At 49.0% G+C, this 71,388-nt stretch overlaps 1 protein-coding gene across 1 annotated transcript; it reads right to left on the bottom strand.

Moving 5' to 3' along the window:
* Positions 1 to 25,380: 25,380 nt before the first annotated feature.
* On the bottom strand, positions 25,381 to 42,695 carry MLYCD (malonyl-CoA decarboxylase). Its single transcript, XM_053553392.1, has 5 exons — positions 42,091 to 42,695; positions 34,175 to 34,287; positions 33,057 to 33,213; positions 30,099 to 30,248; positions 25,381 to 27,411 (listed from the first exon to the last, which is right to left on the bottom strand). Exons 1-5 carry the CDS (start codon positions 42,631 to 42,633, stop codon positions 26,878 to 26,880), a joined length of 1,497 nt encoding a protein of 498 aa, XP_053409367.1. The 5' UTR covers positions 42,634 to 42,695; the 3' UTR covers positions 25,381 to 26,877.
* Between the last annotated feature and the right edge of the window lie 28,693 nt (positions 42,696 to 71,388).

Here is a 71,388-nt window from a genome sequence, read left to right as displayed (position 1 = left end):
ATTATTTTTTGTGACTTTTGATTTTTACAAATACTGCGTGAGCCCCTTACATGTTCTGATTATGGAAGGACTTTGGTGCCCCTACATTTTGTGCCTGAGATGTTGCCTCACCTTTCTCACCCTGTCTACCAGGGCCATAGGGCCTCCGGGCCGGGGCGGTGAAGAGGAAAGGGCGGCAGGTCTGACTGCAGGGCCTGGGGCTGGGTCCTGGGAAGCTGCCCCTCTGAGGTGGTGAGACCAGCTGGGACCTGCAGAGGGCTGGAGGGAGAGAAAGTGAGAGCATGAGCAAGCATGTGTGTGCACGTGTGCACATGTATGTGTGTGCACGTGTAGGTGTCAGGGGTGCTGGTGATTAGGGGCAAGTGCCTGGAGGGTTTGACCCAGGATATGGGGGGAGAAGTGCAGCTTAGGCTCAGGCAAAGAGGTTGGGGACGTGAGTCTTCCCCTACGGGCTACCTGTGCCCAGGGCCCTGTGTTCAGAAGGGCCACGAGTGGTTTAATGCTCTGCTATTACTGCTTGAAAAGTCTTAATGAATTTCCAACAAGGAGTCTGTCTTTCCCTTTTGCAACAGGCCCTGGGGCTGTACCCGGCTCAGGCTGCGCAGGTGGCTACTGTCTCTGGTCTCAGTGGCCAGTCATTGCCCCCTCAGAGCCTCTGTTTTAACCATGGGGAAATGGGCACGCATTGCCCTTGACTGCTGGGGTCCTTGGCAGCAATGACACATGGGGGTAAAGTGACACAGTACACAGAAGGGGGCGGCAGGAAGCCCCCTGCTCTAGGCCTCAGCTCCCGGCCAACTTCTAGCCCCACCGCAGGTGTTTGGTGTGACCCAGGGCCTGCGTTCCAGCTGTGACCTTGTCACCAATATTCCCCAACACTCAGGGTGCAGCCCCCACACAGCAGACGGTTTTGCACATGGTGAGCCCCCCTGAGAGCAGAGAGGAGCGTGGACAGCTGCTGTGGACAGCGGATGCACCCCCGTTCCTGCTGCACCCTTCCCTGGCAGCTGCCTTGCTGTCTCCCCATCCCACCGCTCCTGGTCTGCGACTTCCCAGTGTTTTTGGATGTGCAAACTGAGGCAGAGAGAGACACGCACCCAGCGTCAGAGACTCCCACCACAGCGTGTCCAGCTCACTCTCAGAGTGTGAAGCTGAGGCTCGCAGAGACCTGAGGATGGGAGTCCAGAGGGCAGAGCCCGGGAGGGAGGTGGGCTGCCCTGGACCCCCGTCTCCTGGGTTGTGGCCTGCCCTTCCTCCCGACCTGCTCTCTGCCCCTGTGGGCTCTGATCTCTATTCCTGAGTTTGAAAATTTGCTGATATGGAGAGCTACAAGGTGAGGTGTGGACTTTCTTCTCTGTCTCCTTGTTTACCTGCTAGGCAATTATCGGAAATGGAATTGTTGAGTTGATTCCAGAAAGTTCAACTAAGACAAAGATAATGTTAAAGGTAGGTGAAAGGGCGATAGTTAGACTGTTAGAGGGAGGGAGGAGATGGGCCTCTCAGGGATGCTCTGGGGGGTGCTGGCCCCTCCACACCTGCCATGTCCTTGGAGGCCAGGAGTTCAAGTGGCTATTGGGCATTTGAAATGTGATCATCTGAATGCGGAGGTGCTGAAAGTAGGGTTGTCAGAGGTAGCAAGTAAAAATAGAGATGTCCAGGTACATCTAAATTTCAGATCACTAAGAAACAAACTTGTAGCATAAGTATATCTCACTTGTAACATAAGTATACCTCACACACTGTACGAGACATACTATTTCTTGTCTACCTGAAATTTCAATTGACCAGGGCAGCCTCCGTTTTATTTGGCAGCTCTAGCTCTAAGTGTAAAATACACACTAGATTTCAAAGAGTTGGTACAAAAAAAGGGTAAAATTAATTAATAATTTTTATGTGGATTATATGTTGGAATGAAAACAAGGAAAGTAAGTTTGATGAAAATATTCCACATTGTATATAAAACCAGCACATTGTACCCCATGACTACATTAATGTACACAGCTATCATTTAATAAAACTAAAAAAATAAAAAATATATGTTGAGCACCAAAAACAAAAAAAACCAACAAAAAAGAAAACAAGGAAAATATTTGACATCTGGGGATTAAATAACATATATTGTGACAATTAATTCTGCTCATTTCTCTTTACTGGTTAATGTGGCTACTGGGACATCTGCAGCTGCCCCTTTGGTTCTCTGTGGGCCCCTGCTGGACAGGGCTGGTCTGGACGCTGGCACTTGCTGCTGACATGACCTGGGACATTCCTGGGTTTAGCACTGGAACCCATGCCGGCCTATGACAACCAGGACAGAAGTCAGCTTGGAGCACTGCGAGTGGCTGGGCAGCATGACCTGGGACAGGTATTGTCCTTCTCAGCCTCAGTTTCCCCTCTGGGCCTGGTGCTGCCAATGTGGAACATGCAGAGTGACAAGTAACCCATTCGGGAAGGAAGGCCTGGTAGGGCAGACTCTCCTCCAGCCCCCCAGCCCCATGCAGGGTGCACAGGAGCTTGGGGCACTGTGGAGGGGCAGGGAGGGGCAGCTTCCAGGTGCTTCCCTGGGAGTCCTGGTTGCAAATGGACTCCCTCTGCTCCTACTGGAAACCATCATTCTTCTCTCCCTCAGAAATCCCAGAGCCATTCAATAGGCTTTTGGGCCTCTCCTCATCCCTTCTTGCTGGACAACTCCAGGCACTACCACATACTGTGAACAGCTGAGGCTCAGAAAGGCTGGTCTCAAGCCTGAGGTCACACAGCATGAGTGGCTGAGCTGAGCTGGGCACCTCCAGGAGAAGGCAGGTAGGAAAGGCACGGAGGCAGCCTCCTCCCCGTCCCAGGCTGCAAAGGCAAGGCGCCAGGAACCTGGGCCTGTTCACAGAGCCGGGGAGTGCAGGCCCTGACCGGCCCTCCTATCACCATGGCTGCCCCTTTTATGAGGTCCCTGCACTGCAGGTGAGTTCTCAGGCCCGCACACCAGTCCCTTGAGTGAGGCGTGGGGCTGTCATTCGCCCCATCCTACAGCTGAGGCACTGAGGGCCTGAGAAGGCGAGGTGTGGCCCCAGGTCATGCTAAGTGGCAGAGCTGGGAATATGATGACCCTGTCCTGCCTGGAAGGCTGGCATGAAGAGACCGGACCCCACCAGCACATGATTTGGGAACTAATATTTGTCCTGAGCCACGCTGTTTACAGAGCCTGGTCGCCCACATTATTTTATTGATCCTCCCAGCAGCCTGGAGAGGTGGGCAGATATTTTCAATAACAATTTAAGTTTGCAGATAAAGAAACCCAGCGGGTCTTATCCAAGGCCACAGACAAGTGGGGGTAGGGGAAGATGGGTCCAGATTTGAGTCTGTCTGAAGGCAAAGCCACCTGAGGACACTGGTGTGAGCTGCCCGGGCCTGGGAGGGCACAGCACCCAGCTCAGGAGTCACTACAGACCCCGGGGAGATGTTGGGGACCCAGGCCTCCCTGCCCCCATGGAGAGGATGGGCTGGGGAGGCTGGGGGGCAGTCCCCAGGAGGAGCATGGCACAGGGCTCTCTCTCTCCCTTCTTAAACCCCAGGGGGAAAACTCAGCAGGAGAGGGAACGTTCCTGCTCTGGACTCCAAGGGGACAGAGGCTCAGCCCAGAGGTGTAAAAGGCTTGCACTTTGAAGTCAGACAAGCCAGGACATGAGCTTTAGCACTTTTGGCTGTGTGACTTTGGCACAAAGTCACTGGGCTTCCCCATCTGTGCTTTGGGGATAATGACACCTACTGCCAGGCAGTGCTTCTCATCCCTGCTGCACACTGCAGCCACCTGGGAAGATTTCAAAATGACACTAACACCCAGGGCCCTACTCCAGAGAGTATGCCATCACTGGCTGGGGTGTGGCTGGACCTGCAGCCAGGGCTGGAGGAGAAGGGGCTGAGATACAGCCTGGAAACTGCAGGGCCTGCAGAGGGGCATTCACCAGACCCTTGCACGCAGCGGCCCATCTGTGTGCTGTGCAGGGACAGTCCCTGTGGGACCCTGTGGCTTCTCTTCTCGGAGCCTCAGTCTCCTCATCTATAGAACAGGGATGATGCCTTTGCACTAGGGCACCTTGCTGCCTGGCACTGCATGTCCCTCAGTAAATGGTGGGTACCCCTCCCCTCTATCTGCCAGCATCTAGCTCTGGACTCCCTGACTTTGCTCTTCTGACTTTGCGCTTTCTCAAAGTGTGGCCTTCAGACCAGCAGCACATGGAAACTTATCAGAAATGCAGATTCTCAGGCTGGCCCTAGACCCAGGGGATCAGAAGTGGTGGGTGTGGGCCCAGCAACGTGCCCAGTCACAAGCCTTCTGGGTAGTCCTCAAGACGACCACATTAGGATGGGATGACAAACTGCCTATACCCTCCCCTGTACCTGACTACAGGTGCAGCCAGACACAGCAGAATGACAGCCACCTGACGTGGCCACTCCTGGGGAATCCAGACCCTTAGGGCAACTGGGAAGCATGGCTAGAATTCTGCCCGTAAGCCTGTGGGCCCCCAGGACTGGAGTTTTAGCACTACTTTCCTGCTCATAAAACTGGGACCCTCCAGGGTCCTGCCCTTTTCCTGTGGCTCCTCAGCTGCGAAGCCTCCGAGGGTGAGTGCCCAGGTCCCCTGCATGCTGGGAGGTCATTTTCCAGCCTGAGAAGTTCTGCAGACTCCAGCACCTTGCCCGGGCTTCCAGTGACCCCGACAAATATGTGGAACATTCTAGTCCAAGTTCCTGGCCCTCAACAGAGAGGCTGCAGCAAACCCAGGCCACTCCAGCCATGACCTCTCTTGTCCAGGCCTGTGCCCCACTGGACGGGTCACATCTCATGTCCAATGTGGATGAGATACCATTTCTGAATGTGCGTGGGACACTCTAGTCCAAGGCCACTGAGGGACTTTCTGGCCTACACAACTGTCCCCATGGCCTCTTCTTAGAAGGGCCACCCCCATCCCTCCAGAGCCATTTTCTTTCCCCACATACTGCTAACCACCCCCCAGACCTGTTTGTTCTCTTATCAGATTTCACAAATGCTCCAGGCCTTGACTTCTTGGAAAAGTGGGGTCAGTGGCCCAATCCAGTGTCATGTGATCCAGGCCCTGTGCAGTTTCTGATAAACGGCCCAATTAGACCCTGCCCTGTTCAGCAGCATCCAGGGGCTCCCTGCTGCCCTCCCCAGATGCCTGCAGAGGCTGACCCAGGAGGACCTCGCCTGGCCTTTCCCTGCTTTCCCTGCAGGACAGCGGCTCCCCCTCCTCTGCTTGCTGAGCGGCTGCAAGGCCCCTCCTTGCTTTACCCTGGTCCAGGGGCCCCCGTCCAGGCCCAGCTCTGACTTTCTGCTGTTCAGAGGGGCAGAGAGGCCTCTGGAGCTGCAGGGCTGGGTCTGGCCAGGTCCCAAGTGCTTTATGAGCTCCCGCCCTCAAGAACTGGACCAGACAAGCCAACAAGTGTTTCCTATCCAAGTGTCCTGTGTTGGGGGAAGAAAACAAGGAGCTTTGGGTAGAGTGAGGCGTAGGGGTGGCGGGTAGCAGCCTTGAGAAGGTGGCACTTCGCTGAGAGAGCTGGGATAAAGGAGGTTGAGGGACAGCAGGACAGCCCCAGGATGAGAGTCAGGCTGTTTGTTTAGGAGCCTGGGAAGGCAGGGAGGGAGCGGGGAGGGGTGCTGAGAGGCTGGCCAAGGCCAGGTCTGGCCAAGGCCGGCCAAGGGCTGAAGACACCTGGGACATTATCTGGGCTGTAGTGGGAAGTCTCTGGTGGGTTCTGAGCTGCAAACAGCAGGGCTGGGCAAGGGTAGAGGCAGGAGGGCCACTGGGAGGCTGTGACAGCTATTCCATGAGGGCTGGCGGCACCCTGGATCCCCACGCTGGCTGTGGGGTAGGGGAGAGGACCGGCTGCCCGTGGTGATGTGTCAATACTGGCAAGTGAGCAGTTAACCAACTGACTTCTCCCAACAGAAAAGCCCTATGTGTGGCGTCTGCCTGTTCCTATGGTGTAAATATTCCCAGCCATAAGTGATTTCAAGCTACCAACTTGCCGTGTGTCGGGAAGAGCGTGCACGGTTGGCTGGATCAGGGGAGAAGGGAGAGAGAGGGGCCACTTTCCTGGTCTGAGCAGGGAGCTGGATATGGATGGGCTGCCTCCTGGGTTGAGATGGCAGAGGAACAGGCCAGGAGAGGGCTGGATCAGGAGTGGTATCTCATCCACACTGGACATGAGATGTGACCCCTCCAGTGGGGCACAGGCCTGGACGAGGGAGGTCATGGCTGGAGTGGAAATGCAGATACTATGGGCGAAGAGGTGATGTCTGAAGCTCAGGGACCAGAGAGGTCACCAAGATAGAGCGAGCAAGAAGAGAACACGGGGCCAGGATGAAGGTGAGAGAACTGCCCAGGTTCTGACAGCCTGTGGGGTTGCCCCCGTCTCTCCCAGCCCAGGAAGATATGGCCTTGCTCTTCACTGGCACCCAGAATGCTGAGCAAATGTGCCTTCACAGGGCTGCTCACTCTGCCTTTGGGTTGTGACTCGGGAGCCCTACAGGATCTTCCAGAGCAGCTCAGAAGGGTCCTAGTGGCTTGGGGCTGAGGTGACAGGGCAGCCCACAGAGACCAGGGGACAAGGGGAAATGTGTCACCCAGAGGCACAGAGGGGATGAGCTAGAGCGGGGGAAGACTGGCTAAATGTGTTCATGACACAGGCTGTGATTTCTTTTCTTTTTTTTTTGTAGAGACAGAGTCTCACTGTACCGCCCTCGGGTAGAGTGCCATGACGTCACACGGCTCACAGCAACCTCCAACTCTTGGGCTTACGCGATTCTCTTGCCTCAGCCTCCGGAGCAGTAGGGACTACAGGCGTCCGCCACAACGCCCGGCTATTTTTTTGTTGCAGTTTGGCCGGAGCTGGGTTTGAACCTGCCACCCTCGGGGTATATGGGGCCGGCGCCTTACCGACTGAGCCACAGGCGCCGCCCATAGGCTGTGATTTCTTACAGCCTAACCAAATGCTCAGCACCTTTGTAAAGTTAATCATTTTCTGAGGCAGGCACTATATTTAGCAAAACAGGGAGAAGAGGGAGGGCCGCAGATAGGCGGCTGGACGGCAGCGCTCCCTGCAGCACGGTCTGTCTAAGTTCCCCCAATCCCTTCCCCAGGCACTAGGCACAGCCTTCTGTCTGTTCCTGGTCTCTGAGGAAATGAGATTTACTATGCTTTCCTTCAGGTGAGACCAAATTGAACCATATGTTGCCACTTGGTTAGTTATCATCATCTTCATCACCACCATCCTCATCGTATGGTCATCGTCACCACTGCCATCATTACTATCAACACCACCTTCACCATCACCACCCTCTCCCTTCATCACTACCATTATCCTCCTCCTCACATCAGGATTGCCATCACCCTCATCAGCTACCTCATCCACATTGCTGCATGGCAGGATGACAAGGGATTGTTGCTTAGCTGTATCTGCAAGTTTTCTGCAAATATATCTTGTGCCTTATCATGGGGGGCAGTCCAGTGGCAGAGCTGGCTGTGCTGTGACAAGTGTGGGGCTGAGGAAACTGTCAGGACGAGGGGATACCTGTCTGGGTGGCAGAGGTCCCTGCTTTGCTGCTAGGGGCCTGTCTTATAGGACCTAGCAGGCCCTGGGCTCCTGGGCCTGATGTCTTCTGGCAGCTGGGAAGCCCGCCATCTGCCCTGGGCTGGGGTGCCCGCCAGCAGGCACAGTCAGGTCTGGGCAAGGCCCTGGAGACTAGCATGTCTGCTGCAAGGCTGGAGGAGCAGAAGCTGCCTCCACTGGGGTCAGGGAGAGGCGTTGCAGAGGCGTTCACTGCACGGGCAGCGGGCCCGTGGCATCCTTGTTTGAGGATAATTCCTGTATTAAAGATGGAATCCAGGATGAGGCCAAAACCTCATCTGGCTGAGCCTGGCTCTCCTGACTCATACAGCCAGCTCTGTGCTCCACACAGGTCTGTGCAAGGAGGGGCTTGTCTGCCTCTGGCTGTCAAAGATTCTGGACCTGACTCCAGGCCACTGGGGCCTTCTTCCTCCTTCTGGTATCCCCAGCTGCCACTTCCCACTTGATCAGGGTGGGCTGTCTCTGTCTCCCAGCCAGGGGCTGTCAGGAGCTTCTCTCCTGCTCTGTGCCCTCCTGACCCTCAGTGCTCTGAGGCCCACTGGGGGTCTAGATTTGTCTGTCACAAATGGAAGGACACAGAATCCTGTGCCTAAGACGCCCACTCTCAGAGGGAACTGTCCCACAAGCCAGTGCTAGTTTTCCTAGGCAGAGAAGCTGGGGTCCTGCCAGGGGCAGTCATACAACAGAATGGGTCTTGGAGAGCCTTGGAATTCAGCGTCTTGCTGCTTCCCCTTTGATATGGCTGTGACCTCTGGGGAGGGGCTTATAGCTCCCCAGGCCTCGATTTACTCAAGCAGCAGGAATGTGTGTACGAGATACTGTGCGACATGTGATGGTGGGAAAAAAAACCCCAGACTTTGCCCTCCTGGTGCAAATAAGCCCTGGAATAAAAGTACTATCACAAGCTGACCAGTCTGGTGATATAGGGGAAAGATCCCCTGAAAGAGAAGCATCTGGTCTAGGAACAGGATGGGTAGAAGAGACCCAGGAGCAGGTGCAAAGGCCCTGGGGCAGGAGACTTTTGAGAGAGTGAAAGGGGCCATGGCCGAGCATGGGCATCAGTTGAAGCTGGATAGGTTGACAGGGGCCAGATTACAAAGGATTTGGTGGCTCTGGGGGAAGTTTGGTTTTTCTCCTAAGAACAAAGGGAAGCTCCTGGAGGAGGGTGAAAAGATAGGACCTGCCTTTTTAAAATTGTGAGGAGGATCGGGGCAAATGTGGTATGGTGCTGTGGCAGGATCCCAAGAAAGCGTCAAGGCCATGACCACTTCCCCTGCCCAGGAAGAAGAGGAATAAGCTTTGCCAGAGAGGGTTTGGGTTCCATCACACACAGGGAGAAAGCTCTGTGTGTGTGTGCGCCTGGGTGTGTATACATGTGTGTATAGAGAAGGATAGGGGACAGACAACCAGGGCTGCAGTACTGGAGCTTGCACTTGGGGTGAAGGTCACAGGTGTGTGGTGCTCTCTCCCTGAGTCAGTGTGGCCTGTCCCATGTAGGGGGAGCCACCCACGAGTTCCCTTTTCTTCTTGTGGAAGAGGTTGGTACAGTGTGGCAGAAAGCACTGTGGGTCTGGCTGGGGAGAAACAGGCCAAGCTCCCAAAGTCCAGCCCCTGCCTACAACTCTGCAGCAGCTTTGGGCCCAAGGTGCCTGTGAGCAGCAAACACCCCCTGTGCTGGTGTCTCTGCTGGGGACGCCATGAGGAGAAGGGTTGCTGGGTCCTGGCAGGCTCTGGGCCTTTGTGGGTTTTCTTTTGGGTACACGCATAGTGATGCAATCACGGGAACAAATGGGAGGTCTGATACTGTCATAGCTCAACACTGGATCACCATGCTGTCCCCAGCAGGGACAGGGGTGTGGTGATATGTGCGTGTCTGGGGATCCCAATCCCAGCCCCCTACAGCTGTTCTGGTTCAGCCCATCCTACCTGGAGCTGCCCAGGGCCCAGGCCAGGGTCCCGTGTTCAACAACAACTGAGAACTAAAAGTAGACCTCCCATTTGTTCCTGTGATTCCATCACTACGTGTCTGTCCCAGAGAAAAAAGTCATTTTACCATAAGGTCACGCGCACTCGAATGTTTATAACAGCCCAATCACAAAGATGTGGAAACCACCCAACTGCCCTTCAGCCCACGAACAGATTAATAAACTGTGGTATATGTACAGCATGGAATGCTATTCAGCCATAAAGAAACAGATTTTGTATCTTTTGTTACAACTTGGATGGATTTGGAGAACACTCTCCTAAGTAAATTATCATAAGAATGGAAAAATGGGCATGGCATCTACTCAATACTAACTCGAAACTTATAGATTAACAGCAGGCTCACATGACAGAAAAACTCCATTAAATCCAAGACTGGGTGGTGGCGGCAGAGGAGGGGCTAGTGGGAACAATGTGTGGGTGTCTGGACACTTCCCGGGTGAGGGAAACAACTACAACTTAGACTTTACCTTACAAATGTAAACGATGTAACCTAATTGTGTGTATCTACCTTCAGCCCGCATATTAATTAGAAATAAACAACAAAAAAGATTTCACTATAGCAACAGCAGCGGCTTAAACCCAGCCCTGTGCCTTCTGAGAGGCACGTGCACGCACAGAGCAGCCCCCGCCACAGCTCTGAGGCCAGAGGAGTGGGGACCGCACACATCCTGAAATGCCTGTTGACCAAATAACCTCCTGGGGGTCCATCCCTGCCTCGGTCAGGCACTGAGCTCCGGTCACCAAGCACATCGTGTTCCACTGAGGCCAAAGCTGGAGGAGACACAGGAGGTCTCTGCTATGTGCTAGCTCTGAACGAGTACCCCATACCCAAGATTTCCACGACTGCTGGGGCCCAATCTGGGGACTTTCTGCCTGCTGGGATCCTTCCCTGGTGGCGCCAGGACCCGAGGACCTGGAGGCTGAATGCCTTGTTCCTGACATGTCCTCCCTCCCCAGATCAGTGGGGCGTGATGTCCGATTGCCCCTTGCCCGCGCCCCCTTCATCCCCTCCCCACCCTGCTCCTGGCTTGAAGTGCCCCCAGTTCTCTGAGCACGTCCTTTCTGCCTGGAGCACATTCACCACACCCCCACCCTCCCCCAGCCTCCTGCCCTCCGCAGAGTTCCTCCCCCTGTTCACTTCTGCCTCCTGGAGCCACCCTGGCTGGAGCTTTCTGAGCATCCAGCATTTGCATTGCTGGTGCAGAGTCAGGGCAGGAATGGAGACTGTTTCTTCCCCAGCTATGTCCCCGGGGTCCAGCAGGAAGGTGACATATGGTGGGGGAGGCACCCTCACTAAATGTGCAATTGACAAGTGACAACGAGTCTTAGGCAGGTGCTGAGGCCGGGCTTCCACTCGGGGAAGCACACACATCTTAGGTGGGTAGCTCCACAGACTTGCAAAAGTGTCCCCGTGTGACCGCCACGCAGGTCAAGATGTGCAGTATCCTGCCCCCTAGAAGCCTCCCTCAGGCCTTTCTCAGATTTCTGACCCCCTTTCTGCTTTTTGTCCTAGTAAATGAGTTTTGGTGGTTCCTGAAGCTGACGTCAGTGGCAGCACACCTGATGTCCTCTGTCTGGCTTCTTTCACTCCATGTTGCGCCTCTGAGATTCACCACATTCCACACTCTGCTGTGAGAGGCAGGTTCCTTGGCCCTCCCTCCCTCACACCGTGTCCTCTGCCTGGACGTGACTGCTCCCCTGCCCACACTTGTCTTCTGATTCCCTCTTTTCTTCCTCAGCCCACGTGGGGCTTTGTCTGTAAATTCCTGGTTTCTGAGAAGACAGGCTTCTTCTTTTTATCCTTGGCAAGTTATTGTTGAAACTCAGGATATTTGAACTTGAATATCCGTGAAGTATACGAGCCATGTGCTGCCTATATTCCCGAGCAGTCTGCTGGGGCCCTCCAGTCTCCGGGGTCCCTCTTCACTATCACTTGGCCTTCCTGTCATTGTGAACCCTGATTCATGCATGCCACCTCGCTCCACAGGGAGAAGACCCATGGGCCCCTGTCCTCCATGCCTGCTGCTATAACACAGCCACACACTTCAGATTTGTCAGGGGAGGGCAGTCCTGGCCTATTACGTAAGCAGAGGGTGAGGATGGGACCTCCTCGATGGTTGCCTAGGGCAGCGCTGATGAGTGTTCAGCATGTCACTGAGGGCGACAGACACCACAGGTGTCCTCTCCCTGAGAGCAAGGGTTCCCCTGATCCATTCTCCACCTTCTCCATCTGCTCTGAGCCGTGGGAGGCAGAGCCCCAGGTGGCTGGCTTCCGATTGGGTTTGGTCCATGGGAGACGATAAAGACGGGGCCAGGGTGGTGGTGTGCTAGCCAGTGTCTAGCAGCTAGCTCAGGGTGGGGGACATTGTGCAAAGTTCTCATTTGTAGTTTGCTAGTTTCTGTAATGTAAATACTCCCACCACGGTCAACTCAAGTTAACCAGGGTCAGATTTCGGCACAGTGGAGTTGGAACTGTGGTCTGAGTGCTGTGTCCCCACTGCACGGACACAGACCCCCAATAGCCCCAAGAGCACAGCGAGGACTAAAACCTACCCATGAGCTTTGCGTATGTACTACCTTTACTTTTTAATGTACTTGGTTAACTTTTTAAGTTTATATAATTTAATTTTTAACAAGAGATGTCTTTAACAACTGGCTCACGAAATTCCTGAAGATTTCCCTGTTAGCTCTCGTAAGCAGGTGGGAGCTGGCTGGAGCACACGGCTGGTGCAGGACAATGTTTCCTTCTGTACTTTGTCCCTGTCGGAGGCGCCTCTGTGGCCCAGGCTGGCTCCACTGACACTCTCCTCCCCGCCCTGGAGCAGCATGCACTTCCTGCTATCGCTGTCTCCTGGGTCACTCACTGTCCCTTGTTCCCTTCATGAGTTCTTGGAGGTGGCATCCCAGGGGTGGGAGACAAGAGCACAGATGTGTACCCTCTGCTCTCACTCCAGCCACCTTCATCTTTCTTAAGAACAAACTTCTGCACAAGATTTTGTGGGAAGACAGGATTCTGAGACGAGAGCGACACTCAAGGGGCGGGGTAAATCCCTCCAGGGCAGGCAGAGGCTCAACAAAAGAGACCCTGTTCTTCAGCATGGCCAGTGGGCGTGACAATAGAAAGGGGCCTCTTGGAAGGTGACCACATCTGTCATGACGACAATGCACCCAGCCCTGGGCTCAGCCACGCCTTGTTAGGCATTTGTCTGTTGGACAGACTTGCACCTGGGAAAGAATGTCTGTCTAAAGCTATTCATCACCCCACTGTTTATTAGAAAGGCTGAAAATGGGGTGCAGCCCAAGTGCCAATCATGAAGAGACTCATTAAGTCTCTTCTAAGTAGGTTCTAGCACATTCTTATAATGGAATACCCTGCAGCCACTCCTGACGTAGACATGAGAGTTGCTCTGTGGTCGTAAGTGATGAAGGAACATCAGCGCGCTTCCACGTGTGTGGGGGAGGAGGGAGGAAGAGAAGGGGTCACAGGAGGGAGGGAGGACGCACAGGAAGCAGGTGGCAGTGGGCATCTCCCAAATGTGGAGCCGGAGCTGAGGGGACTTGCTTTTCACTACAGATCCGTTTGTACTTTTGAATGTTGTACCATTTCCATGAACTACCTGGTCTATTAATATGCACTATTTAAACACAAACAAATATCACGAAATGCAATGGGTTTCTCCTCCTGTTCACTCCAGGGCAGAAAGCCTGGTGGCGCCAAGTAGGACACTGTCAGTGGTGACGTCTCTTTTGCCTGAGAGTTTGTGCCCATCCTGTCTCTGTCCTGGCTCTGCTCAGGTCAGGGGGCTGAAAGGTGACAGCGCCCACTCGAGAAGAGAGAACCAAGGGCAAGGGAGGTGTGTCATCAGCCCAGGGCCACACCAAGGGCTCCCGCCAGGTGGGGGTTCCACGTGTCTTAGACTTTCCCTGGCATCCAGGCCATCCCAGCAACAGGCTCAGGACATGCTCACGATGTCTGTGGAGTGACTGGACACTGGCCCCAGCTCCTCTGGGTTGGAGTGGTCCTTCTGGGAAGCTTGCTGTTACAGCGTTTGTGCCTTCCACAGTTAGTGGGTGGGTGGGGAGTTTCCACCCAGATTGGCTGGTGCACTAGCACGGAGGATGGGGTTAGAGCAGCGTTTCTCACATCTACTGGCCTCACCTGTTTCTTCACGGGCACCTTGCAGAGCTAGTGTTCCCTGGAAACCCTTCGGGAACCATTGGTTATCAGTTTGCATGAATTTTAGCTGTCATCCTTAAAGGCTGGTCACCAGGGTCTCAGTGAGTTGGGGATGGTGGCTCAGGCTCAGACGACTGGGAGATGGTCACCTGCACCTCTGTCTCTTGGCCCTGGGTGCCCACTGTAATTACCTGGAGCCATCTCTTGAGATGTTGATTTAGTTGGTGTGTGTGGGGGGGCAGGGACTGGGACTTTTAAACTCCAGGTAATTGTAACCTATAGGCAGGGGTGAGAACTGCTGCTCTAGAGTCAGGAAGAGTGGGAAGAAAGATGGTGGTCTTCCTGTAGTGCAGTCTTGGGTCATATTAATAAGGCCCTAGTCTACAGAATGTGGGAGGTGACGGTCCCACTTGATTTAGCTCTAATCAACCAGACTAGGTTCTGAGAAGCTCCACAACTTAACAGAAACCCCCGAGAGTTGGAAAATGTTGAGCGAAGAGGAACTTCTACAGCAAGGAGACTTGAAGCATGATCCTGAGGGGCTTAACCCAGGCCTCTCTGGAGAACTCCACAGACAATAGGCATTCCTTGGAGCCGTGGGAACTGAGGTTCAGAGGTGCCATTTATCACTCCTGCCATGGGCTCTTTCATTGGAGGGCTTATCTTTGAAGCCACTCTGGTTTCTAACTTTCTGAGGAAGAGCAGGAAGTTCTTACTGAGGGTAGAAATTGCAGATGCAGGCTGGGCTGGGCAGGATTAATCCATTTAAGGCTGATAAATGATTTTACAGGCTCATGTGGGTACCAGCCAGTCTCAGGTGTGATTTAAGGAGGTCATGAATATTTAAGGAGTAGGAGCGAAAGGAGAAGTGTCAGGGTGACAATGTGGGCGATGTGGGCAGTAGTGACTGTGAACCAGACCCCTCGCTGGAGGTCAGGTCTGTGAGGACCAGGGCTTGCTCTCCTGGTTCACTGCTTTGGTCCCTGCCCTGACAGCACACGTGGGCGCTCACAGTGCTTTACTGAATGAATGAATTATGGGAAAAGCAAGACGGAATCTAGATTTGGAGGGGAAAAGGGTTTCCAGAGAGGGCCTCTCTGAAGAGGTGATATTTTCCCCGAGTCCTGAGCTACAGGTGTGGAGCCTGCCACAGGAATAGGACCCCTGAGTGGGAAACTCCTCTGGGCTGAGCAGGGTGTGCAGAGGGAGTGAGGAGCTGGCTGCAGGGGGAGGGACCTGTTACATTTCAGGAGCAACTCTTTGTTTGTGTTTAAATTTTGCATAGTAATTGACCATGAAAATGATACAACATTCAAAAGTAGAAAAGGTTTGTAGTGAAAATTAAGTCCCCCAGATCCCAAGGCCAGTGTGGCCTTGGCAAGTCACAGCATCACTCTGGGCCTCAGTTTCCTAATGGGCAAAATGGAGACAAGACTAGCGGCCGCTCAGGACTGAGAGTGACACCGGGGCTGAGAACCGTGCCTGGTGTGCAGCAAGCTCTGCAGAAATTTCACTGACATCATCATCACCACTGACAAAAGAGGCGCCCAGGAGACAGAGCCAGGCCTGGGCTCCGGGTCTTTTCCACTCCGGCTGCCCCCTCCCACCTTTCCTTGGCTCGCACCCCAGTTTGGAAGATTTGCAACTGGCAGAGGGCCCAGGTCTCTGGATCCTGCCCAGGCCCTAATGTAAGCTCTGTGTTGCTCTCACTTGGACATCCTGGAAAGAGGGTCTGGCGGGCCTGCCCATTCCTGTAGGCTAGGGGCAGGTGGGTAGGCTGTGAAAAGGCCTGGGGGCCTCATGGAGGGATCTGAGGGCAGCAGGCTGTGTCCCAGGCACTCAGGATATGGATGCCCTCATGGGCTACGCACTCAGCTGTGGCTGCACTGGGTGGGGCTGAGCCTGGGAGGGCAGCTCAGGGCAGGTCCAGACTGGCAGGAGGGAGGGACAGCAGGTGGAGAAGAGCCAGCCCCCAGCCAGGATCTGTCCTCCATCTCCTCTCCCGCTCTGCTTGGGCAGCAAAGCCACTCCCCAGCCTCCCTGCTGCCCCTTGCCCCAGAGTCACTCTGCTTCAGTCACTCAGGCTGAACCCACAGAGTCAGCCTGGGCTCCTCTTTGGTTCACCCCACCCAGCCCCACTGCACAGACTCCACCACCTGCTGTCCTGGGCTGTGCCTTGCTGTCACAGCGCCCCCAAACTGGCAGCCTGAAGGCCACACCAGAACACAGCCAGATGGTGTCCCTCACCCTCCAGTGATGCCCCTCTCACCCACAGTATAAGCAAGTGCCCTTGCACACTCTTGCCTCAGGACCTTTGCACCTGCTGTTCCTTGACCTACAAGGCTCTTCCCTCAGACGTCCATAGGACTTGCACCCTCAGTTCATTTGAGTCTCTGCTCAGCAATACCAGAGCACCCTCCGTGGACAGGAACTCCACCCTCCTCCCCAGCTGATTTGTCCACACAGCCCTCACTGCCATGTTCTGGGCTTCATGCTTATTTGTTCACTTGTTTGTCTGAATCGCCCATTCTGGGATGCAGGTTCCCAGAGTGCTGGCGCTTTCTGCTTTCTTCCCTGGAGTATCTCAAATGCCTAGGTTAGGCCCGGCACACAGTAAGTGCTCCGTCAATGCTGAACTGGGTCTGGGACGTTCCTTAAGTGAGAGACAACTGGAGCCAGAGTCTCCTGGGCATCACCCTCTGGGACTGACCTTTCTCTCCCTGGAGACACAACATTAGAGGGGAAGTTGGAAGGAGTCTTCAAACCTCAGGAGTGGCCACTGGGCTTCCTTTTGGTGGAGGCCAGGAAGAGCACTAGATGGGGAGCCAGAGGCTGGAGCTGGCTTCTTCCTGCCAAGGAATTGGGGCAGGACACATTTTATTTGTCCAGCTTGCATGGGGCTAGTAGTCTGTACTGTGTCAGGTCACAGTGAAGCTCACAGATGGTGGAGGGCCAGGCCAGGCAGAGGAAATGCCAAACCCAAGACGTGCTACAGGGTGGGCAGTGAGGAAGCTCCTACCCCCCTGAATCACATCACAGCAAACTGGCCAGCACACTGCTATGCTGGGTATTTTACAGGTAGGAAAACTGAGGCAAAATGGCCTTCCAGGAAGCAGGGCTGTGGTCAGAGCCTAGAGGAAGTCAGTCTTGCTTGTGGGCATAAAAGGGCTCCTGGCTGCGCTCTCAGGACCCGGAGCCTCCAGCTAACAGGCTCTATGGCTTCCTTGTGCCCTTCCAGGGAGAGGATTTGTCCAATCTCAGATGGAGTGCCAGCATGAGGACCCGTGATCAAGGCTTAAGGTTCCCCTGGGGCTGCCACTAGTAGGAAGGGCCAGGAAAGGTTTGGGGTCAGTCCTGCATTGTACCACCCAGGAGACTAGTGCTTGGGGACCATGGTGCTCCTGACATTGCGGCAGCAGTGGACGCCCACCCAGGTCACCCAACTCCCAGAGTCCATAGCTTAACCCTCCTCGCCTCCTGGCCAGATGGCCAGTTGGTCGCCTTCTGGAGCCTCCTCCTCTCTGGCTGGCCACACCAGGTGCCGCTGTGTCCTAGAGCAAGCCCTGTCCCTCCTTATTGCGCGTCCCTCTTACTTGATGACGAATCAGCTGGGTGCAGCAGAGGTGACAGTGGTGACCTGCTGGCTGGGGAGGAGCAGGCATAGCGGAGCTGGCCCTCCCCCCGGGGAATGCCCCCCTAGATGTGGCAGCGGGGGGCTAGGGGACAAGAGGCCAGGCTGGGCTGTTTGTCGCATCACAAAGTCCTGCCCTGGATGGCCAGGGCTCCTGGTTGGTGGGGGGAGGGGCCTGGCAGAGCCCTGGCCCCCTCTTCTGCTGCGGCCGCTCTGGAGTATCGGCAGCCTCAGGGGCAGCACCTTGAAAATGGGCACATCTTACCAAGGTGAGCCCAAGGGGTAGGTTGGCCTGCTCTGATGACACAGCACCCCACACAGGGCCCTGTACCCAGGGGGCGTGCATTAAGAACTTGCCCACTGCTGGACCTGTGCTCGCAGCTGGCGGAGCAGGGCTCAAGCCCAGACCAACCTGGCTGCCCAGGTGCTGTTCCTCCCTGCCCTGCCTCCTTCCCTGTTCCCTCAGAGAAGCAAACTCACCTCAGGGAGAACTTCCCTTGCTTGCTCGAGAGGCCTTGGAGACAACAGGAGCTGTGAGAATGAAGCTTAGGAGGCTGCAGGCCTCTGGGAGCTTGGAGCAGGACCCTCCTCGAGGGTCGAGATCCCCACTAGGTTTCTGTGTCCCCTGCCTGGTGCAGGCCAGGGACTCATGGACTCGCCGTGGTTATTCTTCTGCTGGGAGTTGTCCTCACAGGGTGAGCACTGTGCCCCCTTTCCCAGTCGCTTGATTTAACTACCACTCCTACCCATCCTCACAGGCACTAGTGATTTGCCCCAGGTTCCAAGGTGATAAAGAGAGCATGGATCCCACGGAGATAAGGTAAGAGAAGAGAAACACCTGCAGAGGGTTGACAGTAGCACCACGGGACATGCCCCAGGCAGCTGGGCCTGCGGGCACAGGCCTCTCAGAGAGGCATCCTTTGCAGACCAAGATGGGGTGAGTGGCCTTCTCTCCTGACCTAGAGCTTTCTGGGCAGAGCTCATTCTAGGAGGTGTCTGCATCCAGAGACGCCATCACCAGCGCAGGCAGCCGCTCGAGGGCAGACCTGGGAATGGACGAGGGTAGAGGGAGAAGCTGCCTAGACCCCTGGGCCACCACTGCCATTCAGAAGGGCCTCTAACTCGTCACACTCAACATTTTCAAACTTCACTTACCAAGCTTGCCTCTGCAAAGCTTTTTATATTAAAAGTAAACTTCTAACTTGAAATGCCAATATGATAAATTTTAAAGTAAAAAAAAACAAAAAAACTTTATTGGCTTACATTTAAAAAACTTTATTGGCTTACATAAAAACTGACACATTTACTTATTGTAACTCCAGTAACGGCCACCATTTCTCAGCAACAACACCAGGCTCAGGACCCTTATCTGGGTTTGGCTTCCTTGGTAAGGCTATGATTTGTATATGCTGAGGGTCCAGGAGGTGCCCCAGACCACTGTGTCCTGTGGCTGGGCCGGTGAGGTCTGGATGAGTCATCCAGCCGGCAGACAGAGCCCCTAAATTACTGAGGCACGGTGGGAGGCTGCACTCTGTCGTGCAAGAGTCTCTTGGGTTCTGCAATCGGAGAAGAACTGGACATCTAAGGAGAGTGTCCGTCCACTCGCCTCTTCTCTTCCACGGCTCAGCTCCTCCCTCCACTTGGAGCAGCATCTGCCTCTGTCCGTGACAGCGCAACTACTGACCCACGCAGCATCTCGACACTGGCCTTCCCTTTCGAGGCCATAAAGCGGGAGACGTGGAGAGTGTATCTCTGGGCTTGAATGGTGGCACTGTGGGAGTAGGTGCTTAGCTGGGCTGGCGGGCCCCGTCTTTCATGTGGGTCTGGACTGAAGTCCAGGATTGATTAGTATTACTGTGACATCATCGCGCTCCTCTTCAGGAGAGGGCTGGTGAGCAACTGCGATACTGGAGGGTGGTGGACATCATGTGTAAAATTTTAGCTCTCATCCGCAAGGCATTTGGGAGATTACAAAGATTGGAGACCAGAGATGGGAAACATCTGGGCTCATTTCTAAGCTAGCTTGCCTCTGTGGCAGCCCAGGACTAATAGCTCTGACGCACATGGCAAATGGCTGAAAATTATCAGAGTTTCAGCCAGTTTTCTTGGCATGTGCCTCTGCCTCATGGATTTTGGGAGAAGCCCAGGCAATTTGAGGGTTGAGATTACCTCTTACCACAAGCTTCCAGGGTGGTGTCTGTAACGTGCTCATATTTGATACATCACATTTGTGAATAGGCCTTTTTTTTTTTTTTTTTTTTGTAGAGACAGAGTCTCACAGCACTGCCCTCGGGTAGAGTGCCGTGGTGTCACACGGCTCACAGCAACCTCTAACTTTTGGGCTTACGCGATTCTCTTGCCTCAGCCTCCCGAGCAGCTGGGACTACAGGTGCCCGCACAACGCCCGGCTATTTTTTTGTTGCAGTTTGGCCAGGGCTGGGTTTGAACCCGCCACCCTCGGTATATGGGGCTGGTGCCCTGCTCACTGAGCCACAGGTGCCGCCCGTGAATAGGCCATTTTCAGTGTGTTACGAAGAGGGTTACTGTCAGCCAATATGCAGAGACTGAGATAGGTCCAACTGTTTTATTAGCAGAAGGCCAATGATTCTGGAGAACAGCGATAGTAGCCTTTCTAGATTGTTCTGTTCTTCCATTTCCCATATCACAGTTATATAAATGAAAGTTAAAAGCAAGAACCCTACTACTAACTTTGAACAACAGTAATTAACACTTATCTTAAACAACAGTGATTGCCATAACCTATGACACTATAAAAAATAATAATTGACATAACCCATGACCCAAGATAACATTTCTTTTTTTGCAGTTTTTGGCCGGGGCCAGGTTTGAACCCACCACCTTTGGTATATGGGGCCGGCACCCTACTCCTTTTGAGCCACAGGCGCTGCCCCCCACCCAGACATTTCTAATTCAAAAGTTAATTTCTTAAATCAACCAAAGCCCAATTTACAAATCAACAAGAACGGGAGACAGGAGGTAAAGTTCATGTGGCACCATGGCACCTCACCCACCCAGACCAGCTGTGTCGTGCCAGCCCTAGCCTGACTGCCTCCATCTTATTCTCACTACACGCGCTCTCAAATGCAGTTAAGATAGTTATAAATATGATTTTAAGTGAAAGCTTAATAAAGTATGCCTGGAGCCCTGGACACCCACAGAACCTTGCTGGTTCCCCAACATTGTTGTGGCAAATTATGACCACACCATGCTGGGGGCCACCCTCCTCCTCCCAGGATGTCAAGTTCTGAGTTCTCCTGGGCTTTTGAGAACATGTCTAAGGAAACAGCCTTAGATAAACCCAAAGGAAGAGTTCCTTGGTGTGTCCAGAGACAGAATCCTTCAACGTATCACCCAGGGTGTGAGATGTGGAATGGCTGGTGGCTTCTCCCAGTGGTTCTCAACCTTCCTAATGCCGCAACCCTTTAACACAGTTCCTGTGGGTTGTGACCTACAGGTTGAGAACACTGTTCTAGACAAAGCAGTAATTTCATTTAACACTTTCCCAAATCTTTTTTAAAAGTCCTTTGAGGACTTTTTGAACCTTCAAAGAGAAAGTCTGAACATTCCATAATATTTATTAATCTTGTTCCCCCTTTTGTTGAGAGAGGAAGCGACTGTAAGTAACTGAGTTTTATTGTTTATTTATTTATTAAATCATAGCTGTGTACATTAATGCGATCATGGGGCACCATACACTGGTTTTATAGACTGTTTGACACATTTTCATCACACTGGTTAACACAGCCTTCCTGGCATTTTCTTGTGTTAAGACATTTATATTCTACATTTACTAAGTTTCACAGTAACTGACTTTTAATAATACTCTTTTATCATATTTTTACTGTCACCTTCTATTTAATGACAAGAAATGCTGAGTTTTTACTTACAGCAGTGATATAAAACAATTGTAACCAGGGGTCAGCAAAGGACAGCTGTTTGGGCCCCAGGGCCCCTAAATTTAGTGGGATTTGATATTGTAATTTGGGCTCCTTGCCAGAGCTAGAAAGTCACACCTGAGTTGAGACCCCCCCCCCCCCGAGGGACACGAGGGGGATCCCCTGGGATTTACAAATGACCACTCTAAGTGACCAGCAAGCAGGGGCTGGCTGAAGGGCTGTGCATGGGAGTTGGGAAAGTCGGAAGGGCAGCAGGTGTGGGCAGCCCCAGTCGCCTGAACCCGGTGCCTAGTGCTGTCAGCTAACCCCTGCCAGGGGCTGGAGATGCGCGCAGTCTGAGCGAAGGTTAAGGTTGAGCCGGGCCGGCTGGGCTGGGCTGGGCTGGGCAGGGCTGTCCCTGAGAACTGCTGGACGGCGGAACAGCTGGGGAACGCAGCACCGCCATCTGGTGGCGGCGGGCTGCACTGCGTCCGTGAGCCCTGGGAGCCACTCGGAGTGACAGCCCATCCGGTCTGGCTCAGCTGTCTCTGCTGTCAGTTAAGAGCTTACCATGCCCGGCACTGGGTTGGACTCCAGCACCCGGTCAGGTCATCTCGTGAGACCCTCCCGGCATCAGGCCCTGCACGGCGGGATTCACGGGGCAGCATCTCAGGTGTCCGAGGGGACAACCTGGCAGGGTTGTCCAGACCTTATGTTGGCTCCAGGCAGCCACCCAATCAGAGTGGCAGTGTGCCTTTTCAGTCCCTTTTTGTGTTTAAAGGGGACGTCCAGGCAGCAGGTGGATGGCGCCCCTGCAATCTTGTGCCAGGGACCAGCCCCTCAGGGCTCGGGGCTCCTTCTTGGCTGGGTGGGGCTGAATGTATTAGGACAAGCTCCTGGAGGGAACTGGATGTGGAGGAAGCAGGGTGTCATGGGTTCAGGGTCCCGTGTCCCCTTCCTGCACAGCACCACTAAGGGGCAGGATGCTGTGGGCCCGGCCTGGCCCATAAAGACACCACCTTTCAGGGACTATGGAGTCCTGGGCATGGTGCACATCGGGGTAACCAACAGAGTCTGAAGGCAAGGGCCCTCTGCAAGTGTCAGACTGGATGGGGTCCCAGGTCACCTATGCATCCTGTAGCCGGCTTGTGGCAGGAGCTTTGCCATTTCGGTGGAAGCAGTCACCCAGCGGCAGCCCCTGCCCCTGAGGGCTCCTAGTCTAGTGGAGACACACATGTGGCTGCCTGGCTGCCTGGATGGGAGGGCAGCCAGCAAACAGAGCTGAGGGAGCCAGCAGGGGGGTCAGACCTGGTCAGGAAGCACTCCTGACCAGGGGAGAGGGAAGAGTGTGTGTGAGGCAGGGAGGACGGTGAGCTCCAGGGCTGGAGAAGGCAGTGTGACTGGACAGGAGGACAGTGCCCAGGAGGGTCCAGGAAAAGCAGTAAGTGTGGGCAGGACCAGGAGGTGTGCATGTGACTGGGTACAGTGGGGAGGGAGGGAGGTGAGCAAAAGAGGGGACCTAATTTACATTTCAAAGTAACAACTTCACTTGCGGGGATGGAGAAAGGTCTGGAAGGGTCAGCAAAGGCACCTGGGCAGCCCATTACTACATGAGATCTGGTAGAGAGACTGTTGCCTGAGCTGGGGGATGACAGTGACACTGTCTAGTGGTCTGTCCAGGGGGCCTGGGGGGAGGAGCACCGGCCAGGCTTCTAGGTTACATGGCTGGGTGGCTGGGAAGGAACAGCTGGGAAGACAGGTGCTGGGGAGAGCATCTATGCCCAACCTTAGCTACCACCCAGCTGTCCAGGGTGGACACACAGGTCAAGCATCTGCAGTGTCAGCAGGGGAACTGTGTGACTGTCCAAGTGAGGGGCAGCTCTGTTAACAATGATGCCATCACAATAGGACCCGAGACAGGCCCTGTTGCAGGCAAACAGGGACAATGGTCACTCTCATTATCAGTATGTAGGTGGAGAACAAATATCCTTAGGGAAGGGTGGTCTGCCAGTAGTGGGAGACAGCTGGGGGTGGGGGACACGAGTGGCCCATGGGCCTGGCCACTGCCAAGAGGGCACCTGGTTGAATATTGCATTGGGGGCCTCAGTGACAGCTGGCAAGCAGAGGTCGTATCCTGAGCTGTGGGTGACCTCCGGGGGAGGGGAGGCGATGGTGTGGATAGAGTGCAAATGGCCAGGCCAGACACTTCAGGAGCACAGAGGTCTAATCCCTCTTCCGTAGCTTCCAGCATCTTTGAAAGCAGCTCTGGGCTCCCTCCCTCCTGCCAAAGCTACCCTGACAACAGGAAATGTTCATCAGGACTGCCCTCTGAGCAGGAGTGAAGACTCTGCTTCCTCAATGGACAAAAACTATTTACTGAGCCCACCCTGCACGCCAGGTGTCCCAGAGAGATTTACAGCAACAGCTTGGGTGTTGGAGCCTGTGCACAGAGCACAGAGGTTCAGAACCAAGACCCCTTTCTGGATGGAGACTCGGCTGCTTCCAGCCTGTTTCCTCATTTCCAAAACAGATCAACCTTCATTCCCACCATGCCCACAGCTCAGTGTGGGGTGGTGAGAGTCCAGCCACCCTGGGGGAGGCAGTCCCTGTGGTGGTGGAGCTGTGGGCAGCCTGTGTCTTTCAAAGAGGGCCAGACCCAGGCCGAGGCAGGGAGCCCCAGTGCTCCTGCACACCCGGTGGTCTGGCCATTTCTCGTGGACTTGGGGTTTCTGCTTTTGCCAGAACTGGGCTCCTGTCCCTGGCAGCTGAGGGTTCTGACCAAATATGGCCAGTGCAATGCAGGCTCTGGTTTCAGAGAAGACCACAAGAGCCTTGAACAGTCCTTCTCTGGACCCCCGTCCCCTGCCAGATGTTGCATCCTAACTTTCCTGCTCTCTTGTCCCAGCCAGGCCACCCCTCTGACCTTGCTTCCTTCCCACTTGCCAAAATGAGCCATTTGCCCTGTTCCGTCAGCACTGGGCTCCTCCCCTTGGGCCTTTTCCTGTGCAGTTGCTCCCCATCTGGGCTGGCATGGAAAAAGGGGGACTGGGTGTTGGTCAGGCCTGGGTTTGAGTCCCAGCTCCACCCTCCCTAACTGCTTGGACCTCTCTGAGCCCATTTCCTCATCTGCAAATGAGAAACACTCTGGCTGCCCTGGCTGCCCCTGGAAACGGGTGGAGAGATTTTGGGAAGGAGGGGAATGCAGGGCCAGGAAAGCCTGCGGAGAACCCCTGGCCTGAAGCAGACTCCACAAATGGTGTTCCTTCCTTCCTTCCTCAGGGATTTAGTTAGGTGAGAACTGCAAATGCAATTTGGAAACAAAACAAACAGGAGAAAGAGATCACCTCTGTTGATGTTGCTAAACTGCAAATAATGCAGTGGACTTTCTGTGCTGGACAGAGATCACTGGGCAGCTCTTAGATCAAAATAGACGTCATACTCCGATGTATGTCTCAAAATTCAGTTAACTCTACTGAGGGCAATAAAGTGAAACTCTGTCTCTACAAAAAAAAAAAAAAATTCAGTTAAAAATCAGAGGTAGTCCCTCAATTTAAAACCTAAATAGGCCTTGTATTTAATTTCTAACAAAGCCCACAATATGCTAATGCTTGCAAAAACACTGAGATTGCCCCCCCCCGACCCCCACCCCCGCTTTGAAGCCGCTACAGAACAAGGAGGAAGGTATATCCTCCTCCCCTCAGTGTCAGGACAAAAGAGAGAGGGAGAGGGAAGACGATGGGGAGGGGAGAGGGAGATGCCCTGCAGGGCTTAGAAGTCAAACCCTCAGAGGGAAGGGGCAGGGGAGAGGGACAGAGGAGGACAGGGAAGTCTCAGAGTGACCCCAGACTCTGGGCCCCTGTGCAAGGGGTTCAGAGCTCACTGGGCAGCCTGGGGTCCCCTCTCTGTAGCGTGGGGTACTGCCTGGTCACTGGGGGTCGAGAGGCCCCTGAAGCACCTGTGCAGCCCAGAGAAGCTGCTCCCTACCCCCCTACCAGGGAAAAGATTACTTTATTTAGTCTTTTGGCAGAAATTGTGAACAGAAGCCAGAAGAGCAGCAACCATTTTAATATCCAAATAAGGGGATGACAGATTACAGAACCCTTATTCAGGCAAGCATGATGGTGGTAGCCAAAGTCGGGCTGCAGGGACATCTGTGACAATGACGGGGGTGGGTGTGCCTGCCAGGCCACATGGCCCTCTCTCCTCCGAGGCCCTCTCTCATCCTCAGGGCCTTCGGAGCCAGTCCAAGGCACTGGAGGAGGCACAAGACAGCCTCCACCAGTGACCACTGTCACACCCCTGTTATGAGGCCAAGTGTCAGACACGGGAGATGGCAGAGAAGGACCGGGGATGGTGAGAATTTAGTGCCCTCTGGGTCTTAAAGATGAGAAATGAAGGAAGGGGACGACCTGTCTGCCTGAGGACAGGAGGGCACTGCAACCACAGACGTGTGCTGACACACGCACAGATGCACGCACACGCGGACACGGACACACGTGTGCTGACACACGCACAGACGCACGCACACGCAGGCACACGTGTGCTGACACGCACAGACGCATGCACACGCGGACACGGACACACGTGTGCTGACACACGCACACGTGGACACGGACACACGCAGACACGTGTGCTGACACATGCACACGCAGACATGGACACACGTGTGCTGACACACGCACACGCAGACACGGACACACTTATGCTGACACACGCACAGACGCACGCTCCCCTTCCTCCCACAGCCACAGCCGTCCCTCATCTTTGTCCTCATCCTGCACCCTTGGCTCCTTCCCAGAACACAATTGCCCCAGCTCCAGCTAGGGACGACGGCACAGCTGACACCTCAGAGCTGACTCCAGCCTTACCAGCCTCCTATCTTAAAGGCAAGCTCAGTGAAATGATCACACGTTTACCGCTTTGGAGAACAGACTTGTTCCGTACTATGCAGTTCATTATGAATGTAAATCCCTGTCAATCCAGCTCCAGCAGCAGCTTCTGTGCTATATTTGTGCAGAATCACAAACCTTTTCGTATATTTATGAACTTCAGAGTTTAACTGGTAAAGTGTAGCAGAGCCCTATGTCCCTTTTTATTAAGTGGAGAGAAATGGCTAAAGCAATCATCACCAAATTACATTCTAGAAGCTCCATTAAATCTGTTCTCCTCTGGGCCACTGGCCCTGGTCCTCAGGAGGCCGACTGACCCGCCTGGGATGAGAACTGTAGAGCCTGAGGCTGGAGATGCCACAGCACCCACCCCGGGCAGGGTGTCAGGCTGAAGGCCTCAGCAGACCCTTCTGGGGAGCACACTGACCCGCCTGTCCGTGTCCACCTGCATCAGGCCCTGTCTGTGTCAGGCAGCACCTCCTTCCTGCACAGTGGAAGTGAAGGCCCGTCCTCACGGCACAACCCTGTGGGCCAGAGGACAGGGTCAACACCAGCTTTACTCAGAAAGCTCCCTCTGCTACACGACCTGCCCTGTCCACGATGTTTTCATCTTCCCAGCCCTGGGCCAGGGGCATGTGCTTTAGGGGAGGTTTCCTCCTAGAGCTTGCTGTTCTTCTGGAACTGGGCCACCAGGCTGAGCACCTGCTCGGAGGCCTTGATGTTCCTGGAGCCCAGGTAGGCGGTACTGTTGGAGCCCGTCTCGTGCAGGTAGTAGCGGTAGTTGACCATCAGGCCGCAGGAGCCGCTAAGACCCTTTAGGCTGGTGTCGGCCATCCAGTTGATGCGCCACAGCACCGCCCCGTTCTGCAGGTGGAAGTTGGCCACGGGGTTCAGAGCGTAGCCCCGGTGCTTCTCCCCGTACAGGTACCAAGCACACAGCCGCATCAGTGGGGCCTGTAGTGCCCGCACCAGCTTCTCAGACTTCACCCATTCGCTGCTGCCCAGAAGACCCTTGAGAGTCTCATTGATGGGGCCACCAGTGAGCTCCGACAGTTCTTTACATTCTGAATCCGTAAAAGGTTCGTTCCGCCCAAGCTCTTTCATTGGTGAGTGCAGAAGCCCCAGGAGCCACTTGGTGAACCCAGGTATAGGAGACAGACTGGAAAATGTCCCCAGGTGAGGAAATTCTTTCTGTAAAGCACGGATGGGGTGGAGGAGAAAACACACAAATTCAGCAGCTGTGTTACTGACACGGGGAAACCTGTCCACTTAGTGCTTATGTGCCTTTAACCTTTGTATGCTGTGGTACGGCTGGCAAGTGACACGTGATACGTGTTATTTTTCTTCTTTTAAGGAATGTTTATTAGGAACCTGATGTGTGTGGTAGGCCCAGGAGGCATCTTGGGTCCCCAAGGCAAGGAGTCTCTGTCCCTACCATTGTCAAGGTGGCAAAATAGAGACCTAAGTTGGGGACTTGCTTACCACCAGAGAACTGCCCACTGTGAGGTGGGGCCTGGCACACAGACTCTGACTCCAGCCTTTGTCTTTGTACCACACCAGGCCCTTGTCGTAGATACTGCTGCAGCCACAGAACCTGCCTTGGTGCTTGGTACACAAATCGCTTGGACTGGCGATGAACAGGTGAAAGCCCAGGCATGCCACGGGGGCTCCAGGGGAGCAGGAGGTGGGCTGTGGGCATTCTCCCACATCACACGACTCGGGGCAACTACTGCTGCTCAAATTATGTACAGACCTCAATGATCATTTCAAAAAACCCCAGTGTTTCTGATTATAAACGTAATGCACAGTCAGTATAGAAAAAATTAACAAAAATGTATGACAAAAGAAAACCACTACGCCGAGCAAACTACAATCCTCTGGTCTTTCTCTGCACAATCGTACGTGGATGAGAAGCAGTTTTATATCATGTGTTACAAACTTATAACGTAAGCATTTCCTTATTATCATTTAAAATCCCAAAATATAATTTTAACAGCAGAGTAATATGAAAAGTGAAGACTATGCTGTGATTTCCCTAACCATATTCTTCTCATTGGGACATTTAAGGAGGCTCTCAAGTGTTTTGCTTTTATGAACCCCAGGGACACTTCTGAGCACAGAGGGTCACACAGCTTCTTTCCAGATTCCTCTTTCCAGCTTGCAGCTGAGTGTCAGCTCAGTGACACCATCAGGACGGCTAGTGGATTGAGGTGCCAACCTGACTCAGAAACAGTCTGGGAGTGCCATGTCCAGAACCCCGATTCTGTCCTTCCTCTTACTGCTTTTCTTACCTGATATGCCCCCCACCCCTGCCCTGCCCACTAACACCTTCAGCAAAGACAAAATAAGAAGAAACTTCTACTAATCGGATGTGGCTTCTTACCACCTCTGGGAGAGAAGTGACAGAGAGTGATAATGAAGCTGATACCCAGATGAATCCTGCAATCTCAGGTTTAAAACCCATTATTAATTTAATATGGAGCATGTCAACATTTTTAATTCCACTGTCATTCTCTAAGATAGAGCTGTAGTATCTAAAGCAGATAACGGCATGCTCTGAGCCAATTATTAGCAATCTAGCTATTTTACTTAATAATAAGATTCTAACTCCTCTAGCTCTTAGCAGCCCACAGTAGGCCTTGATAGTTCTGCTGTAGGATGGTTAAGGTTTCCCATAGAGCAGCAAGAAGAGAGATCAAAAGAAGTCAATGCCTGGGTCTGACCACAATGCTCCCTCAGAAACCATGAGAAGACAGGCCCAGCTGCTGGGAGGAGGGGTCAGAGGCCTGCAGGGTGTGGGTGTGGCGGTCATGCATGGCTAGGATGGCCACGAGCTGTATCTGAGCTCGGATGCTCAAGAGCTAATATGCCCCTTTTGGAAAGAAGTATGGACAATACTCAGGGAGCTAAAGGTAGACCTGCCATTTGATCCTGCAATTCCTCTACCAGGTGTATATCCAAAAGACCAAAAATCACTTTATAACAAAGATATTTGAACCAAATTGTTCACTGCAGCTCAATTCATAATAACCAAGTCATGGAAGAAGCCCAAGTGCCCATCGACTCATGAATGGATCAATAAATTGTGGGTATATGTACACCATAGAATATTATGCAGCCTTAAAAAAGATGGAGACTTTACCTCTTTTTTGTTTATATGGATGGAGCTGGAACATATCCTACTTAGTAAAGTGTCTAAAGAAATGGAGAAAAATGTATCCCATGTACTCAGTATTATTATGAAACCAATTTACAATCACTCACACTTTTGTATGAAGAATAGATCAGAACCATGGCCCAGGAGGGAGGAGGGAGGGTTGGGAGGTCAGATGGAGGGAGGGTGAATGGTGGGATCACACCTATGGTGCATTGCAAGGGTACGTGTCGGATCTATTAGTATAGAGTATAAATGTCTTAACACAATAATTAAGTAAATGAGGTGAGGGATATATTAACCAGTACGACGTAAGCATTCCAAATTGTATATGAAATCAGTACATTGTACCCCCTAAATGCATTAATGTATACATGATCTACCTCTTTATGATTTAATAAAAAAAAAAGTGAAAGGAGGCACCCCTGACACTTTAATGGAACAGCACACAGGCCCTAGCACACCCTGGAGCTCGCGCACAACCTCAGAACACACCTGCATCTTGCTGGTGCCTGAGAAGCTGGATTCTGAATGCTTCTTCTCAGCATCATTCTCACTCTCTTGGGCATCCAGCACTTTTCTACTCCTCGCCACCCCTTTAGTTCCTATCTTCATCTGCTCTCCAGAAAGCAGGGGCAGGATTAGCCACTGGTTGTCATACCCGATGCCTACAGCCCTGCCCAGCACTCACCTGAAGCTGCCTGTGGCCCTGCCCAGCACTCACCTGCAGCTCCTTGATGACACGCTTCACCAGGAATGTCCCTAGCTCTACTCCCTGCAGTCCCTGCTGCGTCAAACTGATGGAGTAAAAGATGGCAGCAGCAATTCTGCTCTTCTCCTCTGTTTCCGACGGGGGGCATTCCTTCACTATTGCCTGGAAAACACCAAGGATGGTTCTGAGAGCAGGTGCAGGCTCTGCAGCTCATATCACAGCCCTTTCGCTGGGCCTTAAGATAATTGTCAGAGGATTCGAAGAGCTGAGAGAGACCTCGGCTTCCCCATCTGGGTTTAGGCCATAAGGACTACACTCTGCTCTGTTTTGAAACTCTCTGGAGGAGACGATTTCACAATTTCCTAGGGTGTTTGCTCAGCGTTATCATATCATTTCTACCATTTGGAAATTCTAGTGCAAACTTTGTTGAAGAGCAATTTCTGTCCCTTTTTGTCTTTTTCAGGCCTTTGTGCAAATGGAAACTTGCTTCACATCTCCCCCTCTTCACGCCGCCCCTCCAACACCCAGAGTGCACCAAGCCTATGTTGAGGCCAAGGAGCTGCAAATTCTTCAGTATTTCTTTAAAGGCCTGCTTCCCCCTTTAGTCATTTTTGCTCCTTTTCTCTGAACTCTAGCTTTTCAAATTTTTCAATAAGCCATAGCCAGTCTTACAAAGTATTTTTAGGCAAAACAACAAACAAACAGAAAAAAAAAAAAAAAAAGGCTCAGTGCCTGTAGCTCAGCGGCTAGGGTGCCAGCCACATACACCGGAACTGGCAGGTTCAAATCCAGCCCCAGCCTGCCTAACAACAACTACAACCAAAAAATAGCTAGGCATTGTGGCAGGCGCCTGTAGTCTCAGCTACCTGGGAGGCTGAGGCAAGAGAATCGCTTAGGCCCAAGAATTGAAGGTTGCTGTGAGCTGTAACGCCAGGGCACTCTACCGAGGGTGACACAGTGAGACTCTGTCTCAACAAAACAAAACAAAACAAAAACAAAGTATTTTTAGGGAATTTATATTTAGGACTTTATAATATTTGTCCTAAATTACAACACAGATTTGCACAGACACATGAGTAACAAATGACCGATATGGAAAGTCACTTCGCTGGAGTGTGAGTTTACTGTCATTTTTGACTGCAAGCTTTTTTGACCCCCACTACTCTGAAGGTCCCTGGAGAATGCTGGAGCAGCAGCATGAAGCAAGTTTCCATTTACATCAGTCTGCTCAAAGCAGGCACACCAGCTTGCTTTTGAAGAACACACTAGAACATGTTAATGAAGGTAAAATGTTAAGTTTTACCAGCAACAGTGGATCCTTGAAGTAGGAGTGAATTCTTGAAGCCCATGGACGGGGTCTAGAAATCCATAACTATCTAAAATCGTGTGTGGGACCTGGCATCTGTGCATATCTCCCTTGGGGAGAATGTCCTTAGCTTTCAGCCCCTCCAGATTCTCAAAGGGTCTGCAACCCCTAAAAGTTTAAGAACTGCCACCACAAGGGTGGTTCAGGAGACAGAGGGGACAATTTACCTGAAGACAAAGGAAATATTGAAAGAAAGACATTTTGATGACATTCAGGACGTCAAGGGTAATATGAGGACAGCTTTGATGGCCATCCCAGAAAAAGAGTTCCAAAACTGCCTTGAAGGTGGCTGAAGTGCTGGCATGGGTGCCTAGCTTCCTAAGGAGAGTACTGTGAAGGTGACGGGAGTGATATTCAGCAGTGAGTATGGAGCGCTTTTCCCAGGATGAGTTTGTGAACTTAATCGTCAGACCACATATTGCTATATTCTGTAACCTGAATTTTTACTCACCAGCGAGTCAAGGTCAGCTTTCTATGTCAAAAATACAAACCTACATCAACATTTAACACACATACAAAAATCCAATGTATGTAAAGATGTGTTTATACCATCATCTCCTGAACCCATCCTCTGCTGACAGACGGCTGGGTTATTCTCTCCAATCTTTCAAAGCCAGAGAAATGCTATCTGGGTAACCTCCCATACTCTTAGGTTCGAGTAAGCCCCTGGGATAAATTCCAAAGAGGGCAATTTTTAGGTTAAAAGGAATGTACATTCTGTATTTCCAATCAGTCCATATTGCCAAACTGCCCTCAGAGAGGCTTCCTGTCTCACTGAGGGAACAGTGAGAGGGTGCAACCCCTTCAAACACGGAAGTTGTTAAGGGCATTAATTTCTCCCTGGTGATCAAGAACATCTGCTCACTACCCTACTCGATTCTTTAACTTCACAGATGAGGAAACTGTGCCCCAGGCACTCATCTCAGGATGTGTTTTCATCCAGTCAGCTTCCAAACAGGCTCCTCTGGCCCCAAAGTCCTCACTACGTCCTCCTGCTCCAGGCAAACCTACTCTGACCCAGGTGTCCCCAACTCCCTGCTCTCCTATTTCCAGGCTCTGTGATGTGGTCCTGGCTCTTCTGCCCCTGTGGGCTGGCAGGAGTGCTTCGGACACCCGTGCCAGACTGCCCGGGGGAAGGTCAGCTGGCCACGAGAGGGACGATCCAACACGATTCCCACAACCTCCACCCTGGGCAGCATCTTGGGCGTAGAGGATGGAGTATCAGGCACAAAGGACAGAATATATCTTTCAATCACAGATTTTAAAACTCCTTGAAGGTGCTTAACAGATGCAGAAGGGCTGCCCTGTGCATCCTCTGTCCCTGCTTCCCTCAGGGCTATTTTCTGCCCCAGTAGACTTCAATTGTCTCGACTCATGGTCGGCATATCCGATAAATGCTTTCTTTATTCCATAACTGTCTATATTCTACACTTCTACATTCTATAACTACAAGTCTGGAGATTTTACCTAATTAATCGAACAGTCCAAAAAACTCCAAGGCAATTTATTTTCAAAAACAGAGGATAAAACCAACTTAAACGAAAATCAACACAGGGGACTTTGTGGGAAGCCTGTCCTGCCCAGAACTCAGTGTCGGCAGGTACCTGGATGTTGTTGGTGATATCGCTGGTCAGGGCCACGTGCAGAACCACCAGGGGCTCCCCAGGGATTGAACAGTGGGAGAAGAAGTAGCACCTGCGGTAAGGCCCCACGCGGCGCTTCATGTCCATCCAGCTGCGGACAGGGTGCACGGCCTCAGACCTGCGGGTGAGAGAGAGAAGACGCGGAGTTTACAAGGGAAACGATGACAGCTGGTTCCTATTCATATTACTTAAGTGAAATAAATTATTTAAGTATAACTTTAATCGACTCTTCTGGAAAATTCAAAGAAAATCATTTGAATGAGAAACAGCACTGGCTGAGAGCAACTATAATTAATGACCATTTTATAAACAAAATTGTGCTCTAATTTGTAATACTAGTTCTAAGAAGAGTTTGTGAGTCTCCTGGGAAGCATCCACACAGCAGAGACTAACAAAAATATCTAATCAAATGCTTCTTTGCTGGACATTCCGTCTTTTCTTTCCAGGGAGTCTCTGCAGTTTGGAAGCGGCTGTCGTGCTGCGTCTGTCTTTCGGGTCCTTCTGTCTTGTAACCTCATCCAAACGCTCGTTTGTGTTCAGGAGGTGAATGGCGGCAGGCACTGTCAGCTCTTGGAATGTGCCACACTTCAAATAGTGGGACAGTTCTCAAGCCTTCGCTTCCATAGGACAGCGTGGAGCGTGAGATCCTCACGTAGGAGTCTCCAAGTTGTGAGGACACCGAGCCTGTGTCACACCTGTACTGCGTCCTGGATGTTTTGTAATTATGCACGGCACAGTTCATTTGGGGACTCTGTCCAAGGGAGAAATTTTAATAACCAGTTGGGCCAAACACAAATACTGGGTCCAGTGAGTCTACCTTGGGAAGCTATAAAGTGAGCTTGCTGCTTTAAATGTGAGGCTGCAAATCCAGGAAAGACCCCACTCACAGGTCACTGCAGATGGAGCAGGCTCTATCTATCCCCCAACTGCCCCTGGGTGTCATGTGTGATGACAGTTACAACATTTGCGGATACTGTGTTTGGATTTTAATAGGCTTGAAATAAACTGTCCATATGAATGGAGAAGGGCTTTCAGCCATTATCAATATATATAAAGAAAACAATAACGTTGCTACTTACTCACTGATTTTCTGAAGCACTTCACAGGATGAGTGCCAGGTGACGCGTTCCAGGCTCAGGAACCCGGCAGAGTACCACTCCGAGAGCATGCCTTTCAGCACCCCACTCATTTCCTGACAAGGAGGAGAGAAAGCGCGGGCCTTTAGGGCACAGGAGATCAAGCCCACCCCTGCCTCACAGCCAGCATAGGGAATTAGAACGCCTAATATGTGATGCGGAAGTGGATACTTTAAGATAGGCTTCTCTGAGATACCTCCATCCAAACCCTCATCTCAACCCCAGGTGGGCTTTAATCCAACTCTCTGTTTAGACATAACTACTTCAGTCTATAGGTTACCTGAATAGAAATATTCGATTTGAACTAAGTTGCCCAAATCAAATAACATGTCCCAATTCATTCACCACAGTGAACACACTGAACACACAGGATTACTCTAACAATGGAAGAGACTCTAACACAGCACAGGCTTGAGTCCTCACCCTCTCAGGAACATTTTTCAGTATGTTAAAACATTATTACTCCGTTTCCTGAGACAAACAGGTACATGGTGCAGGAACCCTAGTTCCTCAACTTGAAGATCATGTTTTTATATTTTAACATCTCTGAAGTTAGAAGGGATCTTTCAAACGATGGTAGGTCACAGTTTAACTGGCAGTATTTTTATCTACCTTAGTGGGATATAAAATAATAATGTGTCTGGCAATCAGTGCGTTTTAGAGTTGATGAAATTATCTTAATTTTGCTTCACTCATTCATACTTATCTACTTCCCAAAACGATTTGAGTCAATGTTATCATCAAAGGTACATTTGCACTGAAATGTTCCAAACAAGATCAGGAGAAGAGGCGTGCACATGAAGCAGAGCTGCCCGAGTGAAGCTTCACGTGAGCACAGACCGACATGGAACAGCAGAAAGCTGCCGGGGGCCAGCAGGGAGAGGACGCCAAGAGTGGCAGACAGAGCTTGGCACTTCCCAGTACCTGTTTTCCTTTCTTCCAAATTAACAGAAGCCTCATTTTTCAGCTAGGAACATGGCTGTCCAGAAGAAAGACTGCACTGCAGTGAGGACAGTCACGTGACTGGGTCCCGTCCCAGCATGCCTTTTGCCCATCTTTCTCTTTGTCTTTGCACTTCAGGCTGGAAGGCAGTGTGATGGCCAGCATCAGAGCAGCCACTTTGGGCCAGGAGTACCTTGTAAATGAAGGTTTTTTTAGGGCAGAGAAACAAGATCCAAATCTGGGTCCTCTGAGAGCACCACAGAGCCAAATTAGCTCTGGAACACCTGCCTCCAGGCATGAACATGAGAGCCATACTTCTCTTGTTCAAACCACCATTACTTGGGGTCCCTGTTATCATATATGAACTTCATAATAATCGACACACAAATATTATTATTAAATAGCGGTAAATATCTCAGCACATCCAGTACAGAGGTGACCTTCTGAATCTTTGCACAAGGATCACAAAGAACATGACGCACAACATCCGTCAACCAGGGTTTTACGATAGCTATAACAACATTATAGGACCACTTCACACTCTTACTCTTGCTAAAAGGTGAAAGGCCTCAGAACTTTGTCACCCAAGGAATAGTTACCGGTAGGGCTTGGTGGCTGAGAGAAGTCTTGGGAAGGGTGTGTGACACCTATTGTTACACATTTAAGAACTAGACACAGAGGAGGCCACAGATTGATTCTATATCACCTTATGGGGCCAACTGGTGGGAGTTACGGACGATCAGATGTGGACTGAATTTAATATAAAGAATTTTTGAATAGCTATGGCTATTCAGGATGTCATCTTGAGAGACTGAATCTTACCACTGGCCACAGGGTTGGCAAGAACTTGGGAGAGTTGTCTTAAAAAGCATTTAAGGGGCGGTGCCTGTGGCTCAGTGAGTAGGGCGCCAGCCCCATATACCGAGGGTGGTGGGTTCAAACCCAGCCCCGGCCAAACTGCAACAAAAAAAAAGCCGGGCATTGTGGCGGGCGCCTGTAGTCCCAGCTACTCGGGAGGCTGAGGCAAGAGAATCATGTAAGCCCAAGAGCTAGAGGTTGCTGTGAGCCGTGTGACGCCATGGCACTCTACCAAGGGCGGTAAAGTGAGACTCTGTCTCTACAAAAAAAAAAAAAAAAAGCATTTAAGGGTCCATGAGGAGGTTGGACCAGATGATCTTTGCAATTTCTTTCTTTTTTTTCTTTTTGAGACAGAGTCTCACTCTGTCACCTTGGGTAGAGTGCTGTGCCACAATTGTTGCAATTTATTTTAACTTGCAAAATCTTTTAACTCTAGATTCCACAATCTAATGTCCTCAATCAGCTGCAAACTCTGTTAGGGTCCATTTCTGATTCATTTCTACAACTTCCCAAACATTCATTAACAGATTGATATCAAATTAAAAAAAAAAAAGAAACAATTAGGAAGTAGTTAGGAAGGGAGGAGGAGAAGAATCATATGCTGGGCCATACCATGTCTCTTTACTAAACTGTATTTTCTGCATTTGACTACAATGGTTCCTAATCTTCCTGGGTTCCACTCATATTTCTGAGTGTGTGTTAAAAACCACAGACTCTGTCCCCAGAAAAATGCAAATAAGCTAGTAAAATTGTGCACACAAGAGGTGTCCAGGATTCATGGACACCCTTGATACTTATTTATGGGCCATCCCCAGGGGCCCAGGGACCCCAGGTTAGGAACGTCTGCACTAGATGGTTAGGAAGGGGCTGAGCTCTGTCCAAGGTGTGCTGGTGTCTCTGTTACATGTCTGACAGGAAAAAGCTGGAAATACCTAGTTTCAGTATTAATTCAGTATTCATTATGAAAGAAATGGTTTGGCTGATGAAAGCTCCCCCCCCACCCCCCAAGTGTCTTCATTCTATTTTTGGCGGCTTACTGCTACAAAATGTGACTCTGGTACAGGAGGGCTGGGAATCTGGGTTAAAGGTTACAAGTCCGCATGGCTTAGTTTCAACAGTGACAGCAGCTGTTCAGGCTGGAACTAGGCAGGGCACGGACACAAATAACACCAGGGAAAGAAACCACTTCTGCTGCGTGTTCATTAATTCAGCTATCATTGATCAAGAATAGAAGGCTGAAAAATACACCTGCTGGGAATATTCTGGTGGTGCTGAAGTCAGAGCCAGGTCTCAGCTCCTCCTGTTCTGCTAGTCCCAGGGGCCTGGCGCGAGGCGGCTAGACCAGCCAGCCTTTCCTTCCAGCAGAAACACGGTTGCTCCCCACCCTCTCTTCAGGAGACCTATCAAGACGTGACTATTTTTAGAAGGAGAAGAAAAGTTTACTTTTCTTTGCTCAGAAGCCCTAAGCTGGGGAAGGACTACACGGTAGAGGCTGAGAAACTTCTTGAACGATTCCCCGTCATATGAGCAGCCACCCATCAGCTGTACACCTGCTCGTATTGGAGTACACTTTCCTATCTAAAAAGTTCCTGTTTAGCGCAGTAAAACACAGAATTTACTGGAACCAACAAGGGACACTAAATTAACTGAAAGGTTACACAGCTGTGCCTTGGGGACATCACCGTGTCCTTTCTCTGGTTCCCTCAGGCACCTCTCATTTTGCTATAACCTGTGTGTTATAGCACCTCCCACCCATCCGGAAGTCTTCTGAGATGCAGGGGCCAGCCTCCCTTGGGGCCCGCACAGCAGTGCTCAGACCTGCCCCTCCACAAGGGTTCAACTTGGTTTTGGTGAGATTTTACCTCTAAGAAACTTAAGTCACCTACCAAATGGGCCTCTAGAAATGTCTCTGGAGAAACCCCAAAGCCTACGGACCACACAGCACACACATGGACATGCGTGCTCAGAGGCCGGCGATGGGCAGAGAGCATCACTGACATCTGCACACTCAGAGAGCCCCTGGCAGAAGCCAAACCAGACCTACTTCCACCGAAAGGACCCTACCCAGTCACGGTCACAAGCTTCTAAACTCACCTGGAACTCTGACAGAGGAGAAGAACTTTTGTTTTTTTCAAGAACACTTTTACTCTTGACACCAAAGGGAGTATTTCTTTTCCTGGTGTGACTAAGTTGCTTTATGGATTTTTATATCATTCCCCATGCTAAATAATTCACTTATTGTTCCATTTCTACAGGTAAAAATTGGAGATTTTGTGATCATACTAGTCAAGGATATGAACAAATATCTTTTCTACAAATTGCTTAATTAAAACAACTAAAATTCCTTCCCTGGAATAAATCCATTAAGATCAGCTCACTTATTGTAATCTAAGCAGGGCTCAAATCGACGGCAGATAACCACAGGTACATGGTGGAGGTTTAACATGAACCAAGGTAACTGGTAACACCGACTCCTCTGACAGCCTTTTAACTAGCGATGGGCAGTATCTGCCTCCTGCCAGCGCTGGATTTGCTATCTTGAAAAACACAACACAGGTATTTGACCTTTGCCGCACTGTAGAAACTTTCAACATAGCACTGGTATTTTTTCAGCAAGAACGCTTTGACACTGAATTTCATATCAGAAAGGATTAAGAATCCCCAAAGAGGATGAAAGAAACCTTATCTGATTTAAAATATCCAAGGGGAGAAACATACCCTGGCCTGGCCACACACATCTGTCCCTGTGCTGGGCCACACTCGCAAGGGAAAGTCAGGCTTCTGGATCCTTACACTTCCACTCATCTCAACCTTGGTGGGAGCCCAAGGTCTTGACAGATTGAGCTCTCCCTGGCATACCAGACTTTAGCAAAGTTCCAGTACACCCCTCAGTGCATTCCTTGGAATAGCAGCAGGATGACAGAGCTACTGACAGTCAACCGAAGGTCTCAACGTGGAAGTGGAGCCAGTGGGTCCCAGTGGCAGGTAGTGGGTGGTTAAGTGATTTGGCTAAATTCAACCAAGATCACGCCCTTAACCAAGAGATGCAAACACGGACTAGAAACTGGCTCCCCTTCCTTTCCAGTGCCCCTTCCCCCGTACCCACTGCCCTGTAAAACACACGGAATCAGCATCATTTTGTGGTTTCACATTTCCCATTTATTCTAAAAGCACCCGTGCACCTATAGAATTTAGTTAACAGAAGAACCTGCAACAGGCCACTGAGGGGACTGAAGCATCCGGGGGAATGGTCAGGATCCAGCCCACAGAAGTGCTCCTGTGAGCCACACACACTCACTTGGCTCTACCTGGCAAGCCCAGAAGTCACAGGGGCCAGGCCAGGAGCATATGTATGGTGGAGCTGAGACCAGGGGCAGCGAGCACATGACCAGGAGTGCTGAGACCAGGGCCAGTCCAGGAGTGAGAACCCAGCTCCCCTGACAGCATTCAGTGTTGAAGAAAGCCCTTGGGGGTCTGAAAATTTGGAACTAAAGCTTTGTGTCTCAAGCTTCTAGTGGTTTCTGAAGTGAAATTCCTGCTCTAGCAGAGCTCTCTCCAACATAGATACAAAATCCAGAATCAGGTAAAAGAAACAGAATCAAACTGCACCAAACCCTCAGAATGAGCAACACAAGAGTGAACGTGAATGTAAACTACAGACTCTGGGTGATGACAGGGACAAACGTCCTCCGCTGGTGGACGTGCTGCTAACAGCGGAGGCTGCACGTGAGTCAGGGCAGGTGGCAGAAGGGAAATCTCTGTACTCTCTGCTCAGTTCTGCTGTGAACCTAAAACTGCTCTAAAAAATAAGTCTCCTTTTAAAAAGTGGACTGTACACCTTAAGTAATTCTGGTGACCAGTTACAATAACAGATTCCAGTTGATAATTTCCTATGTATAGAAAAAATACTCCTCTATTCTCAGAATGATAAGACTGAAAATAATTTTTTTTAAAACTTCATGTAACTATGTTGAGCAAAGGGGAATGGACAGATTTCGATACTAACACAGTAATATGCACTGTATATAAGGCTGGGTGGAGAAAGGAAGGGGTGTGACCAGGCAACTGGAAAGGCTTCTCTGGCCAGGATGTCCAAACCAGGGGCAGGGGCAAAGAGCAGGCTGCTGGCATTCATTCTCTGTTCAGTAATTATCTCTATTCCACATGACTTGGCCTGACAGTGTGTGTGTGTGTGTGTGTGTGTGCTGTTTCTTCCCTTGTGTGTATGGCCAGCCCTGGTTGAAACGTCAAGGAAACCCGTGAACTTCTAAGGACACAGCAGTGCCTTTTCCCAAGGGCCAGCTACTCTCTCTGAACAAGTCAAGTCTCAGTGTGATAGTGTTCAGTGGCCACTCTGTTCCCTCCCCACTATGAGATAACCAAGTTTTCTCTCATAGGGAAGAGGAAATAGGATGTATTCCACAACCTCACAGAACCAGAGGATGCTTGCTGAACTGGGCTAGATGTTAGAAATTGATGAGGGCCAAAGTTGTCCAAATGTCTGATAGCAGGACCCTCTCAGCCGTGCAGAGACCTTTCTAGCCCTTCTTGACATTATGCCAGGCTTAGAACTGTGACGGAGAATGGAGGCATCTGAACTCAAGACAGATGCTGAATGATGAGTGTGCCAGGAGTGTCTCACGCCAGAGCCCCCATGAGTCTAACTCGGTGATTCATTTGTCATTTCGCTATGCAAGAAATTTAAGACAAAGTTCCCTGTTTCCAAGTGGTTGACAGTCTAATTGGGGGGGGGGGGATAATACATTTCAAACACTAAAGCTCAGCTTTTCAGATTGGGCTTAAGCCTGGAACATGATAATTCAACACAGTAAGAATCCAGGACTGATTTCATGTCATGCAATGAACTGTGGGTTCTCAGTCTAGGAATCTAATGGCCAAAGTTTCCTGGCCCTTGGTAACACTTAGGATTGCAAATTGCTATCATGAGGAATCCTTAACTACATCTAATTTTTATGCATCTAAGACTATGTTGCCAAAAAAAAGTAAAGGTTCTTAGAAGCATCCAATTAACTCATATTGCATGATGGATATCAACCATAGGACAAAGAATCCAGGATTTGGGAGGATGATCACAGACATACTATTTGCTCTGAGTTCTTGGAAAAGTCACACACTCTCACTGTCTATTTCACTGTAAAAGGGGATACACATTGTCACCCCCTAAGACTGAGGGAATCAAAGCTATTATTCCAGTCAGGACATAATCATTTAGCTGTTCTGTTTCTTTAAAGCACATGACAAAGTCCTGAATGTCAGAACTTTCTGAAACATTTACATCATTTTTCATTCGTGAAAAGGGCAGGTCAGTCTTCCTGCCATATTTAACAGTACTGGTATCAAAGGGCTGTACTCAACTCTAGGAAATTTTTCAGGTCATAATTATTTAAATCTCAAAGCATTTATTTGCATCTAACATGGATGCACTATGCTAACACCTGATCACCTCAAGAAGTCAACTAAAAATCATCACATTGAGGGCTGAACTCAGGGAATTAAATGCCCTGCCCAAAGTTATGCAGCAAAGGGAAGGGCAGAAGGTACTGAGACTTCTAGGCAGTGGTGACCTTGCGTCCTGGTTATCTTTGTCCATTTCACTTGACTTCTTAGGACAATGTCTCCCACACAGTGGGTGTCCAATTAACTTTTGCTGACACCACCCAGGTTTTTAGAAGGTCACCTGACGCTCAGTTTGATATTTCAGTTTAGCTATACCATATGGACAAAATACCCTTCCGCTTAAATAATGAAAAAGGCTTCATGGAGCACATCAATTGGAGAAGACTGAAGCGCCGATCATCTAGTATGTGAGAACTACAAGGGGAGACTGGATGGAGCCTGGGGTGCGCTCTAAGGAGACCAAGACTCAAAAAGCATAGAAAAAGAGGGGTCAGAGTTCGGGGGCTAAAACTGTTCAAGCAGGGAAGGCAGAGTGTTTGAGGTTTGGTAAGGAGTACTAGGAGAGGGCTGCCGAGCGCCCGGGGTCTGGGCTCTCTGTCCCCGCTGCCTGGGGGTTGGGAGCGGCCCGGGTGGGGCCTTACCCGGACGTCTGGCCCCTCCACCAGCCTGAGGGCCTGCGCCTCCAGCAGGTCCGCCCGCAGCTGCACCAGGAAGCGCACGCCGCCGTCCAGCTTGCTGATGTGGTGGAAGAGGCCGCGGTAACGCGGCACCAGCGCGTAGCGCAGCCGGTCCTCGGCCTGCAGCAGCACGGCCGCCTCCCGCTGCTGCTGGCGCAGCTGGAGCAGGCTGGAGCTCTGCTCGGCCACCTGGCCGTGGTCCACGCCGAAGTCCCGCGCCAGGCGGCCCAGCAGCTCGGCCCGCTCGGCCACCTCGCTCAGGCCGCCGTAGAAGCACACGAAGTCCGCGCACTGGCCCTCGGCGGGCGCCGGCGTCTTCTCGCGCAGCTCGTAGACCGGCGTCGGCGGCACGGCGCGGCGCAGCAGCTCGTCCATGGCCCGCTCCAGGGCACCAGGCGCCGCCGCCGGCCCGCTGGACAGCCGGGACCCGGGCGGCCGCGGCGGCCGCAGCGGGGAACGCAGAAGAAGGAGATACCTCGCCGTCAGACCTGGCCCGAAGCCTCGCATGGCGCCGAGCGACAGCTGCGGAGGGGGCGCCTAGCGGGGAGGCCGCGCTCCGAAATTCTGGCTTCCGGCTTCCGGCGCGCGCCGGCTCCATTGGCCGAGGCCGGGGCATGGGCGGGGCGGGCGGGCCAATCGGAGGACGGAGCGGCGGGGCGGGGCGGGGCGGCGGGCGAGGCTCAGGCGTGCGCTGCAGGCCAAGTGTGGCCAAAGGTCCTGGCTGGGCGGCATCGGGGGCCTCCTTCTCGCCCAGCAGCCGCCTTGGCCTCCTGTCTTGACACTTGGCCGTCTCAAGCCACCCACCGTCTCAGTCCCTTTCCTTTCGCCACCGAACAAGTGCCGCCTCCACCCTCCAGGTGCCTCAGTCACCTGGGACCGCGTTTGCCGGTGCGGACTTCTGCTCTTTGAGAGTCGGAGTCTGGGAGGAGCCCAGGAATCTGCGCGTTACAGAAATATTTGCGGTATCTCTGGCAGGCTTGTGTGTTTTATCCTTGCCTGGTGTTAACACTTGCATACCAATGCGGGGGGTGGTGTCATAGATTGACCCTACCCATGTTTTGTTATTATCTGTTCTGTTGTCCTGCATAAACAAATATACAAAAAAATTGGTGGGGCAGTCCTTGACGCCCCTCCCCCTTTGGGATGTGACCCAAGCCACACGATTATGTCCGTGATGTCAGGTTCTAAATAAATAAACAATCACACACTTTATGAATTTGGAAAGAAGAGCTTTATCTCTTATCAAGGGTTACAGCCTGCACGATGACCATTCTGACAGTCTGGGAAGCACAGAAGCATGAAACAGGCACTTCCAGGGAGGGAATGGTAAGACAAGAATTTACTCTAAAAGGACTGGCCAAGTATACATATTCAACAGATTGCAACAGGAGTTATGCATATTCATGAAGATGGGTCTTAATACGTGTTTGTTCACCTTGGGGGGGAGACTTAACATTTAAACGTATTACAGTTAGGCCCTATACTTCAACGCATCTCTTCAAGACTCAAATGCCTATAGGATCAGTCCGTAGTTGGTGATCTTCTCTTTAGGAGAAAGTTACTAAAATCAATCCCTGGTCCAATCAAGGCTGTAGTTATGTCTTGTGGAACAGTGGAATAGGGGTCAGACTCTGATGAAGCTGCAATCATTTTAATATTTCTTATCTCAAGGCCAATGCTTGCTTAGCTGCTAGAGAAAAAGAAAACCTTGTGGTTTTCTTAGAATATAGTTTATTCTTTAAGTGTAGGGACACGTGACTTAACCTTTACTTGGCATGGCCTTAGGTACCATTTATAATTTGGTATCTTACTGCCACAAAGAGTCCATTCTGTCAGTCTTGTGAGCTCTGTTTTAACATTCATTCTGGTCAGTTATTGTGTCTAAATTGCAAAAGAGAGGGGGTGTAATGAGGGGAGTCTGATATCCTGGCCCTTCATGGCTGGGAACTCTGTTTCTCTTGGGTCTCCTTGGCCAACAGGGGGCTCAGTCAGTTTCAGGGCTTGGTGGGTGGGAGAAGGGAGAATGGGAAATGACTGCTAATGGACAGTCGTTGCTGAATTATAGACTTTAAATTTCTGAACTGATGATACTGTTTTTAGTTTACACCAAGCACTCTTCATTCATTGTCAGGGGCTTCTTACACAGGTAGATCCCAGGGTTCTAGCCTGCCTCTCCTCCTGCTGTCTGCTGGAGGCTTCTCCTGGAGCATCAGCCTGTCCCTCCTTCCTTGGTCTCCATTCATTGGTTCATTCATTCAACAGAATATGTCTTACTACCTGGTATGTACCAGGCCCTGTGCTAGACTTGGAGATAAAAATGAACCAGACTCTGCCTTTGTCGTATTTACTATCCAATGAAGACAGACAATCAAATATCTACAAATTGTAGCTATAAGTGTTAAGTGTTATAAACTTGCATGCATCAAAGGACACTATCAAGAAAGTGAAAATGGGAGAAATATTTGCAAATTATAGATCTGACAAGGATCTAGTATCTGGATTAAAGAACTTCTATAATTCAACAATAGAAAGGCAAGCAACTCAATTAAAAACAAAGGATTTGAATCGACATCTCTCTGAAGAAGATATATAAATGACCAACAGACACATTAAAAGCTGCTCGACATCATTAGTCGTTAGGAAATAGAAGTCACAGCCATGATGAGATACCACTTCACATACACTAGGATGGCTATAATAGTATTAACAGAGAAATAAGTGTTGGCGAGAGTGAAATTAGAATCCTCAAACATCGTTGATGGGAATGTTAAATGATGTAGTGATTGTGGAAATCAGTGTAGTGGTTCCTCAAAAGGTTAAACAGAGAGTTGTCATGTGGCTTAGTGATTCCACTTCTAGATACCCAAAAGAATTGTGGACATAAGTTCGCACAAAAACTTGTGCACGAGTGTTCATAGCACCCTGACTCTTAATAGCCAAGGAAGTAGAAACAAGCGAGCTGTCCATCAATGGACGAGTAGGGTAAACCACATGTGGTCTATGCACGCCACGGAATATTATTCAGCCAAAAAACCCCATGAAGTACTGACACACAATACAAGGTGGATGAACCTTGAAAAAGCTACGCCAAGTGAAAGAAGTAGGTAAAAAAGGCCACATGTTGTACGTGAATGAAACAGTCAGAATAGGGGCTGGGTGGTTTGGGGAAGGGGGAATGGTGAGTGATTACTAATGGACAATGGCATTTCTAAAATTATGAAAATGTTCTAGCATTATATAGTGGTGATTATTGCATAGCATTGGGAATATATAAAAAAACCACTGAGTTGGCTTGGCGCCTCAGCGCAGTGGTTACGGCGCCAGCCACATACACTGAGGCTGATGGGTTTGAACCCAGCCCTGCTAAACAACGACAACAACAACAACAACAACAACAACAACAAATAGCCGGGTGTTGTGGCAGGCGCCTGTAGTCCCAGTTACTTGGGAGCTGAGACAAGAGAATCCCTTAATCCCAAGAGTCGGAGGTCGCTGTGAGCTGTGACACCACGGTGACATAGTGAGCCTCTGTCTCAAACAAACAAACAAAAAACAACACTGAGTTATATACTTTAAAGTGATATATTTCATACATTGTGGATTTTATCTTTAAAAATAAAAGGAACTACCCCAAAGGTATTGACATTTCTCTAGTCCAGTTTCAAAGATTCAGTAGAGAGACTCTGATTGGTCCAGCTTGTATCAGGTGTCAAAGCTTCAGTACAGAGTCACAGCCAGTGGTTCTGCTGTGGCCTTAGGGTGGGGACACAGCATTCAAACAAGAGGGGTGTGGGCTGGGCAGTTGTCCCCAAAGATGTCTACTTTTAGGGAAAAAAAACCTAGCATTAAATAAAATCCTGGAAAAAAGAAAAAATAAATCACCCATAATTCTAGCATCTTCATCAGTACAGCTTTTATTTTTGCAAATCCTTCTAGTATTTGTCCACAGACCAACATATTTTTCAGAGTTTGTGCTGTTTATTTTCTGTTCTTTTCACTTCCCATCATATTCCAAACATTACTCATGTTTCTAAACCACCTTCATAATTGTCCTTTTTATTTTTATTTATTTATTTATTTATTTATTTTTAATTTAATTTAATTAATTTTTTTTTTATTGTTGGGGATTCATTGAGGGCATAATTGTCCTTTTTAATGGCTGCATAATATTCAATTGAGTTGATGTACCAAATCGTCTTAATCACTTTGCCATTTCTGAATGTGTACATAATTTCCAATTATTTTTTGCTATTTTATACATATACATGTATATAATCATACTATAGGAAATACTTTTATGCCTATTGGTTTTTTTTTTTTCTCTACTTGAATTGCCCAAATTACTTAAAAAGACCTCCCAGGAAATGTCAAAGTAATTGAGCATCTTAGAAAGAAAAGAGACTCATAAACTCACTGGGGATAGTTGGGAAAACTCTACCCAGGGGACCCCTTCTCTGCCCAGGGAAGCCCCTGTCCTCCCACCCGTGGTGTGTTGATGCTTCTTGCCCCCCCCAATAGTTCACTGACATTGGCTGTGCTATGAATATGCCGCTACAGATTTATACTTGTATGTGGGTTTTATCCAGGTTTTTTTGTGTTGTTGCAATGCAGCTGTGAACATCCTTAGACACATCTCCTGGAGACACATGTGACAGGTCTCTCTAGTTTCTCAGCCTTGACTTGATGGCCATTTGTGGGGTGCTCACTCATTGTGATGGAGGCTTCCCTGTGCATTGTGGGTGTTTGTCGGCATCCCTGGCCTCCACCTGGTAGATGCCAGGAGGAGTTTCTGGTACATTGCCAGACTCCCTCTGGGGGATGAAATGGCTCCTCCCGCTGCTGAGAACTGAAGCTTTGGCCTAATAGTTCTTAAATTTTGCTGCACTTTAAAACCACCTGGGGAGTTAAAAAATTCAATGCCTAGATTTCCCTTCCGTCCAATTAGATCATAACCCCTAGGGGCACAGTGCTAGATGCTGGTTTTCACAGTATCTGCTCACAGGAACCACCTGAGACCTTTAAAAGATGCTGATCCCTGGGCAACACCCCCCAGAGGTTCTGATTTAATTGATCAGGTGTGAGGCCTGTGGATTTTTTTTCAAAGCCCAGCCTTAGGTGCGTCTAATGAGCAATTAAGTTTAAAACTACAGGGGCAGATGCTGGAGTGAAATTGCTGGGTTGCAGGCCTCCACTTCACTCCCAAAGGCCAGGCATATATCTCACTTTTAAATTCCTGTTGCGCAGCCTGGTGGCTGATGTATAGTAGCTGCACGGTAGTCGCGCAGAGCACCAGAGAACAGCAACCACCCTGGGTCTCTACTCCTGCTTCTGAGTTAATCCCCTGTAAATGCGTGTGTCAGCCCTCACTCATCTGGTGAGCATGTTACCACATGAAAAATAAGCAATTACTAACGCAACTCTTTGTACCATGATGCTATTCTGGAAAAAGGTTCACCAAAATGTGAAGAGTAGTTATTTCTGGATGATTTTTAAAAAACTGACTTTTCAGTATATTTTTGAGTTGCTTTTTTTTTTTTTAATTACAGTGATCATGTGTGACTTTTAATAATAAGAACAAGTTGTATTTTTGTTTCTTGCATTTCCATTTTGGGTGAAAAGAAGAACCTATACTTATCTAGCACCCTAAGATATTATGAATTTGTGTGTCTTCCCAACATGCTAAGTTCTCTCCTTTACGAGAGGCAATTCAATGCCATGAGCATCGGGGAGCACTGACTGCCCAGCTATTGGCCTTGGTGTGACAGGACAAATGCAGCACAATTCCTACTTTTAGAGAGCTCCGTGCCCAGTGATCACTCTGATGTCCATAAAAGTTCACAATTTCTGACTTAGTATATTCAATATAACTCAGTCTCTTCTTGATAACTCAGTGTCCTCACTGAGACCCCAGCTAATGTGAAAATGTTTATCAGGGATAAATTGATAGTGGAGTTAGGGTGCAGTTTACCATGTTCCTGGGGCACCTGCACTGATATAAAGGGTCACTGACTCTTTAGATCAAGTGACCCTGGACTGTTAGGATTTTCAGTAACAGTGATATGTTCAGCCCTTACCAGGTGTTCGGCAAGGTGCTGAGAGTTCACACGTCTGATCTCCCTTAATTCTCAGAAATAACCCTATGAAGTGTGGGCATTGTTATTCTTTCTATTTTATTTATTTAGACCAAGTCTCACTCTTGCCACCTTGGGTAGAGAGTTGTGGCATCGTCATAGCTCACAGCAACCTCAAACTCTTGGGCTCAAGTGATCCTCTTGCCTCAGCCTCCTGAGTAGCTGGGATTATAGGCACCTGCCACCACGCCCGGCTAGTTTCCTATTTTTAGTAGAGACAGGGTCTCAGTCTGCCTCTGGCTGATCTCAGACTCCTGAGCTCAAGCCATCCACCTGCCTCACCTCCTGTAGTGCTGGGATTATAGGCGTGAGCCACTGCGCCCATCTTTTCTCTCTATTTTAAGATGACACAACTGAAGCTGAGATAGGTAACGTGACCCGCCTGAAGGCACACAGCTAGTTGATGGACGTGCCAGGAGTGGGACTGATTCCCGGGCCTCAGGTTTTCATCTCTGCCCTGTTCCACCCTTCCACGCTCAAGCCATCTTCACATGTTGTAGCAAAGCTTATGCTCCCAAGATGGCTAGAATAATAACTCTTGTCCCATTTGTTCTTTTAGTCTTGCCAATTCCCCATTGGGGGGTGGAGCCTAATTCTCCTTTCCTTAAAAGTGGGGGGGGGGGCTTGCTTTGTAGCCATGGCATTCCCTATTCCTCTCCCTCAAGGAAGAATTTACTGCAAGGAAAGTGTGCAGCGGCTGTCTGCAGCTGTCGGCACCAGCAGGGTGGGTGCCTTAGTGTTCAAGCCAAGGCCACACTCTTTCTGGATGGCCCAGCCAATGACCGAGCAGGGCCAGGCCGTTTCTGTCCAACATGGGACACCTCTACAGGGCAATCTTTGTTCCAGAGCATGAGGTCAGATTCGCAAGTCTCCGTATGATCCGTATTGCCATCTGCGGCTCCATCCTGCTTCCCTGTCCTTTCCCTAAATAGGAGTCAGCTCCACACTGCAGCCTGAAGGCTTTTCCTGCCTCATTCTGCTTCCACCTCCTATTCTCAGGAGTTTCTCCCAGTAAACTTCGTGTGCTCCCAACTCTTACTTCCCACCAGTCTCTTTAGGCACAGCTTCTGTGTGCCTGCGACCAGCAGAATCTGTGGGAGTGACGCTGTGTGACTTCTGAGGCTGTTATAAAAGGTGGTGCATCTTGCACACATTGGCTGAAATATTCTCTTTGAGGCCTTCAGCTGCCATGTAGGACACCAGCTCCCCTGAGGCTGCCATGCTGTGAGGAAGCCCAAAGTGGGCCACACAAAGAGACTGCATGGAGAAGCCCTGAGACCACATGAAAGGGGTCAGGGGACACAGAGAGCTGCCTGAGCAGCCCACATATGCTCCAATCCCTGCTATTCCAGTTCTAGCCATCACTAGACTGAAACCATATGAGCATCCCTGAGCCAGAGCCACGCAGCTGGACTGTTCCTGAATCCTTCACCCACTGTCACTAAGTCTGGGGCTGATTTGTTACGCAGCAATAGATAACTGGTGTACGAACCATGTGGACTGAGGTATGTGAGCCTCGGGCCTGTCATTTTTCATGATACTTAGCAACTTCGCCACCCTGTGAGAGTTCAGCACAGTGTGTAAATGCCAGGCTAGCTCACCCAAGTCGCAGATATAAACAGGGTCAAGCTGCCTGGAAATCCATGTGCAGCGATCTCAACAGCTTCTAATTAAATTGTGATGAGCATCCATTCTAAGCCACTCTCCAAATATTTGTTAATCAGAGAAACACTGGGCATTTCTGAGGCCTGGGATTAAAATTATGAGGCTATAAGACTCAAAATTACAAGATCCCGAATGTCCAATAAGCAGAAATGATTGTCATGAGGTATGAGCTCCTGGCCAATGTCTACAGAACTATAAAGGACAGTGGAGTTGTGCTGGCGCCACCTTAGGCCATCCCAGATGCTGACACAGGCTATGAGACTGATTCTGAGCTGAACAGAGTTGGATTTGAAGCTCATCATTTTTTAATTTTTTAATTTTTTTTTATTTTTTATTTTTTTATTAAATCATAACTGTATACATTGATATGATCATGGGGCTGAAGCTCATCTTTGTCCGTATAAATGTAACTTGCTTTGTAAAACTGTTGGCAGAGTCCAATAGACCTGAACATAAGCTTCCCTCAGGACCCAGCAGTCCCCTCCGCGGCATGTACCAAACAGATCTGTGTGTGTGGGGGCCAATAAAATGTACACAGGAAAATGCGGTATTAAAATCGTAATACTCAATATATACTGATAACGTTTGTTGTCTTGTGTACGGTATCTTGCATCTCTTGTAATTGCACAAGTCAAATATGACTATTACAATTTAAATACACTTTTTCTTTTCTAAAATTCTGTATACGTTTTTTGGCACCCTCTGTATGATCATCAAAAGTCATATACATACTAGAATGTTCATAGTAGGCCAAGATTTAAAAAAAAAAAAAGGTCTGGATACTATCCAAGGTCCATTGTATTAATACTAGTTTTATTTTGCGGTATAACAAATCTCCACAAAAGTAGAAGTTCAAAAAAACACACAGTTTTGGGCAGTGCCTGTGGCTCAAAGGAATAGGGCGCCAGCCCCCTATGCCAGAGGTGGCGGGTTCAAACCCAGTCCTGGCCAAAAACTGAAAAAAAAAAAACCTCACAGTTTCTGGGAGTCAGGAGTTTGGGCCTGGACTTTGCCTCAGAATCGCACAAAGGTGCAATCTAGGTGTGTCCTATTCCATTCAGGCAGGCGCACAAAACAACAGAAATTTACTCCCAGTTCTGGAAGCTTGATCAAGGAAGGGGCCAGCAGACTTGGTGTCTAATGAGAACCCATTTCCTGGTCTACAGGTGGCACCTTTTTGCTCTGTCCTCACGTGGGACTGTCCCAGGCTTCCTTTATGAAGGGAACTGATTCCCCCTTATCACCTCCCAAAGGCCGCACCTTCTGATGCTATCATCCCGGGAGTTAGGATTTCACCCTATGAATTTTGGGAGAATGTAAACATTCAGCCCACAGCAAGGTGTCTGCCAGGCAGAGCTCTCATTTCCAGGCTCAGCAGGGGTGGGGTCTGCTCCCATGTGCATATGGTTGTTGGCAGAATTCAGGTTCTTGGGGCTGTAAAACCGTGGGCCTTGGTGTCTTTCTGGATGTCATCAGAAGGCCCCCCCCAGTGCCACTCACTTTAGTAAAGACCACAAGGGAGAGAGTCCCCTTGCAAGATGGAGGTCACAGTCCTGTGCAGTGTAACCACAGAGGTGAATTCCAGTAGTCACTGTGTTCTGATGGTTAGAACCACACCACACACTCTGCCACTCTCAGGGAGATGGGCTCACATGGGGGCAAGAACACCAGGAGGTAGGGGTCTTGGGAGCCACCTTAAGTCTGTCCACCACATCCATCAACAGCAAAATGCAGAAAGACAGCATGGCGTGTCCACACATGGGAATACTCCACAGCGCCGAGAAGGAACAACCTCAATCTCACACAAGGACACGGATCAATCTCCAGACAGATTATGTGGGTGTGAAACGGAACTGTAAATAAGACCTCGGTTTCCCCAAATGAGATGGGCTCCCTGCAACTGACAGGGATGCCCACATTAAGATACCGGGAACCAAGCAGCAGCCACTGTGGGTGAGAGAAGGGCGGCTGGGGGCCTTCACTGCCAGATAAGGCTGCTTCAAGCAAACAAACATCCCCTCATTGCCTCTGAGCTAAGACGGTCCCAGTAACCAGAGCCCAGACACCATTGCTGGAAAACTTCTCCCAGCTTCCTGAAAGGGGCAGCTAACAGAGACCTCTGGTTTTGGGCTTAGCAACTACCCAACTGGGACTCCGTTATTAAACTCATCATGTTATAGTCACTTCTCTGTATACATGTTAAGCATTAATACAAAGTTTAAAAAGAATTGACTCAAGAAGAAGTAGAAAACTTGGTAGCCATAGAAGAAATTGAAATGGTAGTAAAAGAGCAATAACCACTCCCTGCTTACCTCCCTCTACCCCCACCAAAGGCACCTCGAACTGAGGGATGCTCTGCCAAATCTTCATGGGATGTATTTCTTCTCCTGCTTAATGCAAGGTGGTGGTGCTCCCAGGTACTTACAACACATACTCCAAACCATGGCCATTGTGGCCTTTGATTCTGGCCCCTTCTTGTCCTACAATCTCATCTTCTGCCCTCCTTACTCCAAGCCCCACCATACTGGGCATCTCTCTGTCCCTTTAGGGTTCCAGGCTTTTCCCACCTCTGGGCATTGCCAGGCGCTGTTCTTTCTGCCTGGAATATACAGTTTCTCTGTTCCATTGTGTACATGAAGCCTTGTCTCTCATTGGGGACCCATCCTTATCCAAAGAATCTCCCCACTCTCACTGCTCGTTACCCTTTTTTCTTTTTTTTCTGTCCAAGCCAAGCAGGCGTGTAACCCTAATCCAAGCAGTTACAGTCAGAGGGCCGGGCGACTAGGCAATTCCCTCTGAAGGCACTGGGAGCAGATGTAGCAACGGCTCCAAGGACAGCCCTAAAAACTCCCCATTTCACATGTCTTCACCTACCTTCACCTTTCACCAAGGTTTCTTTGGTGAAAGCAACACTGTTCTGTGTCTTCTCTTCTTAGGAGACAGGCAGGTGGCTGATCCCCGGGTCAGTAGCACAGGCTTCCAGCAACATGAACTCTCTGCGTTCTGCTCTCCCCAGGACCTGGCTTTGGAGATGGAAGGAAATGTTTTCACCATGGTACAGGAACTTTAGTCTGTGGCATGGATATCATTTCTGACAGATGCAGGGAAAAGAGAAACAGATCTGCCCTTGACCGAAAGTTTAATTTCACTCTAAGTTTTCCCCAAATGGAATGAGAAATAGCAAGAGTGAAAAGCAAAACAGCCACCCAACAGGGAACCTTCTCTTTCCCCTCACACCCTCTGTGTGCTCAACTGCCAAAGCACAGGGCTGCCCCAAACAAGGGGTTCATCAGCTCAGTCCAAAAACGTCGCTATTCAGCCACCAGAGAGATCTTTCTGAAACCCTAACGTACTATATCACTCTCCTGCTCAAAGCTTGTCAACCTTACTAAATGCAGAATATAAATGTCTGAAGACAATAACTCAGAAAATGCCATGAAAGCTATGTTAACCAGTTCGATGAAAAAATTTCGAATTGTATATAAAACCAGCACATTGTACCTCATGATTGCATTCATGTACACAGCTATGATTTAGTTAAAAAAAAAAAAAAAAAGCTTGTCAACCGTCTCTTTCACCAGCAGGGACTGGCAGTTAACAGTATTTTGAGTTTCAAGTAGTTGTGAGTTAGATCCCAAGTAACTTGGTACTGTTGCAAGTTAAAACATGGCTGTTTTCTGGGAATTTAAAAAATGTTTAAAATTGGAGTGGATTTCTAAAAGGTGTATATTAGGGTGTTTATGATGGCACGAACTGTAAACAGTTGAGGTGTTCATCAACTGTGGCTTGTGGTTTAGGATGGCACTCTTTGTACTTGTTCTGCTGAGTCGGTGGATTGCCTGAGCTCAGGCGCTCAAGACCAGTCTGAGCAAGAGTGAGATCCCCTGTCTCTAAAAATATATCTGGGTGTGGTAGCAGCCACCTGTAGTCCCAGCTATTCAGGAGGCTGAGGCAAGAGGATCACTTGATCCTAAGAGTTTGAGGTTCTGTGATCTATGAGGTGAGGGCACTCTACCAAGAGTGACAAAGTGAGACAAAAACTAAAAAGATACAATTTCTTGAGCTTAAAAAAAGAATCTATTCCTTTCCTGCTTAATCTTCTCAGAGGGGGGAGTTGGGTACCTGGGCTTCATTTCTTCACTACCCACGTCCCTTCATTTAGAATTCAATGGGATCCTCCCCAGATGTCCGCAGGCACCTGACTCACTGAACAGTCAGGGATGGCAGGGGGTTGAGAGGGCTTCAAATGTATATTTCAGCCCCATTCCAGACTCAGTCTAAATCTTAGGAGCTTTAGATGGGTTTGGGGTTCAAAAGTCTCCATTAAAAAAAAAAAACAATACAACAGCATCCCAGAAGATTCCTGCATATAAAGTTTAAGAACCACCCATTTTGATGCAAAATGTATTCCATATTTAATTTTTATAATACTTGTCCTTAATAAATATTTGTAGCAAAATCCACAAGTTCCAGCAGAGGGGGATGTTACTGCATGAAAGAGATAAAAAAAAGCTTTGGCAGGAAAGTGGGATCTGACAAGTCCCACGTTCCAGAGCAGGAAAATGAAGATAGTTCCTTCGAGAAGATGTCCGCCCATGAAAGGGCTTCTCCAGCCCCCACCCTCCTGGAGATCTCAGACGAGCAGCAAGGCACTTTGCAGAACAAATGCCTCGTTCATATGTTCATGTTCTGAGAATTTGGAAAAGTGTCAAAGCACAGGACTGTTAAAGATTTTTGTCTTTAAGGGGGTCTGGGGAAATTATTTTGACACCCGTCGCCTGACAAGTGTGCTTTTGGTTCTCGTTTGTTCACTTTTATCGTCATGCTCTTTTGAGGAAGCCGTGAATGAAGCTGCATGTTTCTTAATTCCCACTGGAAATGAAAAATTGTCGCAAATAGCATTTATTCCTGGACTCAGTCTGCTCTGACGATTCTGCATCTTTACAGACATGGCTTGCTCCCTAGGCCAAGAACTCCATGGACAGAAACTTTAACTGAGAACTGGAGTGTCTTTAGCGGCCTCCTTGTACACACAACTCAAATGTGACAGCCTCTAATCCTCATATCTACAAAGTCTGGAGTAGTGTCTCCATTTTAAAGAGACGGTAACATGGCTCGGCACCCGTTGCTCAGTGGTTACGGCACCAGCCACCTACACCAGGGCTGGCAGGTTCGAGCTAGCTGGGCTTGCTAATGACAACTACAATAAAAACAACACCACCACCAAACTGGGTGTTTTGGCAGGTGCCTGTAGTCCCAGCTACTTGGGAGGCTGAGGCAAGAGAATTGCTTAAGCTCAAAGAGTTTGAGGTTGCTGTGAGCTGTGATGATAGGGCACTCTACCGACAGCAACATAGTGAGACTCTGTCTCAAAATAGATAGATAAATAAATAAATAAATAAATAAATAAAAGAGAGAGAGAGAGGGTAACTTAGGATCAGAGGCCTTAGGAAATTTGCCCAGATCAAGATCACCACCTTGGTCTAGCGACTCAGTAGAAAGCAAAAGAAGCAATTGTCCCTGTCCCGTTACCTAAACAAGAGGGTTGTCACCTTTAGCCAAAGGATGGAAATATGACAGAAGAAATACCACAGGCATTAGCTGAAGATGACGTCCAGCAGCCTCTCAAGGTGCAGCCCCGGAGGTGAGCTGCTGGGGAGGGGATGCTCCCAGGCTGACCCTGGAGATCACAATGACTTTCTTCCTTGGGTCAGTTTTTTAGTTTCTGCCTAAGATCTTTGTGGCTGGCAGAATAATGGCCCCCTAAGGACGTCTATGTCCTAATCCCCAGAATCTGTGAATGTGATGGAGAAACGGACTCTGCAGACGTGATTGAGGTAAGGACCTTGAGATGGGTAGATTCTCCTGGACTATCTGGGTGGGCCCCATGTCTTCCTGGGAATCAGTAAAGGAGATGGGAGGAGAAGTGGAAGGTGGAGGGAAGCCCGGCCGTGAGCCTAGAAGCTGGGAGAAGACAAGGAAGTGAAGGAGGCTGCTCAGCGAGACATACTTTGGACTTCTGACCTTCAGAACTATAAAATTACAACTTTGTGTTGTTTTAAGCCACAAAGCTTACAATAAACAAGCCCCCAATATGGTCTCCAAGCATTTTTTTGATTGTACCAGACCCATCAATAAATATCATCACTTTATTCATGGTATCCTGTGTTTTACAAAAGCTTTAATTTTGCTGTAGTCAAATTCATTGTTTTTTTTGACATATGCTTTATATTGCAAAATGTTTTTTTTTTTCTTTGAGAATTTCTTCCTTTATCCTGGCTCCCAGAGAGATTTTTCTGTTTCTTCTATTAAATTTATAGTTTTATCTTTCACTTCTGACTCTTTAATTCACTGGAGGCTACTTTTCTGTAAGGTAGTATGTAGGAATCTTACCTTGGTGAGTTAGCTTCCCTAATATCATCTATTAAACAATCTATGCTTTATACATTAATTTATGGTGCTACCTTTATTTTATATTAAATTTTTACATACACACACGGGCATGAGCTCCCTATTTTATTCTATCATTACTTCTTGTGCAGTTTTTTCATGAGACAGTATTACCATTAAAAAAGTAAGCTACTATTGAGAATACTATTGTATTCCCTGGTACATCTTTTATTTAATGGCTCACTAAAAAGTGGTCTTCTGTGTATTTCTTTATGGAAACAAAATCTAGCAAATACCATTAGCTGTGACACTTTTTTTTTTTTTAAGGAAAAATATGCACTCTTACTTGGCTGTATAGAAAGCTTCCTACACACATAATTTCTTCTAATCCCAGTTTCTTCAAATATCGATGTTTTCTGTGCCTTTTCCAATGGCAACGCTAACAAAGAGATGCATTTTCCTATTTGCATTTTTCTATTATTTTATCCGTTTTTCAATGCAGCAGAAAGAACAAGCATTTCCCCAATGGCATACATATGTCTCTGCTTTTACTAAGAAATCTCAGAAGAGACTTTTGTATATTTATAATCGTATTCAGAATTTTTTCAAGTACCAGACTGAGGACTGCCTGATTTTACACGCTAGAGAAAAAGTGAGGCGCCTTTGTCTTCATATCCGGGATGTTTAATTTTTTCAAGGGCTTGACAATCATGACAGCTCTGACCCTCAGCTAATATCTCCCAGCTTGGTGTCAGGTAGACCGACAAATGCGTGAGGGAGAAGCAGGAGGTTTTGCACGCCCAGCTCCCGCTCCTCTGGCCTCTGTCCGTGCCGGCATTTGATTTGCTTGGCACCTAACACCAGCCCCAGGAGAGCCAGAGGTTGGGCACGTGACCCACCCCGGCCAATCAGCCTACTCCATCCTCTTGGCCCTGATTGGCTGGGGATGGGTACGTGACCCAGAGCAGGCCAATGAGACCCGCACTGCAATATTATTGGTTAGAAGATTATTAAACAGACACTCTTATTGCACAGGGTGTAAACGCCCCGAGAGAGCAAAGTCTGCGTAGAAACAGCCAACACCACAAAGGAAACTGGCAGCAAACAGCACCGGGTCCTCTGAGCCGCTCTTTCAGCCTTGCTGACCTCCATGATTGAAGCCAAAAAAAAAAAAAAAAAAATCTGTATTCACACACACACACGCACACACTCATGTACCCCCTTTTCTTTTCCTTTTTTTTTAGGTTTTTGGCCGGGGCTGGGTTTGAACCTTCCACCTCTGGCATGTGGGGCCGTGCCCTACTCCTTTGAGCCACAGGCGCCTTCATGGGTCTATGAGTTGTTTAATGGTCATTTCCAAACTAGAGAGAAATCTGGGAACTAGATGCCTCTGGTGATCTGTGGGTCCTCAAGGCTGTTTTCCTGTTTATAAGGCTCTTGGCTAAAGGCACAGGCAGGGTATGGAAAGGCCTTTCCTCACAGTCTCTCAAAGCTAGAGCTGATGGGCGAAAACAAGGAACCTGTGCTGACAGGTGACAGGTGACAGCCACCTCCCGAACTATGTTAATTAAATGTATTAATATAACGTTGCAGTGAGAGTTCTTGTCTCTTCTTCTGTCCCAGATGGTCTGGGAAAAGGGAAGATTTGCCAACTCAGCCACCTTCTGCATATCTAATTACCTGGAAAAGTTTGTAGAAAACACCGAGACAGGCATTCCAAGAGAAACACAGAACCCCAGACTTGGAAAGATCTCAAGCCATCCTGATCTGCACCCTCATCATAAGATGTGTGTCATCATAACAGAAATCCCAACGCTCAGATAAATTTGCACCGCAAAACTCTTTAGGAAAAGAGCTGAAAGTTTTTAAAAAACACTAAACATTTACCTACTCTACAATGAAACACCTCCATTCTTCGATATTTACCCAAGAGAAACAAAAGCATGTTTCTACAAACGTGTATATAGAAATGTTCTCTATTGCTTTGTTGATAATCATCCAAAGTGGAAACAACCCACATGTCTATCAACCGGAAAAGGATTTTTTAAAAAGTGATATATTCGGGCAGCGCCTGTGGCTCAGTGAGTAGGGCGCCGGCCCCATATACTGAGGGCGGCGGGTTCAAACCCAGCCCCGGCCAAACTGCAACAAAAAAATAGCCGGGCGTTGTGGCGGGTGCCTGTAGTCCCAGCTGCTCGGAAGGCTAAGGCAAGAGAATCGCTTAAGCCCATGAGTTGGAGGTTGCTGTGAGCCGTGTGACGCCACGGCACTCTACCGAGGGCCATAAAGTGAGACTCTGTCTCTACAAATAAATAAATAAATAAATTAATTAAAAAAAAAAAAAGTGATATATTCAGACAATAGACGACTCGCACCATTCAGCAATGAAATCAGCTGCTGACATGTGCAAGAACATGGATGAATCTCACAGACATGCTGCTGAGAGGGGCTGAGTCCCCAAAGTACATGGTCTGCGATTTCAGTTATACAGAGTCCCAGACAAACAGAACTGATCCAGGGTGAGAAAAACTCACCATATGTGGAACCACCCTACATACTGATGAAGGGGTGCAAGGCGAGAACTAGGGTAAGGTAAGGTAACCAAGAAGCAGACTTAGGTAAAATAATGATCAGCCACATGTCCCCTGTTTGCTTGACAATAATCACTGTTCCCTCTGCTTCTTTCCCCTGGAGTCACACATAGTTGTCCTTACAGAACATCACCTGTTTGGAACCTGCAGGTAGTTTGTGAGATATCTTCCAGGCCTTTCATTTCAGTGATGGATCCACCCAGACTAAGGAACTCACTCAACTGGTCAGGCGACCCCTGTGCAAGTCCTGCATTCCAGGGGATTGGCTGATGCACCCAGGCAGCGGCTGAGACCATGGGACTGCTGGCTCCATCCCAAACCCAGCCAATCAGCAGACCCCGATTACCTAAAACCCTTGGCTGTCAAATGGTCTTTAAAAACCCTGTCTCCCCAGTTTTTGGGGAGGTGGATTTGAGAAATTCCTCCTGTCTTCCCACGTACCACTATGCAGAATAAACTCTTACTTTGCTGTACACCCTGATGTCTCTGGGTATTGACTTTCCCTTGAGTAGCAGGAAGATGAACCTGGTTGGTTGGTAACACACGCATCTATGGAGCTCTAGATCTGTGGTGATTGTCTAGCTAATGCTGGAATCCTGGTGGGGAGGCAGCCACCGCCAGAGAGGGCCTAGCATGCTCTGATGTGTCCCTTCCACCTTGGCCTCAGTCACCCTGATACCTCCACTGGCCAGACCAGCTTACACGAGAGGCTGGGAAATCTGCTCAGAGTCACAGTGACCAAGTCAAGAGGCAAACCTGGGTCTGCCTTGGTCCTAAGCTGGGGTTGCCAGATTTAGCGAATGAAAATGCGGGATGTGTTCTGCAACCACTGCAGTCTGCAAAGAAGATGTGCAGTTATTTGAATTTCAGAGAAGTACCCAATGATTTTTTTTGGATAAATATGTCTCCTGCACATAGGGGTGGTGAGCCTGCAGTCTTGGGTCCACGTGAGGCCTTCTGGATTGTTGAATGCAGCCTTTTGGCTGGATTCAAATTTTACAGAACAAATCCTTTGAGTAAAGGGCTTTATCCTTTAAAGTTGGATGAGTTATCTGCATTTTATCTGACAACCCCAGAGAGCTCTTGCTGTCTCTGTCCCTTGGTGCCCACCAACTCTTCCAGCAAGAGACTGAGCAGTGCAGGCCACCATGTCACTGAGGGCCTCATTGTATATTCATAAATTGCCATTCTGGTTTGCATTCTTGCAGTGGTCAGAATCCTCTTGGTCACAGGTGACAGAAATACAACGTGACTTAGGCAAGAATGGCAGCTTATTAGCTGACGTCATCAAACTTCAGGAAGGACAGCACCAGGGGCTGGAGGCGGGGATTCTTGCTCTTCGCCTCTCTGAGTCAGCTTTGCTCAGGAGCTGGATCCTAGTTCCCAAGCTCCCGTTTTTCCCTGAGTCAGGGAGAGGCATCTTCTTTGAGAACAATCCAGGGAAAGCCCACCTCAGGTCACAAGACCTCTGCATTATACCCGGTGGCCTCCCCCAAGGATGAAGTGTCCACCTCACAGCAGAGTCAGCACCACCTGGAAACTTGTCTGGCCACGTGGGTGTCTCAGAAGTACTGAATTATTAATAGAATCTGGGAAACAAGCCTTCCAGGTGATTCTGGAATCAGAATCCACCCACAGGCAGAGAAGTGCTGTCCTGTCTGGGCGGAAGCTTCTATTCTAGAGGAAGGAAGGGTTCTGGGCAAAAAATAGTAATATGAAATATGACACCATCAGCACCCAGCTGCTCTGAACCTCTGACAGTAGATGAGTCCTTGCCAAGCTCCTGCCTTCCCTTCTTTTTTGTGAGACAGAGTCTCATTCTGTTGCCCTGGGTAGAGTGGGCTCAAGTGATCCTCTTGTCTCAGCCTTCAAGTAGCTGGGACTATAGGCACCCACCACTGTGCCCAGCTAGTTTTTTTCTATTTTTAGTAGAGGTGGGGGTCTCCCTCTTGCTCAGGCTGGTCTCAAACGCCTGAGCTCAGGCGATCCACTTGCCTCAGCCTCCCACAGTGCTGGGATTACAGGCGTGAGCCACCCTCTGCCTGGCCTTAACAAGTTTTGATAGAGTTGCATCTCAGAGCTTACAGGTTCAGACCATGGGGCCCCTGACTTCACCAGGAAGGTGCCAGGGTGGGGTTCCTCGCTGGCCCGCCTTCTCAGGGGTGTTCCCAACTAGGCAGTTTTCAATCCCCGCCCCCCCAATCCAGCAGCCCTTCCTCTGCAATCAGCCATGAGCCACCCATCATCAGTATCCAAGCAGGGCAATTAAGTGATAAAAAGAAGGTTGCCGGTTTCATTTGTCCCTTTAACAGGAGCTTTTTACATTTTGCAAAACTAAATAATCATATTAATATGCCTAACACAATCACCACTTCTTCACATGCCTGCCTTGTTTCACTGAAGACATTAAGGCAGACATTTCAAACTGTATCTGCACATCTCCAACATTAACGAATTATTAGACACTAATTGTTCTGGGGTCTAGCCACCTCTCTACACAGGCAAGGCTTTCCATTTGCAGAATTTAAAACATACCAGAGCAATTTGTGTTCCTTAATAGCAACAAATTTGTTAGCTCGACTCGAAACTCGGAAAACCTGGGAAGCTATTATGTAAATAGAGATAATGTTGTTCCAATGATGGTAATTAATGCGAAGATCTTCAAAATGGCATCCTCTTTGTGATTTGGTCTGAAACAGGGAGCATTTCGCAGCCTGTGTGTGGCATCAAGAGTCCCCTGAGTCTGGAGAAGAACTTTAGCTTCCACAGAAGGAATAAGAAACGGAGGATGAAGACCGGCTCCTCTTCCTCTGAAGCCCCAAAGCTGACCCTGGCAGTGGCCACGGCAGCTGGCTGGCTGCCTTCCTGTCCCTCACTGCCTCTGAAATGGTCAGTTCTATTTCAAAACAGAGAGCTGTGTCTGATGTCAAGTCATCTAATTTTTTATTTTTTGAGACAGAGTCTATGTCACCCTGCACAGAGTGCTGTGGCGTCACAGCTCACAGCAATCTCAAACTCTTGGGCTTAAGCAATTCTCTTGCCTCAGCCTCCCAAGTAGCTGGGACTACAGGGGCCCACCACAATGCCCAGCTATTTTTTGGTTGTAGTTGTCACTGTTGTTTAGTAGGTCTGGGCCGGGCTCGAACCCGCCAGTCTCGGTGCATGTGGCCAGCACTCTACTCACTGAACTATGGGCGCGGAACCCATCTAATTTGTTTTAAAAGCAGTGTCATTAAGAGCTGTCTCCAATCTCGATCATGCATGGATTGTGCGTTTCAGGTAATGCTGGGCATTAAGATTCTGTTTGCTGATGCAGGAAGGGCCTCCTGATCAGCTGATCCGTTCTTTGTGAGGCCCAAAGAAAAGAGATGATGAATGCAACTAATGAACCTAGGTTATGGGCAGGGAACCCGGGGCCTGGATTGCTGTCCCTCCCCTCTTTATCTCCTGACCACAGATCAATGACAACATCTCTTGAGTTGTATTGAGTTTTAGTCACTGTGCCAGGTGCTGAAAGGATAGAGTGATGGTGAAGATGTGGCCTTCAAGAAGCTTCCAATGCAATGTGGGGATCAGACCTGACAATACCTGACCTGACCTAATTTTATTAGGAAAATAAAATGGAGAACAAAAACAGAGTGATCTGTCTTAAATACCTTGTCCCACTTGCCACATAGCCTTTCTACCCGCTGTTTCCTGCACCTGACTCATCTGCCTCCCTTCACCTCCTCAACACCTGTTCATCCCTCCCTGCCCCCCACCTTTCCCAAAGACGCCTTCCCCAGCCACCTGGAGGAGTCAGGTGCTCTTACGATTTCTCATTACACACTCAGTTTCTTGTCCTTAGAATGTCTCTGCTGTATTTTTATTGCTAACCTTTGTACTCATCCACATTGAAATATAAATGAGTATATTCTGTGTATATTAAAACTGTGCTTACAGGCTGGGTGCGGTGGCTCATGCCTATAATCCTAGCACTCTGAGAGGCTGAGGTAGACCAGTTGCCTGAGCTCAGGAGTTCGAGAGCAGCCTGAGTAAGAGTGAGACCCTATCTGTAAAAGTAACTGGGCATTGTGGCAGGCACCTATAGTCCCTACTACTTGGGAGGCTGAGGCAAGAGAATCATTGACACCATAGCACTCTACCCAGAGAATCAGGACACCATAGCACTCTATCCAGGGTGACAGAGTGAGACTGTCTCCAAAAAAATTTAAAAAAAAGAAAGAAAGAAAAAAGAAAAAAAACCCTGTGCTTGTAGGCACACAGCAGCATCCATCTTTATGAATGCCTAATGAAATAACAGAAGATCTTGGGACAGGGGCAACTTGGTGTTGCCCCTGTTGTTTCATGCAGGCAGCGTATCTAACATCCCTCTGAAGGCCACTGCCCATTCCAGGCATTATGAGAACCAGAAAACTCCCCATGAGCTTCCAAAGTTCCCCCCACCAGGGGGGCGGGTGGGTAGCAATTTCTCCATTCAAGAACCACCACTCCGGAAATCCAATAGAATCGCCTACATCCAAACCTATTACCCTGATGGGTGCACAGCACAGGTGGAGATGGAGGGTGGCCGTGGCAGCACCACGCCGTCATCCTTCATTCATTCAACACGTTTCCGTGTGCATACTTGTGTAGGCTGGGTCCTGGGGACCCAGGGTGAGCCTAACCTGACAAGGTCCCTGCTTTCACAGAGCTTTTAGTGTACGATGATAACACAGGCTAGAGTGGGTGTCTTGGACATTCAGATAAATGGAACCTTTGCACCATTACGGATCAGAATGTGCAGGAAGGAGAAGTTAAGGAACTTTGCAGGACTTCTCCAAAGTTGCACATCTTGGCTGAGTGTTAGTGTGTTGCATAGGAGATATTCTTTTTTTTTTTTAATTTTACTTTTTATTTTTTCTAGATCGTATCACTTGGCTCCTACATAGAAGATATTCTTGGCTAGGCGTGGTGGCTCATGCCTGTGATGACAGCACTCTGGGAGCCTGAGGCAGGTGAATTGCTTGAGCTCAGGCGCTTGAGACCAGCTTGAGCAAGAGCAAGACTTCATCTCTACTAAAAATAAAAAAAACTAGTCAGGTGTCATGGTGGGCACCTATAGTCCCAGCTACCTGGGAGACTGAGGCAAGAGGATTGCTTGAACCCAAGAGTTTGAGGTTGCTGTGAGTTATGACATCATGGCACTCTACCCAGGGTGACAGAGTGAGACGTTCTCTCTCTCTCAAAAAGAAAAGAAAAGAAAAGATAAGAAAAAGATATTCTCGACTATTCATTTTCACAGGTAAAATCATCAGTCTGACCATCTCGGTTGAAATGAAAAAGACACCTTTATCAGACATGGAGGTGAGATAGAACAAAAGAGATGGCTCTTACTCTGGATGACAGAATAAAGATTTGACAAACTTCAGCAGGTGGAAAGGATATTTGGAGACCAACAGGAATAAATCAAATGACGGCGAGTGCTGTATCCCCCCAGGCCCCATAAATCCAGTGTGAGGGACACCTAGCTTAGGAGAAGTTCATATGAAACATGTGGGATTTGGGGCCTATCCAGACATGTATGGGGATGGGGACCACTAAGTAAATGCCGCCAGTGGCCAGAAGGGCCCAGCGGCAGGGAGGGCGTGGTCCTGGGGTGGGGAGTTAATCTCTACTTGTTACGCTTGACCTGCACCTGCACTTCACACTGTCACTGAGCCCCCGCACTGTCCCTGTGGTTTACGAGTGTCTCATTGCCATCATGGAAGCACAGGGCTTCAAGAACCTGACGTGAGGCTCAGTAGGAAGGGTGCAGCCTTTCCACTTGGGTGTCCTTCTGAATCTCAGTCCTGCCACCCTTCAGCTGGTGTCGGCCCAGTCAGTCCAGCTTTCTGAGTCTCGGTCTCATCACCTTTGAGATGGAAACAGCAGTGTGGATTGCGAGGGCTGACCGGGCGCTGTATCCTCAGCACAGGGCTGGCCCGCAGGCGCAGAGGGCCCTTCCCTCCAGTTTCTAAGAGCGGGTGTGATTCTGTCTCCTCTTTCTTTTTCATGGCTTGATGAACACTTAAGACGTGACCCAGAGTGACTGCAAGGGTTTTGTTACCGGTCCCAGTTAGATATTACAGAAGCTGCCTACATCTCGGTGCCCACGCCTCAGGGAAGCGAAAGCTGGAATTGTCTGGCCATGGTGCTAAGGAACACAGCCATCATTCTCCTAAAGCCTCCAGGTCAGCTTTTCAGTCTGCTGAACAGCATTTGCCTATCAATAATTGGCTGCTTATTGATTTCCTCAACCTGAGTCATGCAGCTAATGGCTCCATTTTTCCAAGCCAGAGCTAAATGAAGAGGCCACGAGATGTTGAAAGATGGCTATTTGGTGTATCATTTGGGAGCATGTTAATCCCAAGCACGAATGACCTATCCAGAGTTGGGGTGTCTCTGGCTTTTAAGAATGGAATTGAGTATTGATTTCTATACCATTCTCTTACCGTTTAATTAAACAAACCACAGTCCCTGGCATGCTGTGGCCATCCAGTCTCATACTCATTAACGAGCTAAATGGAAGATCTATAAGCTACCCCCACATGCACCTGTCACAGCTCTGTGAGCACGGGAGCAGTAGCTTCTTGACAATTCCGGGTGGAATTTACAGCTGGCGTCCACTTCTTGTATAAGACGGACCCTGTTCAAATCCTAAGTAAATAACCCTTGTTCCATATCATCAGGCAAGGGGAGTATTTGCAAATATTGAATGTTCAATAAATATTTGTTATGTGAAGCTAAATACTTGAAGGGAGTGTTCTCTGGTATTTTAATTCTGTTGCCACTGGAAGAGGAGATAGCTTGCCCTTTAAAACTGACACTGGCCTATCTCTCCCAGCACTGGTGCAATATCTCAAAGTGGGTCTCTTTCTGGAGGTCTTGACTGCTCAGAATGAATGGGATTCTTAGCAGTGTGCACTGTGTTCTAAGTTATTTGGCACAGGGTTCCAGACTGCCTTGTCTACCACGTACCTAATCCATTTGATCAAAGCTGTCACCCTGTAGGCAGCAAGGACTCTATCTGTGACACTGGAGTATTCTTCATGGATGTGGCTGCTCAGCTTGGCCTCACGAGGCAGGACCCGCCTGGCATGAGGGCTGGGCGTGGGAGGGGACTGTACCCTGCCTCCCGGGAGGGCCGCCAGGAGCTGAGTGAGCTGAGAGTGCTCTGTGGGATCCTCACTGTCCACGCCCGGGGCTCACGATGGTAGTATTTCCAAAGGATTATTTTAGTCTCCCAGGGAGGTTTGGGGCAGATTCCATTTTCTTCATCTTGTTACATTTCTGACCGCGTGTTTGCTCCCCTTGTCATTAAGGGTCCAGCCCAGCTCTGTATAACAACTGGGATCTAAGGGAAGTGGGCAGAGGTGATGGGGAGGAAGGTGAGAAGTGTGTGTGTGTGTTTGTGCAGCTCAAAGGTGGCAAGGACAGAGCAATGGGAGGCCGTACCCGGGTAGGTGGCAGCATCTGCACATGGCTCTCTGCAGCCTTCCCAAGGTGCCACCGTGGGTGGTGTCTATGCCCCTCCGTGCTGATCTCCGGCCTCCCCACGGGATTTGCTTTGGCCTCTGCAATGTGAGCAGACATAATGCAGGCCACATGGGACTGGAGGCTTTACAATGCTGTCCTGGTTGGCTTGACCGCCCATGCGCTCATTCCTTGCCTTGGGACAAGCATATTCCAGGAAGCCATTGGACCTTCAGGAATCGTAAACCCACCCAGCAGACCAGAGACCCGCTCACAGCCAGCACAGAGCTGAGCCTGATGGATGAATGGGAACGAAAGACGTGTGAGCCCAGGAACCCGGTGGGACTGTTTATCACACAGCATCAATGCAGCAAGCCCTGACTGACACAGTGCCTGTGTCCAGCACAGGGGAACAAGGTACAACTGGTAGAGAAGGGAATGAGAACAGGGATCTGAGTTCATGACCCAAACTCTGAGCCACGTGCTTCGTCTGAGATGGTAGCTTCTTGTTAAATGCTGTCAGAACCCCCTCCGACTGCTTTCCCTAACAGATAAATACATCTCTGTGACCTTGTCACAGGTGCTCAAGGAGCCCTAGGCCAGGACAATGGCAGCACTGCTTGTAAAGGGGAACAGTGGATACCAGGTGAACATCCATCATTGGGAGAAAGGAGAGAATCTATGAGGGTGTATTAACAGTCTGTGAAAGAGCTGCAAGAACAGGACAATAACTCCATATACACACACCCTTTCCTGAGTCCCTGACCTGGGCCACACATGTTAACAAAGGATGTCATCCTTCAGGGTTCTCTCCAGAAGCCTTCTCTGACCTCTGAGCTATAGTAAGTTGCAGGCATCCTGATATTCACTCTTCACTATTTTCAACGTGTCCCCTAAGTTCAAGGACATCCTCTTCTAAAATCTTAACACAGTGATCATATTCAGGAAGCTTAATACTGATCCAATACTTATCTAAATAACAGTATACAACCTTTTTTTTTTAGACCGAGTCTCACTCTGTCGTCCGGGGTAGAGTGCCATGGTGTCATCATAGCTCACAGCAACCTCAAACTCTTGGGCTCAAGTGATCCTCTTGTCTCGGCCTCCCGAGTAGCTGGGACTACAGGCACCTGCCACAAGGCCTGGCTAGTTTTTCTATTTTTAGTAGAGATGCTCAGACTGGTCTCGAATTCCTGAGCTCAAGCAATCCACCTGCCTCGGCCTCCCAGAGGGCTTGGCATGAGCCACCATGCCCCGCCGTAAACTTTCTTTTTTAAATGATACACTGGTCCTCCAAAGTTGGTGAGATCACAGAACCTTATCCCACACTGATGGGGGGATTTTTAAATATATATTTCTCTCAAGGTCAAATTTGGAAACCTTTATCAAAGCTTTTCAGTCATTTAGTATCTATGAACTTATTTTAATAAAATAATTATAGTTATTTTAATATAATAATTATATGTGTTCAGAAGCTTTCAGAATGTTCATTACCTGTTGCTTATAAAACTGAGTTCAGCCTAACTGTCAAATGAAGGGGAATCATTTAAATAAATTATGGCCCATTCACACTCTAAGGAGCTTTGTGCCTTTATGTGGCAATAGAAACATGTCTACTGATATAAAAAGTGTTCATAATTTATTGTTCAGTGGAAAAGCAGTTTAAATGCAAACCTGTATGTACAGTGAAGTCTGTTTTGGTAAGAACCAAAAAGTACATGTATACAAAGGAAAAACATTTAGAATAGAATACCCCTAAACTTTAATGGTGGTTTCCTTTGAGAAGAAGGTATGAATGATTTTCTTTTCTTCTTAAAAATATTTTCTAATATCTCTATAATTGTATAGAAATCACATTATTAAAAAATGGAAATAAATGTTGGGTGAGGTGGCTCATGCCTATAATCCCAGCGCTCTGGGAGGCTAAGACGGGTGGATTGCTTGGGCTCAGGAGTTCAAGACCAGCCTGAACAAGAGTGAGACCTCGTCTCTAGAATAGCCGGGCATTGTGGTGGGCGCCTGTAGTCCCAGCTACTTGGGAGGCTGAGGCAAGAGAATCACTTAAGCCCAAGAGTTTGAAGTTGCTGTGGATCACTTGAGGATGCTGTAAGCTATGACTCCATATCACTCTACCAAGGGCAACATAGTAAAACTCTATCTCAAAAAAAAAAAAAAAAGAAAAAGGAAATACATTATGATTTCTTCTGGGGAGCTGAATTGGATAGGTATGGGTGGAATACTTCTTTTTAACATACTTTTAAAGAAAGTGGTTAAAAAGATTGTTTTTCCGTTTTTTTGGAATCCCTCAGTCCTTTTCAAGATTATAAAAGGATCCGGTTGTACAGTAGACAGTGTAAATTCTGCCAGGAGAATATACCAGACTAAAAATTAAAATACTGACGTGCAATCCCAGGGCACTCGCCTCGCTGAGGGTATCGGCCTTTGTTCTGTTCTAAGTCCAACAAAAAGTGAAGTCGTTTGCTTAGCAGAGTATTCATTATACAATAAGTTGGATATAGCAGCTGAAAATACTCATGCAAATATCTTCATTAGTAAAATCATGCAATTAACCTGAAATATGTGCTAAATGAAGCAGTCAAATTGTTGCATATTTTCCCAGCTCTTAATTATAATTTTGGTAATCAATTTTTCTCCTGATTACCAAATAGAAAAATGAAAAACCTCTTCAGCATATGCATGATCTCGGGATAAGCTGGAACGTGAGATAAAACCCCGAATCGTTGCAGCAAAGAAGCCATTAACCTTTCCTGTGTTTTTGCTCATTGCTGGCATTTCCTGCTAATGCTTATTGCCGAAGAAGATTGGATTTTAACAAGAGCTTTTTGGATCAAGTCAGCCCTTCTTGAACTATGAGTTTTGCAAGTGCCGCCATCATTAAAGGTTACCAGCCCTCCTTCCATTCTCATCTTCCCTGCTTTTATTTCTTAACTGGCTTTTGACTACAGTGTAAAAATTTTCCTTAAGTAAAAACTGACAACCAAGCGCATAACCTCAGCCATTTAGATGACCCCAAATTCCCCATACCATGTTAATAAAAAGTCGGTGGTGGTGGGTGGGGTGAGTGGGCAGAGAGTCCCAACAGACACATCTACATTTTTCAGACTCTTGGGTCCTAATTTACTAAGCATTTGAAGGCGGGAAGGACCACACCACAGCATTTTACAAGGCCCACTAGGTGGCGCTGATGAACCAAGGGGAGGAACTCAATTTCTCTATCTGTAAAATGGGGTAAAGAATGCGAGGACTGAGATAAGAAAAGTGTCTAGCATGTATAAAGAAGAAAATATATCTGCCAATATTTAGGTGGACACATTTTAACTTTCTCCTTTTAACACCCTCAGCTTAAAGCAGCCTGCCTCCTAAGGCTGAATCAGAAATTGATTACCGTTGTGACAGGACAGAGCCTATACTTGATCTCTCTCTAGGAAGATGCTTGTATTGACCACTTGACCTCAGAGTTCATCTCAAGGTGTAGAAATGCTTAGTGTTCAGTCAAGAGAGTACAGCTGGGAAGAACACATACATCCCCTGTTTTCCCGAAAATAAGACATCCTCCGAAAATAAGACCTACTTACAGGAAAGATAAGATGTCCCCTGAAAATAAGACCTAGCACATCTTTGGGAGCACACCTTAAAATAAGACACTGTCTTATTTTCGGGGAAACAGGGTAGTAGATAGAGAATACTGTCAGGAAGGCAGGGCCCAGGAGTGTAGGTTGTGCACTGCACAGGAACCCATCTAATAGGCTCCTTCCATTATGGCACAGATAGTAGATTATCTTGACAGTTCTCTAGATACAAAAGAAGTATATTACAGCATTTCTCTCCCCTCTAGATAGAAGTAAAGTATCCTGAGGAAGGGGGCACCTCTTTCCAAATTGCACAGAGGCAAAGGCCTGAACAAGAGCAAAAATGTTTTTCAGGCTATCTCTTTACCCTCTTCACCCTTTTGGGGAACTAAAACCTGCATCCCTGTCTTAGCCAGTAACCAGAGAGGCAGGGGATTGTTCATTGTTTTTTTGTACCATAGGAGATGGCGCAATGGAATTGTTGGTCATGAGATTGTCTTCCCAGCGATGGGACTGATTAGGACCATTAACTATAGTTAAACGGAAATAGCCCCCATCTCTAAAAATAGTCAGGTGTTGTGGAGGGCTCCTGTAGTCCCAGCTACTCAGGAGGTTGAGGCAAGAGAATTGCTTGAGCCCAAGAATTTGAGGTTGCTGTGAGCTGTGATGCTGGGGTGACAAGTAAGACTCTGTCTCAAAAAAAAAAAAAAGAGAGAAGGTGAATCTTTATGATAGGTCTCTAACATGCAGCATCTCAAAATTTGTACTTTCTCATGATTCAAAGAAATAAAATTATGAGCCGACCAGAGAGAATACTTGAAGTGAGAGATCCCTTAAGTCCCCTTACCTGGCCTGTGCTAGCTCCTCAGCTAGCCCTCTGCTCACTCTCCAGTCCCCTGAGAAAGTGACTCCCTAAAGTTCTCTCATCTCCCTCTCCCTCTGGGTGATGTCATCCGAGGAGGCTCTAACCATCCCCTGTATGCTAATGTTCCAAAAACATTACCTTTGCTGTATGCTTTCAAAGTCAGGAGTTCTGAAGTAGTGGTCAGACTTAGAGGAAAATAGGGAAAGGCTTTTAGTTGCTTGATTGTAAAAAAATTAATTACTTTATAGTATCCACAAAATGATATATATTAAAAAAATTGAACAACATACAAAAGTGCAAAGAATAATAATGCCATAGGAAAGATACCCTCAACCTCCTACACCCCAGAAAGAGCCATTATTATCAATATTTGGTCTCTGCTATGTATAAGACAAATAAAAAGACGTATGTTGGAAATGGGGAATTTAAAAATTTTTTTTGAAACAGAGTCTTGCTTTGTCACCCTTGGTAGAGTGTCATGGCATCACAGTTCACAGCAAACTCAAGCCCTTGGGCCCAAGTGATTCTCTTGCCCC

Source organism: Nycticebus coucang, chromosome 2 (genome assembly GCF_027406575.1).
Source record: "Nycticebus coucang isolate mNycCou1 chromosome 2, mNycCou1.pri, whole genome shotgun sequence".
NCBI classification, from domain to species: Eukaryota; Metazoa; Chordata; class Mammalia; order Primates; family Lorisidae; genus Nycticebus; species Nycticebus coucang.
Note: the sequence above shows the minus strand (reverse complement) of the source record. Positions and strands in the feature narration are given on the sequence as shown.

Bases quoted from the DNA above. Each gene is read 5' to 3' on its own strand.
- MLYCD (XM_053553392.1), bottom strand. From the start codon at position 42,633: ATGCGAGGCTTCGGGCCAGGTCTGACGGCGAGGTATCTCCTTCTTCTG. The intron at 33,214-34,174 runs GTAAGTAGCAAC...TCTCACCCGCAG, and splicing joins GTGCTTCAGAAAATCAGTGA to GTCTGAGGCCGTGCACCCTG. The intron at 27,412-30,098 runs GTGAGTGCTGGG...CGTGCTTTACAG, and splicing joins GTGTCATCAAGGAGCTGCAG to AAAGAATTTCCTCACCTGGG.